Source organism: Carica papaya, chromosome 2, assembly GCF_054855325.1.
Source record: "Carica papaya isolate Zhongbai chromosome 2, ASM5485532v1, whole genome shotgun sequence".
Taxonomy (NCBI): domain Eukaryota; kingdom Viridiplantae; phylum Streptophyta; class Magnoliopsida; order Brassicales; family Caricaceae; genus Carica; species Carica papaya.
In genome coordinates this window covers 20336455-20408543 of record NC_142310.1, presented here as the reverse complement: position 1 = coordinate 20408543, position 72089 = coordinate 20336455, and the positions used below count along the sequence as shown (strand labels likewise).

At 35.5% G+C, this 72089-nt stretch overlaps 2 protein-coding genes across 2 annotated transcripts; one reads left to right on the top strand and one right to left on the bottom strand.

Moving 5' to 3' along the window:
- Positions 1–22960: 22960 nt before the first annotated feature.
- LOC110816388 (cytochrome b-c1 complex subunit Rieske-2, mitochondrial-like) lies at positions 22961–25921 on the top strand. The gene is made up of 2 exons (XM_022044551.2): positions 22961–23259; positions 25092–25921. The coding sequence occupies exons 1-2, from the start codon at positions 23082–23084 to the stop codon at positions 25727–25729; spliced, it is 816 nt and encodes a 271-aa protein (XP_021900243.1). The 5' UTR covers positions 22961–23081; the 3' UTR covers positions 25730–25921.
- A 172-nt stretch (positions 25922–26093) lies between these two features.
- Positions 26094–30829, bottom strand: LOC110816389 (Sec14p-like phosphatidylinositol transfer family protein). Its single transcript, XM_022044553.2, has 6 exons — positions 30567–30829; positions 29742–30000; positions 29536–29572; positions 29107–29212; positions 28813–28923; positions 26094–26347 (listed from the first exon to the last, which is right to left on the bottom strand). Exons 1-6 carry the CDS (start codon positions 30729–30731, stop codon positions 26231–26233), a joined length of 795 nt encoding a protein of 264 aa, XP_021900245.1. The 5' UTR covers positions 30732–30829; the 3' UTR covers positions 26094–26230.
- Positions 30830–72089: the final 41260 nt, after the last annotated feature.

Genomic DNA, 72089 nt, shown 5'->3' with positions numbered 1-72089 from the left:
GCATGGAAGATAATACTTGCTTTTTAGAGGACTTATCGCTATGATTCATGTATTTTCCTTTTTTTCTTAGGGGAAAGAATTCGTAAAATTTGAGTATTATTAATGAAACATACTGACCAAGTGGGAGAATATAAGTTATTTTTTATTTAATAGTCCGTGTAATAACTCAAATCCATAAATCTTTTATAAAGTATTTCTGTTATACTTTTTTAATTAGAAAAATATTACAGAATTAAATATTTATGTTATGTTTTATAATGAGAAAAAAAGTTAAAAAATTAAGTATTTTAATTACGATTTTAATGAGAAAAACGTTATAAAATTGAATTGCCTATTAATTGCGCATAACGTTTTTGATAAAAAAAAATATCTATAAATAAAAACAACATTTATTAGGTCCTTAAGCACAAAAATCTCCTTCATTACATTGCTCCATCGTGTGAGGTTCTTGATTGCTTAGAAAAATCTAACACAGAGAGGAAAAACAAGCTCACTGTTTAAACTAAGTAATAATAGGAGGTATTTATCGATCTTTTGCTTTCGCTAATATTTACTTATGTTATCGTTTAAATATGCTAAATGTTTAGATGACTAACGTAGTATTGTTAAGAAATTAGAAGACTTGTATTTAATAATACAATATCAATAAGATTTTATCTCAAGAGAGGTAGAAAAGGTTATAAAATTAGTACCTTGTAACAACGATGGTTGGGGATGGCCAATATTATTCTAATGTTGACTGTAACTTCACTCTACCAAGTAAGTTGTTTAAGCTTGTAAGTGTAATTATTATTAATGTGTGTTTAAGAAGCAGTGTTGTTCAAATTTTAATATGGGTCGGATCATACCTAACTAAACAATATTGAACTAAGAGGACTTGAATTTTTTTTTTTATTCAGTCTAATTTTGTCCTTAATTCAAACTGAAAAAGAAAGAAACGTACATTACCCCAACCAGATTTGGGTCCAGCCAGCCAATCCAACACAAACGACTAGCTCCTTCAGTGTCATATGAGACTACTTTGTTATCAAATACTAGAGGATTGATAAGGTATTAACAAGATCCTTGGCTAATGATACTTTCAAGAATACATACACCCTTGTGGCTTCTTTTAGGAGAGCAAAAACACTTATTTCTCTCTTATATATATATATATATATATATATATATATGAAAAATTTATATATTAGATTCTTAAGATTAATTTGTTGATTTAAAATTTAGTTAATAAATTTAATTTGAACTTTGAACTTTGAATATTGAGTGATGTTTGTTTATTATATTTATTAAATGTAATATATTTTTGAAATAAGATAAAAGATAAATATTTGCATGACAGTTACAAAAAATATCTGAGGCAAGAATATATAACAACAATATGTATATATATGCTTCGGATTGAGGACTATAAAAACTAATATATTTATATAAAATAATGAAAAATCAAACCACAATATTAAATTGTTATAATAAAATTGAGTTTACTTCAAATTGGACTCTATATAATGAAAATAAAAATATATTATGAAAAATAAAAATTTAAATAAAAAATAACATTTTAATTTCAAATAAAATTTATGTGGAATTCAGATTAAGTGTTCTATATTTCTTCCGGCAGATAGAAACACAAGTCCATATACATTAAATAAATATGAACAAAGTTTGTCTAATTAAATTATGCATTGTGTAAATTATAATTAAATTTTATATATTACATAATTAAAATTTATAAACAAAATAAATTAAAATAATTTTTAATTAGTTACAATATTAAAACTGTAGATTATATTTATTATGTCATTTTTCATTGTGCTTAACTCATTCATTATGAGAGCTGTACAACAGTTAATTTTTAATTTCATTTTTTTACATAATTTGTTAGAGAGCATTTTGTGTGAGCTAATGACAGCTGACTAACTGGCTAGCTAGCTGCTTCTTCTTGTGCATAAACCCACATCCTCATATTCATAATCAAGGAAAATACACAATGAATTTCCTTCAATTTTGTTCTTACTGTACTTAGATTTAGTTCTTTCTAATGTTGAACATGGTATCAGATCATTGATGAAGGGATATTGGTTCTATCTGTAGTATGTTTTTGATCTATCATTCTCCTTCTTGATTTTCTTCATGGTGAAGTAATAGAAGATGTTGCAGAGTCACAAACCACTCAATCACTAATAATGAGAGTGAATCAGAATGATGATCCTTTATTTTTACAAACATCATATCATCTAGGTATGATCTTAGTTTCTTCACCACTTACTAGGAACAATTTTCTTTCATGGAGCAGATATATGAAAATTGCTTATACGGAACCCAGGATTAACCAACGTGATTAGGAACTCACACAATTTCATTTAAAGGTATCAAAGAAATTGATCCTATAGAAACTCTTATAACTTAACCTACTACCAAGAATGATAGGAACTAAAGTAACTAGAAATGAAAGAAATAGAATAGCAAAACACCACAAGGTCGTACCTTAATAAGTAGATCCACTAATTACTCAACAAGATGGTAGAAGAACCTTTGTTGAAAAGAAATACTCCTAATATTATTGAAATAATTTCTTAATGCCTTACAATGAAGACTTAGAGGCTTATTTATAGGCTAAGTCAAGTAAATAAAAAAAAAAAAAATCTCTTAATTTAATTTGCAATTACATAGGAAATAAATTAAAAATTAAAAATTAAGGACTAATTTCTTAAGTAAGATAGATTTAGTTTTTCTTTTTAATAAAAGAGATTGTGGTCAAATTAAGAGGGGAGACATATGGAAATAAATTAAAAATTAAAAGCTAATTTTTTAATTAAGATAAATTTAGTCTTCCTTTTTAATTAAAAGAGATTGTGGTTAAATTACTAGGGAGACATGTGAAAATTTAAGGCCGGTCATAAGATCTCCTTTTTGGCCTATTTTCTCATTTTTCTTTGGATTGAGCCTTCTCTTTATGGTGTATGTCTATGTTCATATCATCCTCTGCCCCTTCAAAAACGATTTGTCCCCGTATTGGACACTTCTTATGCAAGGTTTCACCAATCCTTTTTTTTTTCTGAGAAAATTTCCTACAAAGTAATACTATTAAACAAAAAAGGTTTGAGGTGAGTTAATAATTTTTTCGTAAAAGATGGCATTCTTAGCTCCTGTTCCATATAGTAACATTTTCTTTTTATGTTGCTCAATCCTTTATTTCGTCCAGACTTTATGGAGTTTTTGAGTTGCTGCTGATCTTTGAATACCTCCTCAAGTGATAGCGATGCAAGTGTAAAATTTTAACCACTCATGCTAAAGGAATAATGATTCCTATAACTATTATAAGTTGCACGCTTATCATACTGCCAAGGTCTTCCAAGTAAGATGTAACTAGCATGCATAAACACAACATCACGATATATTTTATCAGTGTATCGCCCAATAGAGAAGGAAACTAATACCTGCTTAGTTACTTTCATCTCTCCACAATCAGTCAACCACTGCAACTTATAAGGGTGAGGATGGCGCGTGCATGTCAACCCTAGTTTATCAACTAGAATAGTACTAGCAACGTTGGTGCAACTACCTCCATCTATAATGAGACTACATACCTTCCCATTTATAAGGCAACGAGTGTGGAATATATTCTCTCTCTAGTTACTTTCTTCCAGCTTGACTTAGACATTTAAAACTCTCCGGATAACCAAAGCTTCCCCCTGAGCTAGATATTCAACATTTTCCTCAACATCCTCCAATGGTGACATGTTATTGTTATCTTCACTCTTGCAATCACTAGCACTATCAATTCCACCATCATTTCTCAGTAGTATGATTTTCTTATTTGGGCATTGAGAAACGATATGTCCGAGATGCCTAAAATATTTAATTGTACTATACTTTAGAGATGAGTTAGGTGTCATACCTTTTGTATCAAGTAGTGCAGACTTTTCTTTCTTTTCGCCTGCTACCTTGATTTTTTCTTTCTTGGGCCATTCTGAGTTGTAGGTAGAGGTGACATATGATGTACCCTTCTTTTTGTACTTGAGTTGTCTCTCAATATTTATCGTCATGTACACCATGTCTTCCACCTCTATATAGTGCTGTAATTTCATCATGTTGGCGATGTCTTTGTTGAGACCTCCAAGGAATCTAGCCATGGTTGCTTCAAGATCTTTTTCTATATTGGCCCTAATCATGGCCATCTCTATTCCTTGTGATAGTCCTCAACGGACACAGACCCTTGTGTTAAGTACTGTAACTTTTGATGTATCTCTCTATAGTAGTAAGAGGGTACGAACTTTTTTCGCATGATTACTTTCATCTCTCTCAAAGAGGATATTGGTCGCTCTCCATTATGTCGTCTAGTGAGGAGTAATTGATCCCACCACACTAAGGGATAGTCAATGAACTCTATTGCTGCTAGTTTGATCTTTTTCTCTTCGTGATAGCTTGACAATCAAAGACTAGTTCTACCTTCCTCTTCCACTCCAAGTATGCTTCAGTATCATTTCTACCATTGAAATGTGATATTTTCATCTTGATGGAGCTGATATTACTATCCCTCCTTTCTTTTCTCCTCTCCACCCTATCTTCCTCCTCATCATTATAGGACCCGACCTCATTTTCAGGATGTTGAGTTCTAGGCCGCCTTGTATTAGGGGTCTTATATCTTGCCTCACTTTGACCACTACTCAAGTTATCTACCTGACTAAGCAGTGCTAATTCTACATGCATAGCCTCCATAAAGAGCATTATGTTGGCAGGACTTTAATACTCACCTGACGTTTTAAAAAAATTTCATGCAAAAGGGTTAGTAAAAAAAATTTTTTCACCAGTTCTCTCGTATTTCACTCACTTGCCTTTTATCCTCTAATGATTGCATACACTCTTGTCTTTTACCTCTCTATCTCCCACCTTCAAGTTGAGTGTCAAATAAATCCTCCTGAATTAAAGTATTCTCAAGTATAATTTTAAGACATTGTAAGGAGTCCTATAGAACAAATATCGTACCAAAACTAGAAACATGAATGTAACACATAGAGGAAGAGGTAGTGTGTTATCAATTACGCTAAGTTCTAAGATACAATATAGATGCTTAGATGTATCAGAGAACTAAAGCTTATAACAATAAAAGAAACTGAGAGTCGAAAAAAAAACTGACGGTTTATAGAAGATGTAGGGATTCGGTGTTGCTCTAAGGAAAAATCTAAAAGATATTCCTACCAATCCATTTCTGATGCACGTTACATTATATATAAAAAAATATAGCCTTTAAAGAACTATGTAAGTGTGAATACACGTGCTTGTAAAAAAAAAAATTATAAAATAAAAGGGGCTTTTACCTTATGAAGAGGTGGTTCTTACAACGTTTCAAAGAAGGATGGTTGAGTACCAAAAATGTAAGTACTTTCTCGATGGGATTTCTTTCTTTTGTTTCCTTTCTTTTCTCTTTTCTTTTCTTTTTTTTTTCCTTTTTTCTTAGGAAACAAAATGGCAAGAAAAGTAGATAAAAAAGATTGGTACTCAATAACGATTTATCAAGCCAAAAAAACGTCAATTGACGTTATGTTTTGCTTTGATCGATGTATGAAATAAATTTTTTTTATTAGATGAATAAAAAATAAATAAACAGATAAATGGTGCAAGAATTTAAAAGTACAAAAGTAAAAGATAGTAGGTCTAGATGGAGTCAAAACTCTAATACCAAATGATACGGAACCCAAAATCAACCAATGTAATCAGGAACTCACACAATTTCATTTAAAGGCATAAAAAAAATTGATCCTATAGAAACCTTTCCTACTTAATCCACTATCAAGAATCATAGGAACTAAGGTAATTGAAAATGAAAGAAATAGAATGGTAAAATATCACAAGGTCGTACCTTGATAAGTAGATCCACTCCTTACTCAACAAGATGGTAGAAGAATCTCTTTTAAAAAGAAATGCTCTTAATATTATTGAAATAATTTCTGAATGCCTTACCATGAAGACTTAGAGGCCTATTTATAGGCTAAGCCAAGTAAATAAAAAGGAAAATAAAATTTTTTAATTTAATTTACAATTACATAAGAAATAAATTAAAAATTAAACAAATTAAAGATTAATTTTCTAAGTACGATAGATATAGTCTTCCTTGTGATACCCGGTCTCAAAATTTAGCCCGGAATTAATTTTAAAAAGTAAAATTCATATATAAAAATATATTTTTTAAATTTATAAATCTTTATTTAATGTAAAAATTAGAAAAAAATAAGTGGAGGGTGAAATTAAAAATAATTTTGGGAAAAAAGGTTGAAAATTTCGGTTCGGAGGATATTTTTGAAAGAAAAATCAGAAACTGAGGGTTAAAATATAATTTAAAAAAAATATGCCACGTAAGGCCGCCCAGTCAGCAGCTCCGACGAAACGGAGCGTGTCGTGTGATAAGGCACGCTGACTCGGTGTCATGTGAGAGGCCACGCTGGTAATCCGTGTGCTCACAATCAGACAGTCCGGATTTGTTCCTGCACGCGTGGACGGTCCAGATCTTTTCCCTCATAAGGCACGATCGGACAGTTGCAATTAAACGTGATGAACGGTCTAGATTCGTTTCCTGTTTAAATGCATCATACAGTTTAGATCAAATCCGATGAACGGTCTACATTTATTTTCTCTTTAAACGCGATCGGATGGTTGAGATCAAACGCGATAAATGCTCCAGATAAAAGGGAGACGTGTATAAATATCTCACTTCACATCGAACCCTAACCCTAGCCACCAGCTCCCCGCCGGAGAAGAAGAACCAGTCGTCGAAGAAGGGAGCGGCCCGGCACCCGCTGCTATGCCAGAGCCACTTCCAACCGCTAAAAAAAGCAAAAAAAAATTTATTCGTTCGAAATTTGATTTTGAACACCCCCATGGCCAAATTAGAGCAAAAGGACTAGTAGATGAGCTGAAAACCGTAGGTAAAACCCGGCGGCACCGCCACGAGAAAAATCAAAAACTGCCTCCGATGAGGCCCTTCCTGATTCTAGTTTCGTGTGATTTTTTCACTATTGTATTCACCATTTTGTTTCCCTCAGGTTGACCGAAGAAAAATGTCCAACCGTGAAGGTGAGCCGATGGCGCCACCGCATCAGAAAATTTCATCGCCAATAAGTTTCTATTTTTGACTTTTTTCGGCCAACCAAGGCCCCTTAACGTGTTTTCTCGTAGGGATGAGTATAAAATCGGCTGAAATCAGTCAAAACTGGCCACAAATGGCAAGTCCGAGGCAAACCACCACTGCGGGCGGAGGTGCTGTGGTCGGAGCACGACAGTGCCGCCGTGATAGAATTCTGAAATTGACCGAAAAAAGTTTTTAACACCGATTTTAGATTTTTTGGAGTATTTTTAAGTACTTGAAGCGTGTTTTAATCTCTAAAGAAAAATTCAAGGAACTCGGAGACTGCCAGTAGGTGAAGCTGAAAGTTTAGTGTTTCAAATACCGATTCATATAAGAATCTCTTACCTTATTCCCTATTATGTAATTGAAGTCTAATTATAAATAATACGACATTTTACGTAATTTAGAAAACCACAATAATTAATTACAGGTTATTAATGGGGCTGAAACCGGTTATTTATCACTTTTTATCATATTTTAACTGATTGATTGATTTTACAGTTTTAAATGCATAATAGTACATTGGAGTTGGTAAGATTATTCAATTGTGTTTCCTTTATGCATGTATTGTTTGTTTTGTATGATTTATAGTTAAATTGTGAAATTGAAAATTAAATGTAAATGGGAAATTACTTGATTAAGTGAATGAATGAATGGTAGACTTACTGGATATCCTGGGAGATAGTGGACGGATTGGGTACATAAGGAACCCTACTGTGAATGTTGCGTCATACCAGACGGGGTATCGAAGATTGATATTTCGGCACTCATACCAGACGGGGTATGGGGACGGCCCGTTTCACTCTCATACCAGACAGGGTATTGAGGGATGGTATTTTTGGAGCTCATACCGGACGGGGTATGGGGACGGCCGGTTAATTGACAATATTGAATAAGGGTTCACGGACATCCCTATAGACCCCAATGGATACCAATAGGCAGATAAAAATAGAAAGTTGTTGTTCTGATTAATTAAATATGGAATTGTGATGCTATTTGTGTTATTGCCTCTATAGGTCAGTTTTGAAAATCTCGTTTCGATAAGTATGTAATAAATGATTTTATTTATGATAAATAAAAATACTTAAATTAAGAGCTCCATTAGTTTTTTATGATTTTTACCAATCTTTATTTCTGTATCGGTAAGTAGTGTGACATTCTTACTGGGCTAATATAGCTCACTCTTTCATTAACTATTTCAGATGAAGAGAATCAAGATCCAGATCCCGGTCCACAAGAGGGTTGCGAATAGGATGCCCAGTTGTTTACTTTCTATTTATTTTATTGATTTTTCGTTTGCTCTTTTAGAAGGGTCATTCCTGTAGCCTTATTGGGTATTCTAAATTATTGTGTAAGAAATGTAAACCCTAAATTTATTATTTCACTTCCTCATTCAATTTATAATTTATTTCCTTTTAAGTTCCGGGCTGTTACAGTTGGTATCAGAGCCACATTTTTCGGAACCATTACTTACACAAAAACCCTAAGAAACACAAAAAAAATGAATTATCACTCAACCATTTCTTGTGAAATGCAGGTACAGATAGATGAGGAGAGGAAGACCCCCATTAAACCGAGCAGCCCGGGAGAGTTCGTTTCGAGAGGATGTTAATCGATTATTTGAAATGCTAGAGAGACTCTCGCTGCCCAGTAGGTCTGGGAGGAATGGAGGGAGCTACCTGACCCTCCCCCCCAACCATAGGTTGAGCCACCCCTGCAGCAGGAAGATCCTGAGCCACACCAATACGACCCTGCTCCTCCACAATACCATCCAGGACTACCACAGTATGATCCGGTGCCCCAACCGCATCACCCGGCACCACCACAGTATAGTCCGGTGCCCCAATCGTATCACCCAGCACTACCATAGTACAATTCAGTTCCTCCACCGTATCATTCAGTACCACAATAGGGCCATCCAGTCGATCCCTAGTGCAATTCAATCCCTCTTCCACGGGACCTAGTTCCTCCCATGATGGAGCCAAGCTATATTGAGAGGTATAAAAGACTAAACCCATATACTTTTATAGGAGGATCCTCCTTTGAAGAGGCCGAGTACTGATTAGTTGAGATAAAGAAGACCTTCACGATTCTTGAGGTGATTCCTGAACAGAGAGTCATACTTGCCACCTATATGTTGGTGGGAGAGGTAGGCTGCTGCTGGTAACTCAAGCAGACCACCCTGCCAATTTTAGTCACTTTGGAACAATTATTGATGGCCTTCAATGCTGGTACCTCCCAGAGCATCTCTGACATCTGAAAGAAATGGAGTTTGCACACCTGGTCTAGGGTGACATGACTGTATTAAGATATGCCTAAAAGTTCCTAGAGTTGGGTCAATATTCTTATGAGAGCATAATAAATGAAGGTAGAAAGACAAAAAAATTCGAGTGGGGCCTCCGTCCTGAGATTAGAAAGGAGCTGTATGTGTTCAAACTCAGTACTTATTCGATCGTTCTGGCCAAAGCACAGCTAGTGGAGAGGAACATTCGCATTTTTTCTCAAGTAGTAGAGAACCTCAGGCCCTCAGTTTCACACTGCAGACCAGCACCTACTGTACCTATTCAACAGAATAAGAGATCTAGGCCAATGGCTCAAGCTCCCCCTAAGATTCCAACAATAGGATGTGGTAGGACTTGGCAACACTGTGGTAAGGATCATGAGGATCGACCATACTATTGTCTCAACAATACTTGCCGTATATGTGAGAGTGCCCAGCATTACACGAGAGAGTGCCCGAGAAATCATAACCAGGCCAGACCTCCTATTTAGGGCAGAGCTTACAACCTTACTCAGTAAGATGCAGAAGTCAACCCAGACGTAATACAAGGTATGTATACTATCTGTAATCATCTTGCACATGTTTTGATTGATACTAGTGCCTCAAATTCATTTATTTCACAACTTTTACACCAAACTTGGATATATTACCTGAAACACTTGAATTTGTGTTGTTTATGTCTACTCTTGGGAGTAGGACACTACTGGGGGAGGTTATATACAGAGCCTGTGTCATAGATATAGCATATATAAAATTGAATGTGGACCTAATAGAGATTGACACAAGAGACTTTGATGTAATCTTAGGAATGAACTGATTAGCGGCGTATCACGCCACCGTAGATTGTTTTCATAGGAAACTTGTATTCAACCCTCCTAATGAAGAGTCATTTATAAAATTAATAAAATTCTTTAAACATTATTCTTTCATGGCAATTTTTCCTATTATCAAGTGCTTTAACTCGATTGTTTTCTCTAACTAGACAAACCTAAGAAAGAAATTTGTATTCAATATATTTCGGTAGTTTAAGACTTTTCAGATGTGTTCTCGGATGAACTACCCAGACTATTAGTGGACAGAGAAGCTGAATTCACTATAGATCTCCAGCCAGGCACCTATCTATTTCGGTTGCTCCTTACCACATGAGTCGTGTTGAGATGGAGGAGTTGAGGAAACAAATCAATGAATTGTAGGATAATGGATTCATCTGTCACATTTACAAGGAAGGAGGATGGGACATTAAGATTATGTATTGACTATAGATGACTGAATAGGGTCACGATCAAGAATAAGTACCCCCTCCCCAGGATCGACGACCTTTTTGATCAGTTGTAGGGTGCCAAAGTCTTCTCCAAAATAGACTTGCGTTCAAGTTACCATCAGGTAAAGATCAAGGCAGAAGACATTCCCAAAATAGCTTTTTGAACTAGGTACGGACACTATGAATTCCTGGTCATGCCATTTGGACTAACTAACGCACCAGCAATCTTCATGGATTTGATGAACAAGGTTTTTAGATAATTCCTGAATCAGTTCATTATTGTATTTATCGATGATATTCTGATATATTCAAAAAGTAGAGAGGAACATGCTCATTATCTGACTCAGGTTTTGCAGGTTCTCAGAGAAAAGAAGTTGTATGCAAAGCTGAGTAAGCGTAGGTTCTAGCTCGAGCAAACTACCTTCACATGGCACATCATATCAAGGGATAGAGTATCAGTGAATCCTAAAAAAGTTGAGGTAGTGCTCGGCTGGAAAAAATTAACATCAATAAGGAGATTCATAATTTTCTAGGAATGACAGGTTATTACCGCAGGTTCGTAGAAGAATTTTCTAGCCGCTCTTTTGACTCGGCTCATAAAGAAAAACGTCAAGTTTGAGTGGAACGAAAACTGTGAAAGAAGTTTTTCAGAACTAAAGTAGTGGTTGGCTACTGCATCTGTATTGGCCTTATCGAATGGGATATGGGGATATGCAGTTTATAGTGATGGCTCCTACCTGAGGTTGAGTTGTGTTCTGATGCAGTATGGAAAAGTCATAGCCTATGGGTCTATACAGTTCTACCCCACTTATGACTTAGAACTTGCCGCAATTATCCACGCCTTGAAGACTTGGCACCATTACTTGTATGGGGAGATCTTTCAGATCTATACCGACTATAAGAGCTCGAAATACATATTCACTTAAAAGGATCTCAACATGCGTCAGAGAAGATGGATAGAACTCCTTAAGGACTACGATTGCAACATCTTGTATTATTCGGGCAATAGCAACATGGTAGTCGACGCACTCAGCAGAAAAAATGCAGGTATATTAGCTCACCTAATGGTTTCAGAATACAGGGTAATAGAGGTCGCACAACAAGTACGACTTCAAGACCTGAAGAGAGTTACATATTTGGCTCACCTGACTGTCAATCTGAGTTGATCCAGAGAATAAAAAAAGCTCAATCCACCGATTCTACCCTAGCATCCCAGAAAGATACAGAATAGGGAGTAAATTTAGAATTTCAAGTCTTTGCTGATGGGTTGCTTAGATTTCAGGACAGGGTGTGTATTTCATGTGACAGTGAGCTGAAAAGGGACATCATGACCGAGACCCATAGCTCAAAGTTTGTCATACATCCCGGAAGCACTAAGATGTATCAAAGTATGTGACCCCAATTTTGGTAGAACGGGATGAAAAAAAATGTGACCGACTTTATTTTCAAGTTTTTTGTATGTCAGCAGGTCAAGGCAGAGCATCAATGCCTAGGCTGGGTACTTTAGCCATTACCAATTCTGAAGTGGAAGTGGGAACATATCACAATAAATTTCGTAATATGATTGCTTAGGGCACACTTGGGACATGATGCCATTTGGGTAATTGTTGACCGGCTCACCAAGTCTTCTCACTTCTTGACCATCAATGTAACCAACCCCTTGGACAAACTAGCAAGAATGTATATCCGGGAGATAGTAAGGTTATATGGAGTGCTAGTGACAGTAGTATCTGACAGGGATCCCAGGTTCACTTCTCGGTTCTGGTATAATTTTTAGCAAGCCATGGGAACTAAATTATCCCTTAGTACCCAATTCCACCATCAAACAGATGGATAATCAGAAAGGACAATCCGCACACTAGAGGATATGCTCCGAGCTTGTGTTCTTAACTTCGGGGGCCATTAGGATGATCATTTATCCCTAATAAAGTTCACCTACAATAACAGCTACGAAGAAAGTATCGACATGGCTCCAACGAGGCGTTATATGGCCGCCCATGTAGATCACCGATTTGTTGGAAAAAAATGGGTGATAAAGAATTTTTCAGTCTAGATCTCGTGGAGGAGACTACAGCCAAAATAGTTAAGATCAGAAAAAATATCCAGACAGCTCATAGTAGACAGAAGAGCTATGTGGATACCCGGAAGAGGGATTTGGAATTTGAGAAAAATGATCGGATGTTCCATAAGATCATTCATTTCAAGAGAATTAGTGGGTTTAGAAAGAGGGAGAAACTAAATCCTCGGTTTATTGAGCCATTTAAAATCTTAGACAGAATTGACACCGCCGCCTACATGTTTCATGTGTCTATACTACTCAAGTACAACCCAGACCTCTCTCACATCTTAGCCCATGAGCCCCTTTCACTCTAGGAGAATCTGTCCTACGATTAGGTATCAGTGAGTATTGTGGATCGAAAGAGCAAAGTATTCCACAACCGAAAAATTCCTTTTGTTAAGGTCACATACACAGAGAGGCCACATGAGAGATAGAATTAGACTTCAGAGCCCAATATCCCCACCTGTTTGATTGAGTGAGAGAGAGGCAAATTTGAGGGATCAAATTTATTTTAAGGAGGGGGAGAGAGTTGTAATACCCGGACCCGAAATTTGGCCCGGAATTAATTTTAAAAATTAAAATTAATATATAAAAATATATTTTTTAAATTTTTTAATTTTTTATTTAATGTAAAAATTAGGAAAAAATAGGTGGATGATAAAATTAAAAATAATTTTGGATTAAAAGAGTGAAAATTTGAATTCATGGGGTATTTTTGAAAGAAAAATCAGAAACTGAGAGTCAAAACGCAATTTAAGAAAAATATGCCACGTAGGACTGCGCAATCAGCAGCCCCGATAAACTGGAACGTGCTGCGTGGCAAGACACGCTGACTCGGTGCCACGCGAGAGGCCACGTTGGCAATCCGTGTCACGATCAGACGGTCCAGATTTGTTCCCGCGCACGTGAACGGTCTGAATTAGTTCCCTCCTCAGGTGTGATCGGACGGTCGTGATTAAACGTAATGAACGACACATATTCATTTTTTCTTTAAACACCATCGTACGGTCCAGATCAAATCACAATGAACGGTTCAGATCCATTTTCTCTTTAAATGCGATCGGACGGTCGAGATCAAACGCGATGAATGATTAAGATTAAAAGGAGATGGATATAAATATATCACTTCATATCAAACCCTAGCCCTAGCCGCCAGCCCCCCATTGGAGAAGAAGAACCAGTCGCCGGAAAAGGGAGCCAATTGCCGCTTGCCGCCGCATCGAAGCCACCTTCGACCGCTAAAAAAGTAAAAAAAATTTCATTCGCCTGAAATTTGATTTTGAGCACCCACATGACCAAATCGGAGTAAAAGAATTGGCAGATGAGCTAAAAATCGCAGGTAAAGCCTAGTGCACCGCGGGAAAAACCAAAAATCACCTCCGATGAGGCCCTTCCCAATTCTTGTTTCGTGCTATTTTTTCACCATTGTATCCACCATTCTGTTTCCCACAGGTTGACTGAGGAAAAAGACCTAATCGCGAAGGTGAGCTGGCAAAACCGCTGTACTGAAAAATCCTGTCGTCGATAAGTTTATGTTTTTTTGACTTTTTTCGGCCAACCAAGGGCCCCTAATGTGTTTTCTTGCAGAGATGAGTATAAAATCGACCGAAATTGGCCAAAACTGGCCAAAAATGACCAGTTCGAGGCAAACTGTAGTTGCAGGCGGCAGCGCTGTTGCCGGAGCACGGTAGTGCCACTGTGCCAGAATTTTGAAATTGGCCGAAAAAGGTTTTTAATGCCAATTTTGAGTTTTTTGGGATATTTCTAGGTACTTGAAGCGTGTTTTAATCTCTAGAGAAAAATTTAGGAAACCTGGGGACTGTCAGTAGGCGTAGCTAAAAGTTTAGTATTTTGGACACTGATTCGGGTACGAATCTTTCACTTTATTTTCTGTTATGGAATTGAATTCTAATTATAAATAATACGACATTTTACGTAATTTAGAAAATCTTGATAATTAATTACAAATTATTAATGGAGTCGAAACCGGTTATTTATTACTGTTTATCCTATTTTAACTGATTGATTGATTTTACAATTTTAAATGCATAATAATATGCTGGAGTTAGTAAGATGATTCAATTGTATTTCCTTGATGCATGTATTACTTGTTTTGTGTGATTTACAGTTAAATTGTGAAATTAAAAATTAAATATAAACGAAAAATTGCTTGATTAAGTGAATGAATGAATGGTAGCCTTACTGGATATCCTGGGAGATGGTGGACGGAGCAGCTACATAGGGAACCCTACTGTAAACATTGCCTCATACTAGACGGAGTATCGATGATTGATATTTTAGCATTCATACCGGACGGGGTATGGGGACAGTCCGTTTCACCCTCATACTAGACGGGGTATTGAAGGATGATATTTTTGGTGCTCACACTGGACGGGGTATGGAGACAGCCGGTTAGTTGACAACGTTGAATAAGGGTTCACGTATAGTGATGACATCCCTATGGACCCCTATGGATACCAATAGGCAAATAAAAAGAGAAAATTATTGTTCTGATTAATTAAATATGAGATTGTAATACTGTTTGTGTTATTACCTCTATAAGTCAGTTTTGAAAATCTCGTTACGGTAAGTATGTAATAAATGATTTTATTTATGATAAATGAATTTACTTAAATTAAGAGCTCCATTAGTTATTTTTATGATTTTTACCAATTTTTATTTCTGTATCGGTGAGTAGTGTGACATTCTTACTGGGCTAGTGTAGCTCATCTTTCATTAACCATTTCATATCAAGAGTACCAAGATCCAAATCCTGATCCACAAAAGGGTTACGAATAGGATGCCCAGTTGTTTACTTTTCATTTATTTCTTTGATTTTTCATTTGTTCTTTTAGAATGGTCATTCCCGTAATCTTATTGGGTATTCTAAATTATTGTGCAGGGAATGTAAACTGTAATTTTATTATTTCGCTTTCGCATTCAATTTATAATTTATTTCTTTTTAAGTTCCAGACTGTTACATTCCTTTTTAATTAAAAGAGATTGTGGTCAAATTAAGAGGGAAGACATATGAAAATAAATTAAAAATTAAAAGCTAATTTCTTAACTAAAATAAATTTAGTCTTCCCCTTTAATTAAAAGAGATTGTGGTCAAATTAATGGAGAGACATATGGAAATTTAAGGCTGGCCATAAGATCTCATTTTTGGCATATTTCCTCTTCTTTATTTGGATTGAGCCTTCTCTTTATGGTTCATATCCATGCTCACATCAATTACCTTGGGTGCAAAAGTGAAATTAGGGTTAATAAATACAAAATGCACAAAACCTAGTGAAGATTCCATTGAATATGAAAGATGGGTAAGGGCTGATTGTATGGTTAACTCTTGGTTATTTAATTCTATATCCAAAGAGGTTGTTGATGCTTTTCTTTACACAACTAGTTCACAAGAGTTATGGGATGAAATAGTGACTCATTTTGGTGAATGTAACGGTCATATGCTGTAGCAATTATAGAGGGAAATTACTTCTATTACTCAAGGAAATTTGTTTATAATATAATATTATACTAAGGTTAGAAAACTATGGGATCAAGTAAGCTGTTTGATGCCTTTTCCAGAATGTGTTTGTGGTATCGGGAAGTTAGTTGCTCATATAAATTCATTTAATAGGCTTATGCAGTTTTTAATGGGATTGAATGACTCTTATGATCACACTAGAAACCAAATCTTGATGATGGAGCCTTTTCCCAATGTTAATAAAACTTATTCCATAGTTCTCAAAGTTGAGAAACAAAGAGAGGTACATGTTTCATTTACTGATGTAATGGAAAATACAACTATGCTTGCTAGAAATTCTTTGAATAAAAGAGAAGGTAATATAAAAGGCTCTTATAAAAAAGACATGAATCAGAAAGCAGAAAGACATTGTAATCATTATTAGAAAGATGGGCACACTAGAGATACATGTTTTTAACTTATAGGAGGGTACACACATTGTGCGAGAGAGGACCATACTAGAGAAACTTGTTCCAAACTACATGGTTATCCAGAGTGGTACAAAGAATACAAGGAGAAGAAAGGAAATACCAAATAGATGGCTAACTGCACTGATACTCCAATTCAAGTACAGACTCGTGATGAAGTACAAAACGACTCTGAATGGAACACAACATTGACTGATTTGGTGTAAAGAGAGGTTAATAAGTTTATGAAGGAAAAGTAACAGGTAGATTGAAATCAAGTCAATTTTTCCCTTTTTCATGACTTTGCAAGTTCGATTTTACATTTTGCTATGAATGCTGCGTGTTTTATAGGAAATGATTCTTGGATAGTTGATACTGGAGCCTCAAGCCATATATGCACTGATTTATCTTTTGACTCAATGTAAACCTGTCAATTAGCCTACCCTTGTTTATTTACCTAATAACACTTTCAAGTTTGTTAAACACATTGGTACAATATTTTTGAGCCCCAAATTAACCTTACAAAATGTCTTAGACTTACTTGATTTTAAGTATAATTTACTTTTTGTTAACCACCTAGCCAATGATGCTAATTTTGGTTTCATTTTTCATTATGATAATTTTGTTTTGCAGGACTTGCATAATAAAGAAATACTGGCAATTGGGAAAGTCATAGGACATTTATAAATTTTAAACAAACCTTGCTTCTTTGTTGAGAAAATTTTTGCATATTCAAAGGCTTCTAGTTTTACATTTCCAGTTTCTAAATGTATTAAACCGCACTATTCATGCAATGTGACAGAATCATATTTTTCTCTTTGGCATAAAAGATTGGGGCATGCTTCCATTAATGTTTTACAACATATATCTAGTATAATTCCCAAACATTCTTGTTCTACTATGGCATCTGCCCTTTATCAAAACAAAACAGATTGGTTTTTCCTACTAGCAAAACTACAACGAAACAAGCTTTTGAATTATTACATATAGATCTTTGGGGGCCATACAAAGTTGCATCTCTTACTGGTGCCCATTATGTTTTAACAGTTGTGGATGATTATAGCAGAGCCCTTTGGAATTTTTTGCTCCAAAATAAGTTTTAGACTATTTCTTTTCTTCAATAATTTTTCTTCATGATAAAAACACAAATTTAAACCTGTGTTAAAATGGTTAGGACTGATAATGGAACTGAGTTTATCAATAATATAGTCACTTCATTGTTTCAACAGTTTGATATTATTCATCAACGTTCTTGTACCTATATTCCTCAATAGAATGGTGTGGTTGAGAAAAAAACATAGATACCTTCTTGATGTTGCTAGATCATTGATGTTTCAGTCCAACTTGCCATTAAAATTTTAGGGTTGTTATATCTTAATGGCAACACATATTATCAATAGATTATCATCGTCTATTTTATATTGGAAAATGCCATTTGAAATGCTTTATGGTAAGTTGCCAAATTACCATGATCTCAGTATCTTTGGTTCCCTTTGCTTTGCTACTAACACTTTTCCTCACAAAGATAAAATTGCCCTTATAGCTTTTTATTGCATTTTTCTTGGTTATAATATAAGTAAAAGAGCATACAAAGTTTATGACTTAAATAATCACAAAATCTTGTTGTCCAGAGATGTTGTATTCCATGAAACAACTTTTCAAATTCCAAAATATTTCACCTGTTAATCCTTCAAAATTTGTGTTACCTAAGCCAATTGATTTCTCTTAAGATATTGAAATTCTTTTCCTAGAGTGACTCCCACAGATTCTTCTTCCATAATATTCAATACTTCTAATCCTTCAACCTCTCCACTTCTTTCTCAGTGTCCAATAGTCCAACCATTATGATATAGTATTAAGGCTAAGAAACCACCTACATGGTTATCTACTTATGTTTCTCATTTTAATTCATGTAATGTTACTATGACTAAACCAGTTGATTAGTCTTCTTCATCTACGAGTTCTGCACATACTCCACTCACTTACCCTTATTAGCATAACGTAAAATATCATATTCATATATAGCTTTCTTGGCTAACATATTTTATGTCAAGGAACCTACTTCTTATAAGCAGGCTAGCACTCAAGTAGAGTAGATTTCAGCCATGCAGCAGGAGTTAGAAGCACTTGAGTCTAACCATACTTGGGATTTAACTACACTTCCAACAGGGAAGAAACTAATTGGTTCTAAATTAGTATATAAGCTTAAACTCAAACCAGATGACACTATTGATCACTGTAAGGCACGCCTTGTAATACCCAATTAATTTTAATATATTTAAAATTAATTTATAAATATAATTTTTTAATTTTTTAATTTTAATTTAATATAAAAATGAAGAAAAATAGGTGGATGATGAAATTAAAAATAATTTTGTGAAAAAGGGGTGAAAATTTGGGTTCAGAGGGTATGTTTGAAAGAAAAATCAGAAACTGGAGGTCAAAACGCAATTTAAAAAAATTGTGTCACATAGGACGTCTAGTCAACAGCCCCGACGAACTAGAGCACGCCACATGGAAAAGGACGCTGACGTGGTGCCACGTGGGAGGCCACTCTAGCGATCCGCGTGCCCGTGATCAGACGGTCCAGATCTGCTCTCGTGAGCATGAACAGCCCGGATGCGTTCCCTCCCCAGATGCGATCAGATGGTCAGATTTAAACGCGATCAACAGTTCAGATCCACTTCCTATTTAAATGCGATCGGATGGTTCAGATTAAATCGTGATGAACAGTCTAGATTCACTCCCTATTTAATCGCGATCAGACGGTTCAGATCAAACGTGATGGATAGTTTAGATTAAAAGAGGACGGATATAAATAACTCTTTTCACACCAAACCCTAACCCTAACCGCCAGACCCCCTCTCCCAGAGAAGAATACCCCCCGCCGCCGTGCCGGAGCCATTTTCGATTGCCAAAAGAGGTAAAAAAAATTTCTTTGCTCGAAATTCGATTTTAAACATCCCCATGGTAAAATCGGAGCAAAAGAACCGGCGGATTGGTCAGAAACTGCAGGTAAAACCTGACGGCGCCACCGCGGGAAAATAAAAAAATACCTCCGATGAGGCCCTTCCTGATTTCCGTCCTACGTAATTTTTCTACCATTGTAGTCATCATTATCTTCTCTACAGGTTGACCGAAGCAAAACACCCAACTACGAATTCGACTGAAAATGGTCAAAAATAGCCGACCCAAGGCAAACTACCATCACAGACAGCGGTGCCATCGCCGGAGCATGACGGAGCTGCCGTGTCAGAATTCCAGAATTGGCCAAAAAGGGGTCCTAACACTGATTTTGGATTTTTTGGGATATTTTTAAGTACTTGAAGCGCATTTTAATCTGCGAAGAAAAATTCAGGGAACTCGGAGACCGCTAGTAAGCACAACTAATAAGTTTAGCATTTCGAGCATCAATTTGTGTAAGAATTCCTCACTTTATTCTCTGTTATGGAATTGAAGTCTAATTAATAATAATAATATGGTGTTTTGGGTAGTGTAAAAAATACCCATGATTAATTACAGGTCATTAATGGAGCCAAAATTAGAAATTATTCACTGTTGATTGTGTTGATTTATTTTATAGTTTGAATGTATGATAATATCTTATTGATTGATCTTATAGTTTGAATGCATGTATTGCTTTGTTTCATATAATTATCGTTGAATTGAGAAACTTGAAGTTAAAGGAAATCAGAAAACTGTTTGATTAGGTAAATGAGTAAAACAACAGCCTTACTAGATATCTTGGGAGATAGTGGACGGATCGGATACATAGGGAACCCTACCATAAATGTTGTCTCATACCGAACGGGGTATCGAGGTTTGGTAATTTGGTACTCATACCAGACGGGGTATGGGGATGGCCCGTTTCACCCTCATACCGAATGGGATATCGAAGTTTAGTAATTTGGCGCTCAAAGTGAACGGGGTATGGTGATGGCCCGTTAATTAGAAATATTAAAGGAAAGGCTTCACGCATTGTGGGGATATCCCTATGTACCCCCATGGATACCAGTAGGCTGATAAAAGAGAAAATTATTATTCCATTTAATTGCATATGAAATTATGATATATGTTATATTATTGACTCTATAGGTTGTTTTTTTTTAAATTCCGCTATGGTAAGTAAGCGGTAAATAGTTTTATTATGATAAATGATTTTGTTTATTTAAGAGATCCATTAGTTATTTTTATGATTTCTACCAACCTTCATTTCTATGTCGGTGAGTAGTGTGATATTATTACTAGGCTAGTGTAGCTCATTCTTTCATTAACTATTTTAGATCAAGAGGACTAGAATCCAGAGCCCGATCCATAAGAGGATTGCGAGTAGGACGTTCACTTGTTTACTTTAATTTATTTTCTTAGTTATTAATTGTCCTTTTAGAAGGGTTATTCCCGTAAACTCTATTTTGTACTTTAAGTTATTGTGTAAAGAATGTAAACCCTAACTATTTATTTTGCTTCCACATTAAATTTATAATTTATTTTCTTTAGAATTTCTGCGATCATTACACGCCTCGTGGCGAAAGGATACAATTAAGTTTATGGTGTGGATTACTTTGATAGTTTCTCATCGGTTGCTAAGCTTGTTATTGTTAGGTTATTTCTTGCTATTACTACTGCCCAATCATGGCCATTGTATAAGTTGGATATTAATAATGTGTTCTGTATGGTTTTATACATAAGGAAGTCTATATGACTCCTCCTAAAAGATACACTAAAGTACAACCTGGTCAAGTTTGTAAATTAATCAAGTCTTTTTATGGACTTAAACAAGCATCACAATAATGGAATGTTGAATTCAGTTCTTAATTACAACATTATGGTTTTAAGCACTCTCCTCATGATCACTATTTGTCCATCAAGTCCATTTCTTTTTCATTTTTGGCTCTCCTCGTTTATGTAGATGATGTGTTGGTTACTGGCACTCATGAATATGAAATTTTAGCAGATAAACGTTTTTTACATTCCAAATTTACAATAAAAGATCTTGGCCATACTCGTTACTTTCTTGGAGTAGAGATAGCTCGTTTTGTTTCGGGTACTTCTCTCAGTCAACGCAAGTACATTATGAACATCCTTCAAGATATTGGATTGTTAGGCTGTAAGCCTGCTTCAACTCCTCTTTTAAAGACTTTTAAATGCACATAAGTTGGCCCTGAATTTTCTAACCCTGAGGAATACAGTAGGCTAGTTGGCTGGCTGTTGTATCTTAACCTTACTCGTCTAGATATTAATTATGCAATCTAACAACTTAGTTAGTTCAAGCATAAACCAACACAACATCATTGGAATGTATCTCTTCATGTGCTTCGATATTTGAAAGGTTCTCCATTAAGAGGATTGTTTTTTGCAGCAGATAACTCTTTTTAGCTCTAGACCTATTATGATGCAGATTAGACATCTTGTCTCAACACTAGACAATCCTTAACTGGCTATTACATCTTTCTTGGGTCATCTCTTATTTTCTAAAAAACTAAGAAGTAGTCTACAGTTTCACGATCCTCAGTAGAAGTTGAATATAGAAGTATGAGGTCAACTGTTTGTGAGTTATTATGGATTTCATATATTCTTAAAGACTTTTAGATTTCCATCTCTTTTGTTATTCCCGTGTTTTGTGACAACCAGACAACAATTCACATCACTGAGAACCTAGTGTTCCATGAGCGTACTAAGCACCTAGATATTGATTGTCACCTTATCAGAGTTCGTTACAAATAAAGCTTCATTCACCTTCAACATGTTCCTTCTTCCTCTCAGCTTATTGATGTTTTTAACTAAGCCTCTCTCTGCTCCAGCTTTTCATTAGATTCTGTTCAAGTTCGACTTTTGTGACATTCACCAAACACCAACTTAAGAGGGGGATGTAGTAATTATTCTATCATTTTTCACTGTGTTAGCTCATGCATTATGACAGTTGTACAGAAGTTAGTTTTTAATTTTTTTTTTTATGTAATTTGTTAAAGAACATTTTGTGTGAGTTAATGACAGCTAGCTAACTGACTGCTTATTCTTGTATATAAACCCACATCCTCATATTCATAATTAAGGAAAATATACTGTGAATTTTCTTTAATTTTATTCTTACTCTATTTAGATTTATTTTTTTCTAATGCTGAACAAAAACCATTAAAATTAAATTAAATTAAATTTATAAAAATAATATAAATGTAAAGCAAACGCAATATTTAAGTTATAAAAAGTAAAATATATTAAATAAATAAAATTATAAAAATAAACTTTTTGAAATACTAATAAAAATACTAGTCTCCGCGGGTTATTTAATGGTGATGACGTGTACGCCAACTCCATTCAAATTTACGGAGATTAGCAACCAGGTCAGGTCGCTTTTTGACTCTCTCTCTACCCTCCGAGGAAAAATACTGCGAAATCGAAACCCTAGCGCTGTCAGTAAGAGAAGAAGAAGAAGATGCTGAGAGTGGCAGGGAGGAGGCTCTCATCTCTAACATGGAGATCTTCGCAAGCAACCTCTTCCATCTTCTCTCGTAATCATTCTCTTAGTGATGGGGGCGACTCTTCGATCTATAGATCTGTCTCCTCACCGAATCTTCTCGCTCTCAATTTCGACCATCGACATCTAATCAGAGGTTTGCCTCTTTCCTTTTGTTTTTTCTAATCTCCTTTTGTTTCAAATTTGGAGTTTCCATTTGTATTGTTTGGTTGCATTGGGTTCTGACGATTTGATAAGTTGCATTAGTTCTCGAGTTATTTAATTGACGGTAAATGTTATGAACAATGATATTTGCGATCGGACTTTCGTTCTGTTATCCAAGCAATTATGACGTGAAACTATGGAAGTGGTCGCCCGTGTTTGAAATGTTTCAAACTCATGCTATTGGACAAGACCTCACGACTGGCTTGGAGATGATTCCTTCCTTTTAGTTGTTTATTTTTGTAGATTATATGCAAGTTCTTCATATTGCTGGAAATGTGAGTAACCATCTTTTATAATCTTTGCTATGTTCTTTTTGATAAATCTCGATATGATAATAATTTAAGCTGAGGAATGTTAGAGGCTTGATATTATAAAAATTATTAAGAGGCTTGATATTATAAAAATTATTAAGAGGTTTGATATAATATGTCGCGCAAATGATTTCTGGAGGATCTTTCTTATACTCTGAGAAATGATAAACATCTGCTGCTTTGTCATTATGTATCTCATGAGGCCTTTGGATAGTTCAGGTAAATATTGCATCTCGTTTTAAAGGGAAAATTGGCTGCAAAAGGCATTTGTTTTCAGTCAAGACTTCATTGTAGTTGGGTATCCATATTCTCTTTTAATTATCTATTGGGGTATTTGGATTGACTGAGTTGGCTGGAAAGGTTCAAATTTCAGGGTTTTAAATATCTATACTAGGGAGTTTGGATGGATTGAAGTAGTTGGAAATATATTTCGGGATTTTAAATCTCTCTTATGTTTTATTTGGTTCAAATCTGTTTTATTCTAAATTCCTAAATCTTAGTTTTGCAATACCTAGAAGTTGATCATAATTTATATATGTGATGCATAATTGAAGTAACTTCAGTAATTTTCAGTTCCACAACTATGAAGTTGTATTTTACCATCAATAATGGAATTACAAAAACATCTAACTTGAATTAAATATAGAATTTACTTAGAATCACAATATTGTTTTTGTCCAAATATTTATTCTACTTCTGTTTTATTTTAATTTCTATTTCATAGAATTGGAATTTGAAGCAAACTCAATATTGTGGTATTTGGATGGGTTGAAGTGGTTGGAAACAATCAACCTTCTGGGTTTTGATCACTTCACCCAAAAGGGATCAGAAGTTGTATTTATCAAATATAATTAATGGCAATAAATTTTTCATCAGTTGTTTGTGTTTAGTCATTTGTTAACTTCAATTGAATTTTTCGCTTGCACTAACTTCAATTGAAGTCACCTATTTGTTTTAGCTAATATTTCGAACAAGAATCTGAAGAGTTTAATTTTTTTTTTGAAATATTCTTCTTCAGAGAAGATTCTGAAGAGTTTAATAGTCTGGTCTTTTTTTGCAAACAGAGTGTTGTTCTGTTTTTGGTGACTGGAGTCCCTGTTCTTATTCTTTGTCACCGGTCAATATCTGACAAACTACTTTTTCCTATGCATTGTATCAATTGGCTATTAAAGATCCTTTTAGAGTCCTTTTCAGGAATTATCTTATCATGCTTGCAAATGCTTTGTTATAACTCTGTCCCTTCTTTAGACTTCTTTCCTTCTCTTTATTTGTTCAGTTTTCTATACCAGTGAAACCTTTAATGGAAGTTGCTAAGGTGATGCATAGCTGATACTGCTCCTCCTACTAGTGATGGCACGATAAGACAAAACCAATTGCATGTTCTTGCTTAGTGTTGAAGTTTATATTCTGAGATAAGGTGATTACATGACATTTATGTTGGCAACTTGTTCAGGGTTCTCTTGTGATGCTGTCCTTCCAGAGCACGATGTGGGTTCTGACCTTCCAGCTACTGTGGCAGCTGTGAAGAATCCTACTTCAAAGATCGTCTACGACGAACAAAACCATGAGCGATATCCACCTGGTGATCCCAGTAAGCGTGCATTTGCCTATTTTGTCTTGTCAGGTGGCAGATTTGTGTATGCCTCCTTAGTTCGTCTTCTGGTTCTGAAACTTGTTCTGAGCATGTCCGCCAGCAAAGATGTTCTTGCACTAGCCTCGCTCGAGGTTGACCTCTCGAGCATTGAGCCTGGAACTACTATTACAGTCAAGTGGCGGGGGAAGCCAGTTTTCATCAGGCGACGAACTGAAGAAGATATCAAGTTAGCCAACAGTGTTGATGTTGGTTCCCTTCGGGACCCACAGGAAGATTCTGTCAGGGTTAAGAATCCAGAGTGGCTGGTTGTTGTTGGAGTATGCACTCACTTAGGGTGTATCCCATTACCAAATGCTGGTGATTTTGGCGGTTGGTTCTGCCCATGCCATGGTTCACACTATGACATATCTGGCAGGATCCGCAAAGGACCAGCACCATTTAATCTGGAAGTACCCACTTACAGCTTCTTGGATGAGAACAAGTTACTGATTGGATGAAAATTGAAAGCAACTATTTTTCTGGAACGGTATTCCATGAAATGTCTCCATGGGTACTGTCGTCAACAAATGATGATTTAAAATTTTCTATTTTTGTTGGCTGAATCAGCAATGATTTATTCTTCTGGAGATTATCTGTTGCTTTTTCCGGACAAGATTGAGAGGTTCTGAATAATATATTCTTTTTGGGAACGTTTTCAATTTTTACAGGCCCAGCAGTTACGTTCCTCAAACATGTTCAACAAAAAGGCTTGCTTCCTCAGGGGTATTTGTTTAGAAAAACATTTGTTGGAAAAAAAAAAAAACGCATGGCTTGTTCGGTAACTTAAGCAATTTGCACGAGACTTTTAAGATAACTCTTGAATTGTAGCAAATATTTTTCTCTTATATTTCAATTCAATAATTAAATTCCATAGCCAGGATCAAGCAGAAAAATGCTGTCCTTATAAAATTTATTTGATCCTGAAGAGAAAAAAAAGAAAAAGAAGAATAAATTTGTAGCTAACTGTTTTGAATTGGAACTACTGGTAGTTTGCCTCCATATATATCTGGTAGCTGGCTCTCAGAGATATCGCAAAGGAGGGTTGATTTCAGTTTCTTGTTATCAACGAAAACAATCTGCAAAAATTCCAAGAGTTCAATAGATTAGTTTTCCCACAAAAATAATTGCTGAGATTTAATTTTGTAAAAACTTACTAGAAATTTCACAGTTAATTTGACCAAAATTGATGAAAATCTTACTAGAACAAATAAATTGGTGTCTAAACAATGCTTAAATAAAGGTGAAACAATGCAATTCCATTATTTAAAGTTTTCAATTTTATTTAACAATCTAGAAATATAAATACAACATAAATAGGACAAAATTTTAAATAAAAACAGCACTCTATTTCCAAATCAATTCCATATCTAATTCAAATTATTTGTTTATAGGATTTCTCGTTAAGAATCGAAAATACAAATATATTGTTGTAGAATCAGAGATACAGAATTGATTAAATTATTCATCAGAAATATAAATTATAACTATTACTTATGTATCAAATAAAAATAAACTTAAGTGTAAATTAAAAACAAGTCAAATATCAAATTCTAAATAAAATTTACTAAAATAGTTATTTATTCAAAATATAGCTTAAGTACATTTTTATACTTTCTAAATGTATTAGACTAGGGTTTTTCTTTTCGCTGTGTGAATCCCTTTTCCTACACTAGGAGTTTTCATAATGATTGTGCAAATCAGAAGTTCACCCAGTATCTAACTCTCTATTTGAATTAAGGGAAGCGGACGGAAAGAAATGGAAAAAAACTTCAAAATTTTAAAGAAATTTTTAATTTTTATCCTTACTGTATAAGTTGAGTTATTTTACGAATAATTAGATATAGATGATCGATACAAAATCGAGAACCAGAAAAAGTCCGGAAAAAAAACCGGATCGATCTCCATTTGGTCCGGGCTGCACTGAGAGGACAAATTTTTTTAACTTGTTTTAATTAAAAAAATTACATATACATGTATATTTTGGAAATCAATTAAACTGATGCAATATATTTATTACATATATATAAATATATTATGTTAATACATAAAATATATGTGTATGTATATATATATACTGAAATATATTATATATACACATATGTAGTGGGGAGAGAAGAAAGAACAGGAAACAAAGAGAGAATTCTAGTGGATATGGCGGGGGAGAGAGGAAGAAGAATAGAGAGTTGCTGTGGGGCATGGAGTAAGGAAAGCAGAGGGCATGACAATGTTCAGCTGTGCGGTTGTGGGCGACCGTGCGGCTGTGGGACAGCGTGAGAACGTGAAGGTGAAGAAGAAAGAAAAGATGAAGATGGAAGTGCAACTAGATTTCTTTATTTTTCTCTCTCTCTCTCTCTCTCTCTCTCTCTATATATATATATATATATATATTATCAACAGGTCCAGACTGAATTAAGACGGACCAGAACAAACTGAATTGAACCGAGACTAGATCGAAAGAAACCGGCTTCCTTGGTCTATACTCTCGGACTAAATCAGAATTTTTTTAGTCTATTCCGGTCCAACTTGATTTTTCAATCCAATCTTAAAAATAAACACTACTACAAACTGAATTGAACTGAGACTAGATAGAAAGAAACCGGCTTCCTTGGTCTATATACTCTCGGACTAAACCAGAGTTCTTTAGTCTAGTCCGGTCCAACTCAATTTTTTAATCTAATCTTAAAAATAAAAACTACTTAAATAAATAATATCATTCACAATTTTCTCATCAAATAATTTCATTTCCTATATTCAAAAATATTACCACAATCAGTTTTCTCTTTTCAATTTTTTAGTTACCCAAACAAAAAAAAAAATTTCTTCTCTTTTCCTTCAAAAAATACTTTTTTCTTTGCTCTCATCTTTGTCTCTCTACAAATTTAAACCCAAAAATAGTGTAAGTCTCAAACATGTAAGTGTTTTGTTTAAATACACCTATTGTTTCTGACCTTTACTTCATTTTCCATTTTACTCACTGACCTCAAAAGCATGAAACTAGACTCAACATTTTATAAAATTCTTAATTTACCGTTTTTTTTTTTCACTTCATGTTGTTAAAATTAATCACCATTGCTACATATATGCAAAAAATTTGAAACATAGCACAGTAAAATATTATTTTCTATTACAGATAGATGCTGTATAGTTTCACAGATCTATTAATATCTCAAAAAGAATTGACCTAACCAACAAGTAAAATTTGTAAAGAAACAAGTATACCTATTTCTGAGGATAATTTCTCCCAAATAGAATGTCAAGCATCAAACTTTTAATAATGTAACATACATATCACAATTATCGCTAATCTTAATATAATAAAGTGACATATGAGTAAATTTAAGATCTTTTAAGATGAAAATTTTAATTGTATGATCTGATAGCTCATGGACCAAAATGGAAAACGGATGAAAGATCATTGATAAAAAATGTATTTAAGCCTTGTATATAAACACACATGCATATACAATATTCGCAGTTGGCATTTCATCATCAACATGCTGGAGTATTTATGTATTGTGCAGAAAAGAAATTTCAGGATTACCTTTCTTTTGGTCTTGCTGTCAATAAATGGATAAATAATCTTCCATGCTGTCATGAATATGTATGGCACATGAACGATAAACAGTTTGCCCAACCTCTCTGGGTAGCAATCCTGACAATAAAACATGCAAAAAATACTGATACAAGTTTTCTTATATGAGAATTAAATGAAGAATGAATCTTCCACTAATAAAAGAATTGCCTTTAAACTGAAACTAACACAAGACATCCAAAATAAGGGAGATACAGATAATTATTTTACTGAATTCTATTGCCTCAGGTTTGAAGAAGAGACCTGAAGAATTGATAGAGCTGCTAGGTATCCACGGATGTCACTGTTGGAGTATCCCCATCCTTCAAGATCTGCTATGCTTAAAAATTTTTCCTCTCCTTTTGGCATTCTAAGAGACCAACAGAACATTATAAGCTGCTTCTGTGACTAACATCAATTATGTCTGACAACAATCTTTCTGTAAAATTTATGTGTGAACGTCATTGCAAGACAGAATACAAGGCGTAGGTGTTGGTTCTTTAAATTTCAGAAATACAATTTTTGTTCAAATAAAAAACAACTATATTGACAGTCATATGGTATCAGAATTCCCATGAATTGGACAATACTATCCTATTTCCGATGCTTATATTGGTTCTATCTACTATACTGACCCTCTCATCAAAAACCTTACTGAAACTGATGCAAATTTTTTAATCCAAAGTCAGTTACCTGGCACATATCTTATCCAGAGAGTAAACAACAAAGCCTGCAAAGAATTCATATAACAAACTTGTTACACATTTACTTAAATGCGAAGATTATCTGAGAGGAATATACAGTCTACTCTTGCTGAAAATGAACCACAACAATGAACTAAAAGAGCAGTGTAGTTCACAGAATTCAAAACAAAAATAGTTTTGGATATGTCAACAAACGTTTGAAGTCCTCGAGAGTTCCTTTTTCTGGCTTATGTCTACCCCCAAAGGCAATAACTATTGGGCGTCCCTTCTTGTCAAGGCCCTGCATGCACAATTTGTTGTGGGAGAGTTGGTTTTCAATGTCGGATTCAGATATGAAACCCTTGGGGACAAATGTTCGCCTCCAGCTCAGGAACTTCAGGAATAGGGCAGAAGCTTTCTCAATATCTAGATCACGAGCCCGCAGAAATCTCCGGATCATCAAATCATCCATTTGCTGCAAAAACCAAGCACAACAAACTGAAACATTGTGCAGAACTCCGGTACATGATTGATCTCTTATATAATTTTCCCAATTAAACATGTATATTCATCACAAAATTATATATAGAAAGCATTCCAAGAGAGACATTTTCCTGGAATTTTTGATACAGGAAGCTTCTAATGCTAGAAGCCCATGGCTAATATGATACTTTTTCCATCATTTCGAAACTATTAACAGAAACTAAACTGACAATTCCGAATTCTCATTTTCAGGTTCTTCTCCCATCCACACAATTCTTTGTCAATTTCCAGTACAACAACTAAAGAGACGAAGTAATCTACTTAGAAAATAGAACCTGAAAAAAAAAAGAAGAAAACAAGAAGTAGAACTGACATCTGAGAACAAGTACTCTTTACATTTCTGGAGGAAGGAGAGTCCAGTCAACAGAGGAAGCTTATAATCATAGCCGTAATTTAGCATAAATCAGTTAAAACTGGAGTAGGATAAATATGTTAAACAGTAAAATAAACACAGATTTGAAGAACAAGAAGAATAAAACATTTAGAAAAAAGAGAGACCTTAGCGGTTGGATCTTCTCTTTCGCAGAGGGCTCTCATGATACCGACTTTACTTCGCTCAATCTCATCACTGATCAGAACTCCTTCATTCTCTTCCTCCTTTGCTTGCTCACAGCCTGTGAATGTGATTTCCATTTCAGTTTGTTTTCCATTTTCTTTGGCCATTCTCTGTTTCTAATCTGTGTTTGTATGAAGGAAAATGGAAAAAAAGAGAACTTATGGTTTAAATGTGGGGAGAGAGAGAGAGTTGAGGGTGTGGCCAAAGCATTTTCCATCACAATAAGAAAACACAAAATTAAATGCCGTTGGCCAACTAACAAACTTTACACGTACGCAATTTATTCTGGCAACAATAAATAATTAATATTATTATTCAGTAAATTCGACTCAAATTCATTTAATTATTATATTAATGACAGTTGACTTACGCGAAACAACTTTCTCTTTCTCTTTTTTTTTTTTTTTTTTTTTTTTAACAAAACACTTTTCATCTTCTGCCAAATCTGGATCTTATGCGAGATCTTATTTTTGTTTTCATTGTGAAAAAGCAGAAATCTGCTTACAAAATAGAAATCAATTAGTATATTTATTAATTTTATGTTTCTTCCTTAATAAATTTCTATTAATTTATTATTATAATTTTATATTATTTAAATGATGATTAATATTTTACTAAATAACTTAAATTAAATACTCAAATTAAATAAATATATTTTTTTTAATTATTACAATAATATTTAGAAAAAATTATTACTTCAATTTCTTATTATTATAATTTTATAAATAATTAACTAAATATAGTATCATATTTTATATTAAAAATCAAACAATATATTGTTTTTTACTTTAAATTTATTTATACTTAAACTTATTTTTAAGGTATTTTTATCAATCTAAACATTAACTGCGTCAAACGAATTATTAATAATTTTTTAGTCACAATTATGTTTTTTTTTTACTATTAAAAATAAAAGTCTAACTAAATACTAAAAATAAAAATTCATTTAGGTGAAAAGATAAATTGTTTTTTCTTTTTATAAAAGTAAAATCACATATTGAAAATGTATAAGTTTCATAAATGATTTATACTATAGGAATTAGATATTAGAAAATAACTTTTAAATAAAAATAATAAAAATTACTTTTTGTTTTATTAAAATCAAAAATATTTTTTTATTGAAAAATTCTCTTTAATAAAAAAAATTATTTTTATTAAAAATTATATTTAGCGTATGTTACATTTCACAATAGAACTAATGATACTTTCGAAAGAACTTCATTATCTTTTTAACTAAAGTCAAAAAACATAAATTATTTACATAATATTGTTTTTCATTTAATATTAATTTTAAAATAAATTTCAGTTTGATCTGTTGTAGCTTGAAACTTTTTAATTTAATTTAAGTAAATACTAATAATTGTCATGGTTTGAGTCTATCTAGCTTACTAATTGTCTTCATTTTCTTCACTATGCCCCACCTCTCTCTCTATGTATAATAATTATTAATAAAATTTTCTGTCTTGATGGCTGTTTACTTCAACTTTAAACAAACGTTGATTTTGTCATTTTATTGTTTAATAAAAAAAATCCATATGCTGAAGCTCACAACACATGAAGCCATAGAGGAAGAATAACTAGGGTCATGCAGGTGTATGTGTGTGTGTGTGTGTATCTATATGTATATATATATATATATATACATATGTATGTATATTAATGAAAACGATGTTCGATTGCATTCAGGGTGGATACAGAATTGTTTGTGTGCGGATGGAGTGCCAATGCACACGTTTCTCACCCTCATATAAATATTGATTTATTTCATTTGTGAAAACAAGACGAATAGAAGAGATTCATCGAGACAACGATTAGGGTTTTGTCTCTCTTAAACCTCATCTTCTTTAGTGCATGTAAGCAATTTTAAAACTCTTCTCTTTCTATTTTTGTAAGTTTCTTTCCTAGATTTTGGCTAGAAAACTTATATGATATTAAATCCAACAATGGAAAATAAAAAATCCACCTCAAATGCAACCCAACATCCAAATATTTCTGAGCAGAGGGGTCCAAGATCCTTTGTATCCTAGTAGTCTTTATTATATTGCAATTGTAATATTTGGGGCCGAAATTTAGTCCGGAATTAATTTTAATATAAAAAAATTTATTTTTAAAACTAATAAATTTTAATTTAATGAAAAATTATAAAAAATATAGGTTGAACGTGATATTGGAAATAATTTTAAAAAAAATAAGTAAAAATTTGGATTCAGATAGTATTTTTGAAAGAAATATCGAAAACTGGAGGTTAGAACGCAATTAAAAAAAATTACGCGATGTAGAACCGCTTGGTCAGTAGCCTCAACGAATCGGAGTGCGATGCGTGGCAAGGCATGCTGACTCGGTGCAATGCGGGAGGCCACGTTGGCGATCAGCGTGCCCCGTGATCGGACGGTCCGAAAGCGTTCCCGCGCTCATGGACGATCTGGATTCGTTCCCTCCTCAGGTGCGAACTGACGGTCGTGATTAAACGTGATGAACAGTCCAAATTCGTTATTTCTTTAAACGTGATCGGACGGTCGAGATCAAATGACGATGAATAGTTCAGATTCATTTCATCTTTAAAAGCAATCGAACGGTCGAGATCAAATGTAATGAACGATCCAGATTAACGCGAGACATGTATAAATATTTAGCATCACATCAAACCCAAACCCTAGCCGTCAGCCTCTTGCCGGAGAACAAGATCCAGTCGCTGGAGAAGGGAGCCAACCGCCGCCTGCCGCTGCACCGGAGCCACATCCGACCACCAAAAAAGGTAAAAATTCTCCTATCAGCTCAGAATTTGATTTTGAGCACCCTCATATCCAAATTGGAGCAAAAAAAATAGGGGGTGAGCCAAAAATCGAGGACAAAGTCCGGCGGTATTGCTGTAGGCAAAACCTGCAACGCCTCTGATGAGTCCCTTCCCATTTCCTATTTCGTGCAATTTTTTTACTGTTCTGTTTTCTATAGGTTGACAAAAAAAAAATGTCCAGTCGCGAAAGTGAGTTAGCGGAGCCGTCGCACCAAAAAATTTCACCATTGGTAGGTTTTCATTTTTTGACTTTTTTCGGCTAATTGAGGTTCCCTAACGTGTTTTCTCGTAGGGATGAGTATAAAACCGTCCGAAACTTGTAAAAATTGACCAAAAATAACTAGGCCGAGGCAAACCACCGCTGCGGGCGACGGTGCCGTTGCTGGAGCATGGCAGTGCTGCCATGCTGGAATTTCAAAATTGGCCGAAAATTTTTTTTCACCGATTTTAGATTTTTAGGGTATTTTTAGTTACGTGAATCATGTTTTAATCTCTGCAAAAAAACTCAGGAAATTTGGGGACCGCCAGTAAGCGCAGTAGAAAGTTCGGTATTTCGAACACCGATTCAGGTAAGAATCTCTCTATCTTATTCTCTGTTACGGAATTGAATCTTAATAATCGATAATATGGTATTTTGTGTAATTTAAAAAAATTTGAGAATAATTACAGGTTACTAATAGAGTCGGAATCAGTTAGTTCTTTATTTGTCATGTTTAATTGATTGTTGAATTTACAGCTTTAAATACATGATGATATACTAGAATGGTTAAATAATTCAATTGTGCTTCTTTGATATATATATTGCTTGTCTTGCGTGATTTACGATTGATTTGTGAAATTGAAATTAATATGTAAACAGAAAATTATTTGGTCATATGAATTAATGAATGGTAGTCTTACTGGGTATTCTGAGAGATGGTAGATGGATCGGGTACATAAGGAACCCTACCATGAATGTTGCCTAATATCGGACGGGGTATCAAAGAATAGTATTTTTGGCGCTTATACCGGACGAAGTATTGGGACGGACCGATTCACCCTCATGTCGGATGAAGTATTGAGGGATGATATTTTTGGTACTCACGCCGGGTGGGGTATAAGGACGACTAGTTAGTTAACAATGTTGGATATTGGTTCACGCATAGTGAGACATCCTTATGGACCCTCAAGGATACCAGTAAACAAATAAAAAGGAAAAGTTATTATTCTTACTCACTTGGATATGAGATTAGATGTTATTTGAGTTATTGTCTCTATATGTCGATTTTGGAAATCTTGCAATAGTAAATATATGCAATAAATGACTTTTTCTTATGATAAATGAATTTACTTAAATCAAGAGCTCAATTGGTTGTTTTTATGATTTTTTACCAACTTTTAGTTTCTGTATCGGTGAGTAATATGATATTCTTACTGGGTTAGTGTAGCTCACCCTTTCATTAACTATTTCAAATTAAGAAGACCAAGATTCAAATCCCAATCAACAAGAGGGTTGTGAATAGTTCACCACTTGGACTCCCTTCAAAAGCTAGTGAAGGTCGTCCACAACCTTAGCTCAGTTATTAGCCTTTTATTTATTTTTTTGATTTTAATTTATTTTTTTTTAGAAGAGACATTCTTGTAACCCTATTGGACATTCTAAATTATTGTGTAAGTAATGTAAACCTTAAACTTTATTATTTCACTTCCGCATTTAATTTATGACTTTATTACCTTTTAAGTTTCAGGCCTTTACAACAACTAATGAGAGCTTTGATGCTTTATTAGTCATACAGTTTATAGTTTTCAACAACCGTCATTTTTGGGCCAGATATATAAAACATGCTCTCATAATAAAAAATAAATTAGTGTTTACCGATGGAAGTACTAAAGAACCCAAAAATTCAAGCAGTTTACTTATAAAGTACTGGTTGTGTTATAATGATATCACTATAATTTAGATGTAAAATGCAGTGTTTGTAGACATTAAACAAAACACCTTTTATGCAGACTTACCAACTTTGAAATGAGCTTGAACAGATTCATGCACAATATAATACCCCTAAAATATATGAGGTAAAACAATCAATAGCTAATTTGGTATAGGATCAACTGTGAGTGTTTATTTTTTGAAACTTAATAGCCCTTTTGATGATTGCTTAATTATAAGACAGTTCTTAATTGCATATATGGGGGATTTAGGTCAGTGATAGAGTCTCAATAGAGAGATTAGGTAATGAAGTTTTTGATAAGATTAAATGAAAAGTATAAAGAAAATTAAGACACAAGTCTTGTTGATAAACCCTTCCCTATCTTGAACGAAGTGTACTCCATTGTACAATAAGAAGAGAAGTGTAGGAAAATATTTGTAGATGTTAAACCTGACGTGTCACTAGCATTTAGCATTAAAGAACCAAATAAAAATATTAGGTTCATTGGTTCTAGCAAAGAGAAATATTATTGTTCACATTGTAAGGTAACAAATTGTTATATAGAGAGATGTTTTAAGGCCAATCCAAATAAGTTAGTGTGTGTACACTATGCAATGCCTAGACACAATATAAAGGGATGAAGTAAATTACATGGGTAGCCTAAAAGACACAAATTACGTGGGAAAGACAAGGTGTCCATTACAAAATGCACAAATTAAATTCTAATGATTTTGATGAGGATATTTTTGTAATTATCCTGAGAATTAATTTTATGTGTATTTTGTAGATGTAAAAAATTTTAAAAGTCTCCTTATATATAGGTTTACTAATGTATAGATGATGTACTTTTTTTTTTTTTATCATAGTAAAATATTTTTTTACTGATTTTATTCGTTTGAAGGAAGAGCTTGTAAGACTTTTAGTAATGACTTGTACACACACACACACACACACAAATGCTCATTGTATACTTATTGGTTTTAATGGAGCAAATGAAAACTAAATTATACGAGACTTGTAATTGTGCAAGAAAAAGAAGCTAAACTAATACAGAACTCTTGTAGTTAAAGGGTAGTTGTGTTTTGTCATCGAAGAAGTGGAATGGGTACAAATAACATATATATATAATTATTTCCTGACTTTTAAAATTTGAATTTTAAAAAAAAAAAAAAAAAAAATATTAACTTAACTTTTACATACTCCGGACTTATAATTGTGCAAGAAAAAGAAGGTACAATGGATTAATAAAAAAAACTCTTACAATCGAGAGTGTGGTGTGTTACTGAAAAAGTTGAATGGGTACATAATTAGAGAAGAAAAAAAAGCTACAACTAACATAAAAATCTTTTAGTCGAGAGTGTGCTGGTTACTAAAAATGGTTATTGTGTTGTTGTTCTAGCAAATCTTGCTGATTGGGATATAGGGGCTCTGGCTTCCCACAGTCACAAATACCCCTTATTATTAGAAAGTTAGATAGGCTGGCAATTATAAATACTGGAATATGCTAGAGATAAAGATTACTGCAAAGTCTAAAGAAGTGACCCAGGAAATACTTGTTTTATTTATTAGCAAGCAAACATTCTTTTTATAAGTTCAAAAAAAAAAAAAAAACTAATTCCTATAGACCAGATAAACATTAATCATGAAACAAATCCTAAAAACAAGGACGATTTAGACTAGTTGGTCATTCAATAATCCATCCCTTAAACTGAAGTTCAAAATTTAACACTCAGTTTAGTAAGAGTTAAATATTTCTCAAACTCATAATCATTTGGGGAACATACACCAAGTAGCTTTCTGAACTTCTGGAATGCAGGAAATTTAAGTGGCTTGGTTAAGAACATCAGTAATATGCTATTCACTCTTGCAATAAACGACATCTATAGGATTCTTCACAAAAATGATACTTCACATCTATATATTTGCTCTGACTGTATAAAACAGGATTTTTGGATAATTTTAATGAGGAGATGTTATCACAATAAATCAGAGTTACTTGAAATGTTGCTCTTTAAAAAATTTTCTTCAACTAAATGGCTTGACAAGTGTAGGCTGCAACTGCTACAAATTCAGCTTCAATGGTTGATAGGGTCACAATTGGTTGCTTCTTTGATGATCATGAAATAGCTCTTGACTCAGCATAAAAATATATTCCCTAATACTTTTTTAATCATCCAAATATCTAACAGAGTCGCTATCCAAAAACTCAATAAAATCTTATTTTTCTTCCCTCTTGTAAATCAATTCAAAATCAGCAGTACCATTTAAGCATCAAAAGATCCTCTACACAGCTTGAAGATGTGATTTTTTGAACTCTATATATCTTCTAATAAGACTTACAGCATGCATGATGTCTGGCATTGTTGCTTTCAAGTAGATCAAATTTCTTGCAATTTGTTTGAAGAGAGTGTCATTAATTTTCTTTCATTCTAAATTTTTTGTAAACTTTAACCTAACACTAATGGTATAGTGACAGGATTGCAATTGCTTTTTTGAGTCTGTTTAAAATTTCTCTTATATATTTTTTTTGATAAATAAATATTTCATCAGTAGATTGCACTATTTCTTGTCAAGAAAGTAATACAACATTTTGAGATTAGCCGTTTCAAACTCAAGCATCATTGACTTTTTTGAATTCTCAAACATAAGCCTACCATTTTCCGTAGAAATCAAATCATCTATATATGAACATATGATCAACATTTTATATAAATTAAGCTTTTTCTCGAGAACCAAACAAAGGGCAGATGAGAAATGTTTTATTTTTTTTTTCCATAATCTCAATTTGATATTTTCTGTACACCAAAAGTAATAAACTATATATATATAATTTTTTTGTACTTAGATTTTTGGGAATGTTAGAATTTTTGAAAAAATAAAAAATAAGAATATTGTATAGCTTAATATTAGAAAGTAAATAAAAGTAATTAAACTTTATCAAAATTGCAAACAAATTTTAAAAAACAAATGAAATCAAATAAGTGAAAGTTAGAATATTTTCACTAAAAGAAATAAAGAATTAGACAAATAATAAAATGAAATCAAACTCCATATTTTCATGCCACAATGAGAAAATCTCTTGTTGTAGTGATGACGACTCCTATTATTCTTGTTGCAGTGAGAACGTGTAACAACCGGAGTCGAAAATTAGTTCGAGATAATGTTTACGGATTATGAATATATATATATATAACTACTAATTTTTTTTATTTGATTAAATTTTTGAGAAAAAAGAATTATGGACAAAATTGAAAATAATTTTGGAAGGAAATGATGAAAATTTAAGTTTGAGAGGTGTTTTTGAAAGAAAAATTGAAAACAGGAGGTCAAAGTGCAATTAGAGAAAGTTCAGCCACGTAGGACCGCCTAGTCAGGCGCGCTGACGTTGGCGATCCGCGTGTCTCGCAATCGGACGGTCGAGGATCAATCTCGCGCGCGTAGACGGTCCGGATCCGCTTCCCCCTTAGGCGCGATCGAACGGTCGAGATCAAACGCAATGAACGGTTCAGATTCATTTTTTCTTTAAACGCGATCGGATGGATGAAATCGATCACGATGGAGGTCCAGATTAACGCGGGATGGGTATAAATATTTCGCATAATACAGAACCTGAACCTTAGCCGCCAACCCCCCTCGCCAGAGAAGAAGAACCAAACGCCGGAAAAGGAAGTCGACTACCTACTACCGCCGCACCAGAGCCACCTCCGACCGCCAAAAAAAATAAAAATTCTCCTACCCACTCGAAATTCAATTTCAAGCATCTTTGTGGCTATATCTGAGAAAAACAAATGGTGGGTGAGCCGAAAATCGCAGACAAAACTTGGTGGGGCCGCCATGGGCCAAAACTTGCAACCTCCTCTGATGAGCCCCTTCCTGGTTATCGCTTCGTGCGATTTTTTCACCAATGTGTTTACCGTTCTATTCTTTGCAGGTTGACCAAGGGAGGAATCCCAGCCGTGAAGGAGAGCCAATGGAGCCGCCGCACTCGAAAACTCAACCATTGGTAGGTTTCAGTTTTTTAATTTTTTTGGCCAATTGAGACTCCCTAACATATTTTTTCACAGAGATATGTGTAGAGTCAGTCGAAATTGGCCTAGACTAGTCGAAAACGGTCAGACAGAGGCAGACTATCGTCGTGGGAGGCGATGCTGTTGCCAGAGCATGGCGGCGCGCTGTAACGCCCCGTTTTTTCTTTTTTTTTTTTTTTTTTTTTCCTGTTGGGCGTAATTAACAAACAACCAACTTTCATAATCAAACGGTCATGCACAAGGAAACAATAGCATAATCCCTCATTCAATGATCAAGACAATCCTACAACCATGTATAAGACACTTCATACCATACAACCATACTCAAAATCTATGCTATCATCAATTCTACATATTCCATTCACACAAAATAAAACGAAACTCCTCATCCTGTACTCTACACACTAGGATCAGAATCCAACGGCCTCGATCCGGAGTCTGTCCTTACATCATCTGTAAAAAGGAAAGAGTGAGTTCCTTTAACTCAGTACAGTAAAACTCAAAATACATGCGTGAAATGCAATAATATAAATCCTATGCCTCTACCAATCGTTCACTACTGAACTCAACACTTTGCCTCCTGCACCTACTATTCTACCTACCCTAGGCGTCCGTTCCCGATGGCACTCCAGGCGTGCCAGGGATACCCTTCACCGCCAAGATTGACAACCATTAACTACCTATCGACCCCTAGTGGGCCACACACGCACACAAATCTCACTTATTTCCATTACCAACAGCGACGACCATCCGTCACCTATCGACCCCATATTAGGCCACACACGCACACTCCAATCATTCTCTCCCGTCACCACCTTCGGCGACCGTTAGCCATCCCCCGACCTATACCAGACCACTCACACACACACATCATTTTCATTCACTTGCGTCGCCATCATCGGCGATCGTTAGCCATCTCTCGATCTATACCAGGCCACTCACACACACTCTGATCATTCTCTCCCGTCACCACCATCGGCGACTGTTAGCCATCTCACGACCTATACCAGGCCACTCACACACACTCTGATCATTCTCTCCCGTCACCACCATCGGCGACCGTTAGCCATCTCACGACCTATACCAGGCCACTCACACATACACTGGTCATTCTCTCCCGTCACCGATATCGGCGACCACTAACCACCTCTCGACCTATACCAGGCCACGCACGCACACCTGCGACATATCCTAATTGCCCCCACTCACTCCGTCTCTCTTCCCCCAAGGTTCCAACTAACCAACTCCACTTCCCAAAGCGTCTCACTCCCCCGGTGGATCTCCCTCATCCGGTGGATCTTTCCCTTCTCTAACCTTCACTCCCCACCCCTCCCTAACTCTCTCTCTCTGCTATAATCTCCCGCCACAACGTCGCGTCATACTATCCTTCTCACCTCACTCACCCCGTGGGTTCTTCCTCCCACCAGCGTTCCTCCACTGCCTTCCCCTATCTCTCCCTCGGCTACAACTACCCGCCACACCATCACATCACACCGTCCTTCTCGCCTCACTCACTCCACGGACTCATCCCTTCCCTTGCTTTTCCCCCACTGCCTCCACCTATCTCTCCTTCCGACTACGTCCTCATACCACAACGTCTCCCTATCTCCCTCCGCGTCGCTCACACCCCTCACTCACCCCCACACCGTTTCCCGTCCGTACCGTCACCTTCTCACTCTCTCCTCCCGTGATCCTCACGCGGTTACCTCTTTTGTTTGCACCTCTCATTTCTCTCTCATGGCCTCCACTCATTCCACGCTCCTATCTCTCTCCCTTACCCGCACCGCCACCTTCTCCCTCTCTCCTCCGCGATCCTCCCTCGGTCCACTTTCTTTCCCCCGCCTCACTACACATTCTCACCCGTCCCTTCCGTACGTCACTACCTCCGTAATCCGTGACTAGGCATGCTACACATCCAACCATTTCACACTAAAATCAACACACAAATTTAGAGTTCATTACCGTACCTCCCGTTTCCATTTTCCTTCCTTACGGTCGAATCTGCTCTCACCGTCCGCGATCTCCTCTTCTGCCCGCTCCTCTTCCTTCCTCTCTCCTTCTGGAACCTTCATTCCTCTCCTCTTTCTCTCTCCCGCTCCCCTTCTCCTCTGCTCCCCTTTTTCCCTCTTTTTCATTCCTTTCCTCCTTCCTGCCTTCCCCCGCCTCCTACTTGAATCACCCCAGTTTTTTTCTCAAAACGGCGTCATTTTCCTCCTTGCAAAACGACGCCGTTTTTTTCCTTTCTAAAACGACGTCGTTTTCCCTTCCCTCTCTTTTTTTTTTCTTTTCTCTAGTTATTACACGTGCCGTGCTGGAATTCTGAAATTGGCCGTAATGGATTTTTAACACTAATTTTGGATTTTTAGGGTATTGTTTTAGGTACGTGGAGCGTGTTTAATCTCCGCAGGAAAATTCAAGAAATTAGGGGACCACCAAGAGGCACAGTAGAAAGTACAGTATTTCGGACACCGATTCGGATAAGAATCCTCACCCTATTCTCTGTTATGGAATTAAATCTTAAAAATCAATAACATGGTATTTTGTCGAATTTAAAAAACTTTGAGAATAATTATAGGTCACTAATGGAGGCGGAACTGATTAGTTATTTATTTGTCCTATTTAACTGATTACTTACTCGTATGCTTTAAATAATGATAATATATTGAAATAGTTAAATGATTTAGTTGTACTTTCTTGATACATATATCGCTTATTTTACGTGATTTATAATTGATTGTAAAATGAGAAATTAATATACAGATAGAAAATTGCTTGATGATGTGAATTAATAAATGGTTATCTTACTGGATATCCTAAGAGATGGTGGATAAATTGAGTATATAGGGAACCCTACCGTGAACGTCACCTCATATCAGATGGGATATCGAATGATGATATTTTTAGCGTTCATATCGGACAAGGTATGGGGATGGTCCAATTCATCCTCATACCAGACGGGGTATCGAAGGATGACATTTTGGTGCTCATATCGAACGAAGTATGGGGACGACCGGATGATCGACAAGTTTAGATATTGGGTTCACACATAGGGGGACATTCTTATGGACCCCAAGAGGTACTAGTAAGTAGATAAAAAAGAAAAAGTTGTTGTTCTTACTTATTTGTATAAGAGATCATAATGTCATTTAAGTTATTATCTTTATAGGTTTATTTTGAAAATCTCATAACGGTAAGTATGCAATAAATAGTCTTTCTTGTGATAAATGAACTTGCTTAAATTAAGAGTTCCATTAGTTGTTTTATTATAGGTCACTAAACTTCAGTTTCCGTATCAGTGAGTAGTGTGATATTTTTATTGGGCTAGTGTACCTCATCTTTATTAACTATTTCCAATCAAGAAGATTAAGACCCAGATCTTGATCAGCAGGAGGGCTGTGAGTAGGTGTCCTCTAAATCCCATCAAGAGCTAGTGGAGGTTAACCTCCCCACAGAATTTATTTACTATTTAAATATGTTTATTTCATTTTTTTCTGCACCCCTATGAAAGAGACATTTTCGTAGCTCTATTGGGCATTCAAATTTATGTATAAGGAATGTAAATCTTAACGTCATTATACGCTTCCGCATTAAATTTATGAATTTATTTTTCTTCAAATTCTTGGGTCATTTCAGTTGGTATTAGAGCTGCATTCATCGGAATCATTCCTTACACAAAAACTTAAAAATACCAAATACAAAATTATCACTCAATCTTTCCTTGTGAAATGCAGGTATAAGAAATGAGGAGAGAAAGACCCCCACTAAACCAAGCAGCTCTAGATGACTCACTTTGAGAGGATGTTGACCGACTCTTTGAGATGCTAGAGAGACTCATCTCTACCTAGTAGACCCGGAAGGAAAGGAGGGAGCTGCCTGACCCTCCTCCGTTGCCATAATTTGAGCCACTTTTGCAGCAGGAAGATTCAGAGCCACCCTAGTATGACGCTACTCCTCTACCGTACTATCGGGCACCACCACAGCACAATCTGGTGCCTCCACCGCATTATCCAGTACTGCCACAGTATAACCCAATACCCCACCATATCATCCGGTACCGCCACAAGGCCAACTGATCCCTCCCAAGCACAATGTAGTTCCTCTTCCACGGGACCCAATTTCACCCATGATGGACCCAGGCTATATTGAGAGGTACAAGAGACTAAACTCATCTACTTTTACAGGGACATCCTCTTTTGAAGAGGCAGAATTTTGGTTAGCTAAGATAGAGAAAGACTTCGCGACTCTTGGAGTGGTTCCCGAACAGAAGGTTATACTTGCCACCTACATGCTTGTGGAAGAGGCAGACCACTAGTGGCAGCTCAAATAGGCCACCTTGTCCATTCCAATCACTTGGGAACAATTCCTGATGGTCTTTAATGCAGGATATATTGAGAGATACAAGAGACTAAACTCATCTACTTTTGCAGGGACATCTTCTTTTGAAGAGGCAGAGTTTTGGTTAGCTAAGACAGAGAAAGCCTTCGCGACTCTTGGAGTGGTTCCCGAACAGAAGGTTATACTTGCCACCTACATGCTTGTGGAAGAGGCAAACCACTGGTGGCAGCTCAAATAGGCCACCTTATCCATTCCAATCACTTGGGAACAGTTCCTGATGGCCTTTAATGCAGAGTATATCCCAGAGCATCTCCGTCATTTGAAGGAGATAGAGTTTGCATACCTTGTCCAGGGTAAGATGACTGTATCGGAGTATGCTCGAAGGTTCCTAGGGTTGGCTGATATTCCTCTGAGAGCATGATGAACGAAGGCAAGAAGGTAAAGAAGTTCAAGTGGAGCCTCATCCCTAAGATTAGACAGTAACTGTACGTATTCGAGCTCAATACTTACTTAGCCGTTCTGGTCAAGGCACAGCTAATGGAGATGAACCTTCACATATTTTCATTAGCAATGGGGAATCCTAAACCTCTAGTTTTACACTGTAGATCAGCACCCACTGCACTAGCTTAGCAGAAGAAGAGGTTTAGGCCAGTGACTCAGACTCCAATAATAGGACGCGGTAGGAATTGCCAGCACTGTGGCAAGGATCATGGGGACCGACCCTGTTATCGTCTCAATAATACCTGTCCCATATATGGGAGTACTCAACACTACGCGAGAGAGTGCCTGCGGAACCAGAATCAGGCCAGACCTCCGATCTAGGACAGAGCTTACAACCTCACTCAACAGGATGCTGAAACCAATCCGGACATGATACAGGGTATGTACACTATCTGTAATCACTTTACACATATTTTGATTGATACTGGTACTTCACATTTATTTGTCTCACACGTTTTTGTACAAAACTTAAATGTATCACCAGAAAGACTTGTTTCTATGTTGTTTGTGTCCACTCCTAGAAGTAGGACACTACTAGGGGAATATATATAGAAAGCTTATATCATAGATGTAGCATATAGAAAATTAAGTATGGGTCTAATAGAGATTGACACGGGGGACTTTGATGTCATCCTAGAGACAAACTAGTTAACAGCGTACCACGTCACCGTAGATTGCTTTCACAAAAAACTTGTATTCAACCATCCTTACGAAGAGCTGTTTACAAGTTAATGAAAATTTTAAATGTAATTTCCTTATTTTATAGTGTTTAACTATGTGATTTTCTCTACATTAGGCAAACCTAAGAAAGAAGTCTACATTTAAGAGATTCTGCTAGTTCGAGACTTCTCTGGTGTATTCCCTGATGAACTACTCGGACTACTAGTGGACAGCAAAGTTGAGTGCACCATAGATCTCCAGCCTGACACCTAAGCCTATCTTGGTGTCCCCTTATCACATGACCGTATTGAGATGGAAGAACTGAGAAAATAGATCAATGAATTGCAGGACAATGGGTTCATCTGGCATATTGTATCTCCTTGGGGTGCTGGGATCACATTTGTAAGAAAAAAGTGATCTCTTTGACCAGTTGCAGGGTGCCCAGGTCTTCTCCAAAATAGATTTGCGTTCAAGTTACCACCAGGTAAAGATCAGGACAGAAGATATTCCTAAGACAGCTTTTAGAATCGGGTACGGACATTATGAGTTCCTGGTCATGCCCTTTAGACTAACCAACGCGCCAACCATTTTTATAGACTTGATGACCAGTATTTTCAGATAATTCCTAAATCAGTTCGTCATTGTATTTATCGATGATATTTTGGTCTATTCAAAGAGTAGAAAAGAACACGCTCACCACCTACCTCAGGTTTTGCAGGTTCTCAAGGAGAAGAAATTGTATGCCAAATTGAGCATGTGTGATTTTTGGCTTGAGTAAACTACCTTCCTAGGGCACATCATATCAAGGGATAAAGTATCAGTGAATCTTGAAAAAGTTGAGGTAGTACTTGGATAGGAGAAATTGACCTCGGTCAAGGAGATTCGTAGCTTTTTGGGAATGACAGGCTATTACCGCAAGTTTGTAGAATGATTTTCTAGTCTAATCGCTCCATTGATCGGTCTCACAAAGAAGAATGTTAAGTTTGAATGGAACGTAGATTACGAAAGGAGCTTTACAGAACTCAAGAAATGATTAACTACTACACCCGTGTTGGCCTTACCGAGTGGGACAGGGGGTTATATAGTGTACAATGATACCTCCTACCTGGGGCTGGGTTGTGTTCTGATGCAGCATGTTAAGGTCATAGCCTATGGGTCCAAAGAATTGAAGAGTCATGAGAAAAATTATCCCACCCATGATTTGAAACTTGTTGCCATTATCCATGCCTTGAAGACCTAGCGCCACTACTTGTATAGGGAGACTTTTGAGATTTTTACTGACCTTAAGAGCTTGAAGCACATATTCACTTAGAAGGACCTGAACATGTGTCAAAGGTGTTCAATAGAGCTCCTCAAGGATTATGATTGTAATATCTTGTATCACCCATGCAAGGGCAACGTAGTAGCGGACGCGCTAAGCAGAAAAAGTACAGGTATGTTAGCTCACCTAACGGTCTCTAAATGCAGGGTAATAAGAGCTGCACAATATATACGACTTCAGGACTTAAAGAGAGTTGCATGCTTAGTCCACCTGTCTGTCCAACGTGAATTGATCTAGAGAATAAGATAAACACAATTAACCAATCCCACTATAGCCGCCATCAAGAAAGATGCAGAACAGGGAATACGACCAGAATTTTGAGTCTTTGCCGATGGATTGCTCAGGTTTCAGGATAGGGTGTGTGTTCCAAATGATAGTGAATTAAAAAGAGGTATCATGATAGAGGCTCACAGCTCTAAGTTCAGCATACATCCCGGAAGTACTAAAATGTATCAAAGTATGTGACCCTAATTTTGGTGGAGGGGGATGAAAGGGGAGGTAGCCGACTTTGTTACCAAGTGTCTAGTATGCCAATAGGTTAAGACAGAGCATCAACACCTAGACGGGCTACTTCAGCCATTACCAATCCCAGAGTAGAAGTGATAACATATCACAATGGATTTCATAACAGGGTTGCCTAAAGCACGCCCATGATATGATGCTATTTGGGTAATTGTCGACCGGCTCACTAAGTCTTCTCACTTCTTGGCTATCAAGATAACCAATCCTTTGGACAAGCTAGCAAAAATGTATATCCGAGAGATAGTCAGATTACATGGAGTTCCAGTGTCAATAGTATCCGACAGAGATCGCAGGTTCACTTCTCGATTTTGTTCTAGTTTTCAGCAAGTCATGGAAACGAAATTTTCTTTTAGCACCACATTCCACCCTCAAACCGATGGGCAATCAGAGAGAACTTTTTGCACACTAGAGGATGTGCTCCGAGCTTGTGTTTTAGACTTTGGGGGCCATTGAGATGATCACCTACCCCTGATAGAGTTTGCCTATAATAACAGCTGTAAGACAAACATTGGCATGGCTCCGTATGAGGCATTGCATGGTCGACCATGAAGATATTCGATCTATTGGGAAGAGGTGGTTGATAAGAAATTATTCAACACAGATCTTGTAGAGGATACTACAGTTAAGATAGTCAAAATCAGGAAAAACATCCAAATAGTTAGAGCAGACAGAAAAGTTATGTAGACGCCCGGATGAGGGATTTAGAATTTGGAAAATGTAACCAAGTGTTTCTTAAGGTCACTCCCTTCAAAGGGATCAGTAAGTTTGACAAGAGGAAAAAATTAAATCTCCGGTTTATTGGACCATTTGAGATCTTAGACCGGATCAGTATGACTGCCTACAGACTGGCACTACATCCAGAGCTATCCAGGGTTTATAATGTGTTTCATGTATCTATGCTACGCAAGTATAACCCAGACCCCTCACACATCCTATCCTACGAGCCCCTTTCACTCCAAGAAGATCTATCCTATGAGGAGGTACCGATAGGCATTGTAGAACGAAAGAATAGAGTACTTCGCAATCGAGAAATTTCATTCATCAGGTCCTATGGCAAAACCATATGCAAAAAGAGGCCATTTGGGAACTGGAATCAAGCATCAAGGCCCAGTATCCCCAACTGTTTAACTAGGAAAAAGGCAACAAATTTAAGGGACCAAATTTCTTTTAAGAGGGAGAGAGTTGTAACATCCGAGGTCAAAAATTAGCCCAAAATGATATTTACGAATTATGAATATATACACAATTACTAAAAAAAATTTATTTTATTTTAATTTGATCGAATTTTTGAAAAAAAAAACGAATTAGGGACGAAATTAAAAATAATTTTGGGAAGAAGGGATGAAAATTTCCATTTAGGGGGTATATTTGAAAGAAAATTTAAAAATAAGAGGTTAAAGTGCAATTAGAGAAAGTTCAACTATATAGGACCACCCAGTCAGCAGCCTCGATGAGCTGAAGCACGCCTGTGGCAATCGCACTAACATTGGCGTACGCGGGAGGCCACGCTGACGATTCGCGTGCCCATGATTGGATGACCCAGGATCGATCCCCCGCGCGTTGACGATCCGGATCTGTTTCCCCCTTAGGCGTGATTGAACGGTCGAAATCAAATGCGATGAACGGTTTAGATTTATTTTTTCTTTAAATGCGATCGAACAGTCGAGATCAAACGCGATGAACAGTGCAAATTTGTTTTCTCCTTAGATGCAAGATGGGTATAAATATTTTCTATCACACAGAACTCGAACCCTAGCCGCCAGCCCCTCTCCCCCAAAAGAAGAAGAACCAGACATCGGAGAAGGAAGCCGACTGCCGACCGTCACCGCACTGGAGCCACCTCCGACCGCCAAAAAAGGTAAAAATTTTCCTACCCACTTGGAATTAGATTCCAAGAACCCCTATGGCCATACTAGAGCAAAACAAATGGCGGGTGAGCCGAAAACTACGGGCAAACTCTAGCGAGGCCGCTGCGGCCCAAAACCCGCAACCTTCTCTGATAAGCCCCTTCTCGGTTCCCGTTTTGGGCGATTTTTTCATCATTGTGTTCACCATTATATTCTCTGCAAATTGAGCGAATGAGGAATCTCAGCCGCGAAAGAGACCCAACGGAGTTGCTGCACCTGAAAACCCCACTATCGGTAAGTTTCAGTTTTCTGATTTTTTTGGCCAACTGAGGCTCTCTAACGTGTTTTCTCACAGGGATATGCGTAAAGTCGGCTGAAACTAGCTTAGGCCGGCCGAAAATGGTCAGGCTGAGGTAAACTGCCACCACAGATGGGGGTGTTGTCGCCGGGGCACAATGACGCCGCCTTGCCAAAATTTTAAAATTGGCCGAAATGGATTTTTAACACTGATTTTAAATTTTTGGGGTATTTTTTTTAGGTACGTGGAGCATGTTTAATCTCCGCATGAAAGTTCAAAAAATCTGGAGACCTCCAGGAGGTGTGGTAGAAAGTACGGTGATTCGATCACCGATTCAGGTAAAAATCTCTTAACCTATTCTTTGTTATGGAATTGAAGTTTAAAAATCAATAACATGGTATTATGTAGAATTTAGAAAACTTTCAAAATAATTACAGGTCACTAATGGAGATAGAACCGGCTAGTTCTTTATTTTGTCCTATTTAAATGATTACTTACTTGTACAACTTTAAATACATGATAATATATTGAAATAGTTAAATGATTCAATTGTATTTTCTTGATACATATATCGCTTATTTTGCGTGATTTACGGCTGATTGTGAAATGTGAAAATAATATACAGATAGAAATTGCTTGATGATGTGAATTAATACATAGTTGTCTTACTGGATATACTGCGAGATAGTGGACGGATCGGGTACACAGGGAACCCTATCATGAATATCACCTCATACTAGACGAGGTATTGAGGGATGGTATTTTAGGCGCTCATATCGGATAGGGTATGGGGACGGCTCGGTCCACCCTTATACTGGACGAGGTATCGAGAGATGACATTTTGGTGGTCATATCGGATGAGGTATGGGGATGGTCGGATAATCGACAAGTTTAGATATTGGGTTCACGCGTAGAGTGATATCCCTATGGACCCCCAGAGGTACCAGTAAGCAGATAAAAATGGGAAAGTTGTTGTTTTTGCTCACTTGTATAAGAGATCATAGTGTCATTTAAGTTATTATCTTTATAGGTTGATTTTGGAAATCTTATAATGGCAAGTATGCAATAAATTATCTTCCTTGTGATAAATGAACTTACTTAAAGAGCTCCATTAGTTATTTTAATTTTTTTTACCAAACTTCAATTTTCATATCGGTGAGTAGTGTGAAATTCTTATTGGGTTAGTGTAGCTCACCCCTATTAACCATTTCTGATCAAGAAGATCAAGACTCAGATCTTGATCAACAAGAGGGCTGTGAGTAGGTGTTCCTCGGATCCCATCAAGAGCTAGTGGAGGTTAACTTCCTCACAATATTTATTTACTATTTTCATATGTTTATTTAGTTTTTTTTATGCACCGCTATGAAAAAAACATTTTCGTAAACCTATTGAACATTCAAATTTATGTGTAAGGTATGTAAAGTCTAACGTTATTATACACTTCTGCCTTAATTTATGAATTTATTTCCCTTGAAGTTCTCAGGTTGTTTTAGAACGTGTTTGGCACAGTGGCATGCTCTTTGGCCCCCAATTATTTGCTTTATAAATGGAGAATTTTCTGTCACAAACAGAGCCTGCTACTCAAAAAAATAAAATTATAATTTTGAAATAAAAAACATGACCAAAATAAAGAGAACTTGGTGATGAAAGTAGTTCTAAGTTATGTTCTTTAGCTTGACTTTAACTTCTCAACCACATTTACGTTACCAGTCTTGAGACAAAGCACTCAACAATTTCTCCATGTGATTTATGATCTTCAATGGAATTTCCTCCTCCTTATCTGTCACACTAAAATGATCAGTACCTTTTAGAAAATCAAACTTAAAAAAAGTCAAAGTTTAGATGACAAGGTAAGGTCTAAATTTCCACTAAGCAAGATATTGCCTTTAAACTAAAAATCCAGATTCCCTCGGCTGCTTTCCAGTCACGAATTTCTCCCCAACTTAGTTTTATTCAGCATTTAACTTCTTGAAATTTTTTATTTCAAAATATCTTCATTGGGTTGGATAGTTGATTTCCTGCATCACTTATTTTGGAAACTTTTGATAATTCACTCTTTTCCACATCTTGCTCCTCAACTGTATTAACCAGCAAATAAGAAAGAAAGCCTTGTTTATATGAGAATTTACTCATATCGAATAGTAACTCCTTCCTATCCATTCTTAGGATGAATTTCACTTCTCAAACATTTATTAAGACCTTGTTTGCAGTAAAGAGTAACCTTCCTAAAATAAGTGGTAGACTATTGTCCTCCTATGTCTAGAATCACAAGATCTATAGGAAAAGTGAATTTATTCACTTAGACATGGACATCTTTTATTATACCTTGTGGTTTGCTAATGGTCTATCAGCAATATACAAAGTAATCTGTCTTATTCCAACTATCCTAGCCTAAATTTCTTATAGGTGGTCAAGGATATCAAAAAGACAGTTACACCTTAATTATATAATAGATTTTTAAAGTATTTATTCTTAATGATATAAAAGATTGAAAAATTCCCTGCATTCTTAAGCTTTGGGGTAAACTCATCTTAGGTATGGCTTGTTGGTTCAAAAATGTTTGATGCTTCCTTTTCTAGGTCCTTTTCCTCATTGGTTAGTACTCCTTGAGCTTCTTCCTTGTGGGGAATGTTGTCCTAATAACTATCTTATTCTTCATCACTTTCTTAGTCTCCCAGATACAACTACCACTATTCCTTATATTTCATTATGATTGCATTTATTTACTCACTAGGATTCTTCTCGATATTGCTTGGGAGGAGGGTTCCTTGACTTTTTTTTAAATACTAAAATTGTCAATTACACGATCTACCTTTCTAATTACATAAAGTAGCCTCTTGATTTTGAATCTTACATCTGCCACATTTATGAGCTTATTCATCATATTCTCAAATTTGATCTCCTTCTCTTGTGATTGAAAGCCGAGAGGTAAATTACCTAGCATTCTTTTGATTATAAGAGAAGTTAAAATCATTCCTTCATCTTGGGTTGTAGGTGTTACTAAAGGTTTTTAGAGATGAAGAAAATAAAGGAATCTAAGATTTCAAAGAAGGATATTACTAGAATACAGCATTAAATGAAAAAACTTATATTAAATAGACTTGAAAATTAACTAACCACTAAGTTCATGATCCTAAAAATAAGTTATAACTACACATGATAAATTTAAAAAATAATGAACTCCTAAAAACTAAGAAAAACTACTTTAATGTTGACCTGAAGCAATATTTAGCACTCTTTCTTACTTTAGGAACTGCAAACTCCAATTTGTTGCTTTAGAAGCTTGAACTTGCTGATTGGACGTGGTTTCATAAAAAAATCTACCAGCTGATCTTCAGACAGTAAATTAATGTTACTTCTCCATTTTGCTGCACCTCCCTCAAGAGGTAGATTTTGACACTGAAATTCCTAGTTTTTCCATGAAACATTGGATTGTGAGAAATTACAATTGATACCTGATTGTCAATAAAAATCTTAATGTTGTTCTTTTGCTCTATATGTAGATTAGATAAATTTTCTTCATCCATAAAGGTTGGTAACTACTGCTGTTGTTACAATAAATTCTACTTTTGCAGTGAATTGCGCTATAATTTCTTGCTTTTTTTAGCACCATGAAAAAATTCCTGAATCTAAATTGAAATAGTATTTTGATGTATTTTTCATATCATCAACAGACCTGAACTAGTCAGTATTTGAGAATCCACATAACTTGAAGTATTTATACTTCTTAAATTTGATACCATAATCAACAGTACCTTTGACATACTTTAATATTCTTTTTGCTGCTTTTAAATGCATTTCACTAGCACAATGCATAAATCGAGATAAGAGACTTATAACAAATGGAATGCTTGGCCTTTTTATTGTAAGATACACTAAACACCTAATCAGACTTTTATAATAACTTTCATCAATTTTATCAATGTCATCTTCCTTACTTAGCTTCTTTTTTTGACTCATTGGTGTGTTTGTTGCTATATACTCCTCCATATGAAATTTTTTCAATATTTATTTTAGATACTTCTTCTGGTAGATAAATACTTCATCTGGGCTTTGCTTGACCTCCATCCCAAGAAAGTAAGTCATAAGACCAAGATATGTCATTTCAAAAACTTGCATCATTTCTTGTTTGAAATTCTCAGCCATTCTTGTATTTTCTATTACTAAAAGATCATCAACATAAAGAGATATAATGAGAATATTATTTTCCTTATGTTTAACATAAAAAGTGGCCTCAAATAAGTTTTTTTTTTTAAAGTATAATATTAATAAGCTATATCAGGCTAAAGGTGCTTGCTTGAGGCTATCGAGAGCCTTTTTGAGCAGGTAGACTTTATCCTCTTCACCTTGCTCGACAAATCCATCTAGTTACTCTACATATATTATTTCTCATAAAACAGCATTTAAAAAAAGTGATTTGACATTTAACTAGAGCATTTTCTAACCTTTTTTCCATTACTATGGGTAGCAATAATCTGATTGTATCTGATCTAAAAATAAGAGCAAAAGTGTTAGAATAATCAACACCAAAAATTTGAGCATAACCCTTAATAACAAGACTGGCTTCATATTTGTTGATGGAGCAATCTACGTTGAACTTTGTTCTGTATACCCATTTCACTTCAATGACTTTTCTACTTCAGGTCTTTCAACTAATTCTCATGTTTTATTCTTCTGGGTCATTGACATCTCCTCCTTTATTGCTCTTTTCCACTTTGGGTCTTTAAGAGCTTCTTCCTATTTAGCAAGTTCGCATATTACCACATTACATTTCTAATAAATGTCTGAAAGTGATTTTATTTCTTTTATTGAAGGATCATCTTCCAATTCATTCTGCCACTACTTTGTTATTTTCTCTCCAAGAGAATTGTCTTTAAGTACTTATAAGACTCTACATGTTTTTCTTAAATCCTCCCAGTCCCATTTTTCATCCTTGTTGAGGTGAATGTCTCTAGTGATCATTATTTTTCTTTTTTGAGGATGATACACCTTGTAGGCTTTGGAAACTAAGTTATAACCCACAAAGATACCTAGAATTACTTTCTTGCCAAGATTTTCACGTATGGCTTGTGGAATATGGATAAAACACATACAACTAAATACTTTAGTAAGCTTAATGAAGGTTTGTACCCATACTAAGCCTCAAATGGAGTTTTGTCTTTTAAGACTTTAGTTGGAAGTCTGTTTTACAGAAATATTGCAGTTTTAGCTACTTCTACCCAAAACATTTTTGACAACTCTTTTTCATGCAACATGCTTCTAGCCATCTCCATGACATACATGTTTCTCCTTTCACTAACTCTATTTTGTTATGGAGTATAGGGGGTAGTGAGTTGATGTTTAATGCCAACTTCTTCATATAACAAATTAAATTATATGGAGCAGCATTCTTTTATGTTATCATATCTTATAGCTTAAATTTTGTAGCCAGTTTGATTTTGCACCAGTTTTTTGAACTTTTAGAAACCTCCAATCATTTCTGAATTGAATTTCAAGAAAAAAATCCAATGCATTATTGTAAAATCATCAATGAAAAGAATTTAGTAAAGCTACCTTGACGTGATGGTGTTTTTTGATGTCATCTCCCACCTGTATGGACTAGTTACAACTTTTGTGAAGCTCTCTAAGATGATTTAGGAAATGACATCTTATTCAGTTTACCAAATTGACAAACATGAAAATTTGGCAAACGATAAGCAAGAATTGGTAAGCCTCTTGTCATATCGTTTTTCTTCATTTTTAGCATTTGTTGAAGATGTCAATGCCCGAGCCTCTTGTGCTAGATTTCAATGATGTTAACTTTAGTGGAATAGGTAGTATGTTTTTCCTCCATTGAGTCAAATGAGAAACTTATACTTCTCGTTTTAACTCAGAAAATCTCATGTCTAATGGCATCATAGATGCGATAATACCAGTTTTCGAAGGATACTTTAAATCCTTTTTCTAGTAGCTGGCCTATTATAAGTGGATTTTGATCAATATCAAGTACATAAAGAACATTAGAAATTATTTTTGTAGCTAAGCTTGTTGTAATTGCAATGGTTCTTTTTCTATTTGCAGCAATATAACTACCATTTCAAATTTTGACCTTCATGATTTCATTGGGCTTTAATTCCTTAAAAAAGATTTCTGTCATAAGTTATGTGATTTGTACAACCACTGTCAATCAGCCAACACTCTGAAGAGCTCTTTGTTGAAAGATATATTACCATAAAAATATGGTATTCTTCATCTTGATTGACAACTTGGGTGTCTGCTTCTTGCTTTTGAAATTTAGTTTTGCAAATAACAGCTTTATGTCTAAGTTGATTGCGTGTGCTGTACTTTGCATCTGGTTTTTTTCAACACTTGAATGGTGGATGATATTTTTTGCCACAATGCTTACAAGTGGGGTAATTTCCTTTTAAGCGTCCACCCTTGTTTCAGTTTTGATTATTTAAAATGCCCTCATAACTCGAGAGCTAATTCTTCTTAAAGTTCCTTTCGACATTTTGACATTTTATTGCCAGGACTCCTTCAATAATATGATTTATTCTCATTAGCCTCTGTTGCTCTTGAGTCTATAATGTATTTAATAACTCTATCGAGGTGATCTTAGACGGATCCTTTATGCTCTCCAAGGTGATTATTGAAGCTTCATATTTTTTCAGGCACAGTAACAAGATTTTTTTCTACAATTCTTGAATCAGTAAAATCAGTGCCAAGTAACCTGATCTTTTTTACATTACTAAATAATCTGTCTAAGTACTCTTTGATTGTCTCAGACTCTTTCATCTTTTGTAGCTGGAATTCCCTTATTAAATTCAATGCTTGAATTCTTTATATCTTTTCATCTCTTGCATATTCTTCCTTTAGATTTTCTCATACCTCTTTTGTTGTATCGAGAGTCATGATTCTTATTAAAATGTTCGTTGAAATAATAGCAAACAGATTTTCTTTTGCCTTTAACTTCCTGTTTTTTTTCTTTCTGACTTTTGATCTGAGTTATGATGGGATTGTTTTGTAGCAGAAGAACTTCGTAATCCTCTTTTACAGCTTAACTCCTAAAAACTAGCAAAGATTACTTCATGTGTGGTCCTAAAACAATATTTAACAGTTACTATATGGGTCATTTCACATGTTTGAGTTACCTATAAAGTTAGTATTTTTAGAAGAAGAAAAAGAAGATTAACATTTATCTGCTTGGTGCTCATGGTAAGGATGGTACCCTCCATGATGATCATAAGAGATTTGTAACAATCACCCATTAGTTTTCTTCTCCGATGCCTTAACTTGTGATGCGAAAACATTAATCGAGTCAATATAGTGTACACCCACAATCATCCAAACTGATTGTTACTCAGTAGGTTAAAAGTTACAAAGAAATATAAAAACTTTAATCTTGTGGAACTGTCTTCAAAAGATTTTGTAGTACTTTTTTTCCAAACGTTAAGCTTTATTAATGACTCACCTCTTTGAAAAATTCTCTTTGGATAAGTTCCTAATTTTAGCTAAAATTCTTAACTACTTGAACCTTTGTTTATAAATCTAACAACTTGGCCTGCAACTCTACCCAATTGATGCTTTCTCTCTCAACTATCTGATAGAAGAGAGGATTATACTCTTCTGAGTCAAGGCCAACAAGAACTTGAGTAACTAGATCATCAAGCGACATAGGGTGACAAACTAAAATGAGGTTGTCAACTAAAATTTTCATAGTCTTGAGACACTCCTCTATCTTCACGACTCCTTTTTGCATTTGATAAATTCTCTCTTATGAAGACAACATTAGGTCAAGTTTTGACACCAAAGAGATAATTAATGGCCTTCTAGAGTTGTTGAGAGATTTCATACCCCATTAGTTCTGATGCAACATTTGTTTCCACGATGTTGCAGATCCATCCAAGAATAATCTAGTCATGAGAAACCCATTCTTCATACTCTAGATTGATTTTAAGTTGAACTTCTTCTGTCCCTTATGCTGGATCTTGAATAAACTCAAGTGGATAAGCTTTTGTGCATGTGATATAACCTTCAGGTTTGTTGCCTCTTATTACTTGCAACATAAGATTTTTCGATAATAGAAAATTGTCATGGTTTAACTTAACTGTGCAGTATGGTCCCATTGAATTTGCTGACAGATTCAATGACTTTGTTATTATGCTACTTGTTGATGAATTTCTTTCATTGTTTTACTCTCAAATGTAGCAGAATTACTGTCATATCAGTTATTGCTACAAACTCATTTTGATACTAAGAGAATTTAAAATATGCATTAATAATTTACTAGATAAATCTTAGCTTAATCTGCTAAAATATGATACCTTTAATTTACAGAGTTTTACAATGAATCAAATCTTTACAAATATTCAAATGAATGATCCACAATTATCAATAAAGGACAAAATTTGTTACAATAAATTATCGTTTGTTACATAGGTGCAATGATTTTGTGCAACTACAGTGATTTTGTGCAATGTTGGTTGTATTGTGGTAGCATATTCTTTGATGTAGAGCAAGATTCTTTCTGATCCTATGAGATTTATCCTAACAATAAGAAAGTACAACTAAAAACCATTTGTTTATGTGTTCTATCAGTGTGCAACTCATCTTTGGCTTTTAGATCTCTTCACTTTTTTATAAATATTCAAAAAATAGGTCTTCAAAACTTTTGGTGGCATAAGTACTGTTGAATCATGCTGTAACTCGAGTTCTCTTGGTGTAACGTAATTTCCTAGCGTTTAATCTTCTCATGTTCTATATCACTTGCTATAGTGAGCTCTTTGTGATGCTCACTACAATAGCTTAGTTCATGCAATACAACGAGAAACATTCTAAAATTCTTACTGTAGCTCCTTACCCTAGTGCCTGTACAAATAATTCTTGCGTGCTTGCTATAGGGGGAAAATTTTCATTGTAAAGAGGTTGCTCCCACGACTATACTTTTTTCTTTATTTCTTTTGTCTTAAAAATAATATTAAATAATATAAATAATAATTTAGATAAAATAAACAAAAAAAGATGAATTAATAGATTAAAATACCTTATCACTTACAATAGCCAAAATAAGCACTCTTAAGAATAAAACATAACAAAAAAAAAAAAAAAAGTGAGAGTGAGAGGAAATAGCCAGTAGCCGTAAGGGTTTTTCTTAAGCTATCAAGGGTTCCTTCGAAAAGAAACAAAAAAAATTTATTTATTTTTCTAACAATACTAATATTTTCAAATATAACTGAAATAAAAATAACTTGATAATTGTTTAATGACAAAAAGAAAAATGTTTTAACTCATGGTTTAAGAAAAGAAAAAGGTTAAAATTAAGATTAGATTATCTTGTTACAATTTAAAAAAAGAAAAATAGGTTTTCTCTCCTTCATATATACTTATCTTCCCTCCAAAAATACAAAATAGAAAACCTAGCTATCTACCTGCCCTGTGTACTGCTTGCATCTCCTAGCTGACTAAAGAGCACAACTACCAATCATGGCATTTTCCAACTTACGATGAGATTACCGAGCCGCTCATCAACCAACCCGATCCTCCATTATTGCTTCCGCAGCCTCTGGAACCATTTCCACTACCCAAACTAGATCCATACCCTTCTCTCATCCTCCCCACCTTCGATATCTTGCCCACTGTAGCCAGTGTCAATTGACGGAGCTTTAAGGGATGTTCATGGTAGTTTTGCTGCCTAGCTGACGAGCTAGGCATGTATTAGCTGGTGGGTTTGCAGTTTTCAGATGTGGTGGAAAATGGTTTCAGGCAAATGTCATTCACAATATTGTTGCAGATATTGACTATAGTAGAAGAAGACAAGGAGACTAATGAGAAGTAGAGACAGCAAGAGGGACTCCTAAAAGATCTTCATCATCATCAAATTGCAGAGAAAGGATTAGATATATCCAGTATTATGATGTTGTGATGTTGAGTATTACAAGTTTGTTTAGGATATTTGTGAGCTTAATGTAATTTTCATAATTTTCCTCCTTGTTAGCTTTCCTTGCAGTGTATATATGTATCGTGGTTTATTTCTAAATGAAGACGATGATGACATATGAATTGCTCGGATAAACTTAATGAAAAAATTATGTTAAAAAAAAATTAATCCCTAAAGCATATAAAATCACACCAAAGTAAAAGTATAAAGAAAGAACACAAGAATTTTACGTGATTCGGCAGTATACCTACATCTACGAGCAAAACCAGCAATAAAAAATTCTACTATGTAATCTGATAGTACATTACCAATAGGTTAACAAACTTATTTATAGAAAAACTAGCAGAGTTTTTCACAAACAAAACTCTCTAAAATATATATATAATATTTTTCAGGATAAATATAAAGAAAACCTAAATAAATTATCCTTCAGAATATAGATAAACATCACTAAAATTTAAGATACATCAACAAATCTTTCCCTTGGCTTTAATTTCCTCTATCATCAAAGCAGCTAACCATGTTGTTGCACCATCTTGCCAATATGCCCCCACTGGGGTGCTATTGAGTATCACATATTCTAGCCAAGTTTAGATCGCACCTAAACTCGCTCTATGATTTATGAACAAAGTGACATCTGCCATCAAGTTCTTGACATACAACACCAATCATTTTATCAACATCTGAACTCCATGGTTCTTGCAAATTAACTGGCCCTACAACTGACAAGTAATATGCAACAAGATTCTCATACCTCTGTTGTCGTCTAATCTACCTTCTCTCTCTACCTGTTACAATACTATATGGTTGTTGTTGACTAGGTGCACTATTACCTTCTTGATTAAGATCATACACTTCATTCCCTGGACCATTAGACTAAACTTCTAACTCTACTTGTTCTCTGATACTGTGATCTGATTATGCTATTGCTTTTCCCTTCTGACTGTCTAGTGAAGAGACTCATTAAATTTCACATCTTTAGTGATAATACACCCTGGAGACTTGGGATCACAACACCACAACCTGTAGCATTTCACTCCAGATGCATACCCTATAAATATGCACTTCTTTGCTCTCGATTGAAGCTTACCATTCATAATATGAGTATAAGTAAGACAACCAAATACTCTCAACTGAGAGTAATCAGCATGTGATCTAGACCATACCTCAAAAGGACTCTTACTCTCAATAGCTGTGGATAGAGATTTATTAACTAAGAAACTAGCAGTATTCACAACTTCAACCCAAAATTCCTGTCCTATATTATAATGAGACAAAGCGTCACATTCATGTGTTTTGTAATACCATTATGTTGTGATGTCCAACACAAGTGCAGTGTCTCATTATACCTTCCGTACTCCAGAAATCATCAAACCTATGATTGTAAAATTCTAACTCATTATCAGTCCTAAGATACTTAATCTTCCTCTCTGTCTGCTTCTCAATCATGGTCTTTCATCTGAGAAATGTTGAAAATGCCTCTTCTTTGAATTTCAAAAAATACACCGATACATTCCTAGAGTAATCATCAATCAATGCCATGAAATATCTAGCACCACTCTTGGAGGGAACTCCGTATGGACCCCCATAAGTCAGAATGAACATAATCTAACTTATTGCTGGTCTTGTGCACTTTTTTTTGTTAAATTTCATTTTGGTCTGCTTATCAAACACACAATGTTCACAAAAACCTAAAGTTCATTCTTTATACCTGTTCAACAAACTCTGCCTGCTCAAAATAGATAATCTATTGTCACTCATATGACCTAAATGAAGATGCCACAACTGATTTTGATTACTTCTCCCTGATACTACTGTAGCTTCCCTTGAAACTATATTTTCCTAAAGAACATACAATGTAGATTTCAAACTGCCTTTCATGAGTACCTTGGAGCCTTTACACACTTTAAGAGTACAATTTTCTACATGATACTTATAACTTGAGTCACCAAGTAGAAAGAGAAATAAGATTCATTTGTATATGAGGAACATGCCAACACTCAATTGTTCTGATGATATCATCAAACATTCTTAATTTAATATTATTAATCCTAATTACAAATAACAAACGGTCATCTCCCATATATACAGTATCACTCATCTACTTATAAGTAGCAAATCAATGTCTATGTGGATACATGTGAAATGTAGCACCATAATCAAGAATTTAGAAGTTCTTTTTATGATCCGAATTCACAGATAGAACTATCCCAACACTGCTGTTATTACTATCATTAGAATTATCCCTATTGACTATATTAGTATAATTCTCTTGCTCCTTTCTTCTCTTCAGCATATGACAATCTCTCCGAAAGGGTCACTCCCCACACTCAAAATAGTTTTCCTTTTTGTCTCTAGATTTTGATTTGCTCATTCTCTATGTCCTTCCCATATTTATCAAACCTTTTTCTTTTGTCCTATACTCAGTAAAGTTCTTTTACAACGCTTTTGATTTTAGTGCATTGCTAATATTATTTAATAAAATACTAGATTTTCTACACAGTAGAGTATTAACGAAAGTCTCATAAGAAGAAAGTAATGAATATAAAATAATTAATGTCTAATCCTCATTTTCAATATTAATATCTATGTTATTTATGTCCATAATTAAAGAATTAAACTCATCAAGATACTATTTAATGGGCATACTTTCACTCATTCTAAAGTTGTATAATACTTTCTTAAGATAAATCCGGTTCGTCAGTGATTTTACAGATTATAATTCTTCATGTTTCTTCCATGCAGCTGAAGCTGAAATCTCTTTAATAATCTCGCGTAGAACATTGTCATTGATACTCATAAAAAACGTATATAAGGTTCTATCCTATATATTTTTCTTCTTTGACTCTCTCATAACCCTCAAGATATCTCTCTTCAATTGCCCCCCACAAACATTGTAGAACTAGAGACGATTTTATTCTAATCTTCTACAGACTGAAACTCGTACCACCATCAAACTTCTCTATCTTATACTTTATGGATGTCATATCGAATCCCTAGACTATGCACAAAAAACCAAACAGAGAGAAAAAAAATACTGTCAGAAAATAAAAAATATTCACAGAGAATCACCACTACACAGAAAACCACCGAATGCAACCACCGGGACACTGCACGTGCCTCTATGCACTTTTCCACATGCTGTCACACATGCGGCCGCCAGAGCTGTCATGCACTGCCTCCGGCTGCCGCTCACCACTGCTGGAAAACACTAAAAAATGCAGAAAACCATGCGACTCGACAAATTCGACACGGATATGATGAAAATACACTGAAAAATCGCTGGGAATGCCATAAATCAGGCCGCATGCAAACATGGTGTTGTCGTACTGGTTTATCTTCTCTGGAGATTCGGGAAACCTTTCTCGGGTTTTTCGTCTTCAACTTACACAGACGTCACTCAAAAAAGATTCGCAGCCTCCGATCTGGTTTCGCCGATCAGATTTCCTTCTTTTGACGTGATTTGTGAACTTCACATGGAGAAGAGTCAGTTGCCGCTTAGTCTTCAACTCGCCGCGTGACCTTCTCCACTCAACCCTTCCGCACTAGTCGCTGCAACCGGAAGCTGCCAAACGTTGCTCACCAAATTACGACTGATCTGAGACTCGTCCATGCGCAGAGTCGAAGGTCACCCAGATCAGGTCTAATCTACTTATTTTGGGGTTTTTTTTTCTTTCACTCACTAATCTGTTCTCTCTTTCTAACCCAGTTCAAACCCGAGCTCCAATACCACTTGTTGGAAAAAAATTAATCCCTAAAGCATGCACAATCACACTAAAATAAAGGCATACAAAAAAGAATATAAGAATTTTACGTGATTCGATATTGTACCTATATCCACGAGCAAGACTAGTAAGAAAGAATTCTACTATATAATTTGAGAGTACATCACCAATAGATTAGCAAACCTATTTATAGAGAAATTAACAGAGTTTTTCACAAACAAAAACTCTTTAGGATATACATCAAATATTTTTCAAAATAAATACAAAAAAAAAAATAAATAAATTATCTCCCATAATATAGATAAGTATCACCAAAATTCAAGACACATCAATAATTTATCTACCTACTTTTTATTTAAAAAGAAAATTTAGTTATACGACATTCTTATTTGTATATTTTGGGAATTTTTTCTTAATTTTCAGGCTCACAATTAAATTTTTCTCTGGAACCAAACAAAGCATAAGAAATAAATGTTGACTTTTTTCCATAATCTCAACTTGATTTTTTTCCTTACATAATAAGTAATAAACTATATATGTATATAATTTTTTCTTATTCTCATATTTTTGACAATGTTAGAATTTTTTAAAATAAAAAATAAGAATGTTGTATAGTTTAATATCAAAAAGTAAATAAAAATAATTTAGCTATGCGAGAATTGCAAACAGAATAAAAAAATGAAGCCAAATAAATCAAAGTTAAAATATTTTAATTAAATAAATAAAGAGTTAGACAAATAATAACTAAAACATAAATATGATAATAAAAAAAAAGTGAAAAAAAAAAAACTACAGTGAGTAACTAATGTGAAAAAAAAAAAGTAAATTCAATCAAGAAACTTTTAAATCTATATTTTTATTTCACAAGATGATATAGATAGAATTAAAGGAATAAAATCAAAAAAAGAGTCAAACAAATCCCTATTTTATTATAGTTTTTTTTAATTAAATCTTATTTTTCCTAATAAAAAAGTTAAAAGAAATTAAAAACTATGAATTATTATCGTTGTGGTAATTATTATTATTATTATTATTATTAATTATATAGACATGTAACTTTGATTTAGGCTTAATGATTTAAAAAAAAATATTTATAACATTTTATTTTCTTTTTTAATTCAATCATCAACATTTCAATTGTTGCCGTTTAATGTTCGACTTTTTAATTCACTCATAAGTTAAAATTAATATAATTGGTCATCTCAACAACACATGAGAGTCATATCATCATCATATGGTCGCTACATGGATTTAATCCAACCTAATTAAAAATAACTCAATGCTCCCAAAATTCAAAGCTTGTACATTAACCCCTCTCTCTCTCTCTCTTTTGATTTATTTTGCTCTATTTCTCTATTAATTTACCTTACTTTTTTCATTTTAAAAATTTTTTATCCACAAAATCTGAAAGCCACAATATAAGAAAAAGATTAAAAACTTCTTTTAGGTCAAATATATATGGAGGAAAGGAAGTAATCAACACAAGTTAATTTCACCTTAAATAAAATAGTTAAGTAAAAGTGAGGTAAATCGATTTTAATTCCCACAATACAATAATTTCAATGTTTCAAAATCTAATGTCAACATTGCTTCCTAGATCCTTTTCAAAATCTTTGTTTGAACATTTCTCTTTGGCCATCAATTAACCAAAGGCTTCAAGGTTTACATTGAAATTTATATGATGTTTTATTATTTTTCATCCACTTATAACAGTTGAAGCCAACTGAAATGACACCTAAAATAATAGATACCTATTATAAATAAAAAAAATATCTTGATGAAGTGAATAACTTTAAAATAAATTATACAATTATTATATTGTATGAGAATTAAAGTATAATAATAGAAACAGTTATTAACACATTCAATTATCATGAATGTGTTTTGCCCTCCTATTTTATATATAAAAAGAGCACAAATTCCTCTTTCATAAGAATTTTTCATTAGCTAAAGCTCTTCATTTTTGTGCATAATAGTTGGATAAAGATAAGAAGTGAGTCAGATAATTAAAAATTTTATCAAGAGGTCTCTCAATTAAGTTATGTCTGCATTATCTTCGAAAGATATGTAGTTCTAACTTTCTATTGTTTTTTATTTTCTTAAGATGAGTGTTAAATTTAATAAAAATAACTTTCACATTCAATTTTTTTATATTTAGTATAAGAGCATGTTGAATTCACGCATCTTAAAATTAACTAATAGTTTATATATATTATTACTCTAACAATTCATACATATATTTTATATTAACAGTTTATATATATTTTATTACATTAACAGTTTATATATATGTATATATGTAACACCCTAAAATTAAATTGTGATGTAATTTAAAATTAGTAAATATAATTTTTTAATTTTTTTAAATTTAATTTAAAGTAAAAATTGAAGGAGGATGAAAATGAAAATAATTTTGAAAAAAATGGGTAAAAATTTAGATTCTGGGGGTATTTTTGAAAGAAAAATCAAAAATCGAGGGTCAAACTCTATGTAGCCTGGGTCAATCGTGGGAGGAACTGGGTCCCGTGGAAAAGGGACTGGGCCAGGCTGAGGGTAGACTGGGGGCTCCTGTGGTGGCACTTACTGATACGGTGGGGGCACCGGATTATTCTGTGGCGGTGCTGGGCGATACTGTGGCTGGGGCACTGGATCATACTACAGTGGTGTCGGGTGGTACTGTGGAGGAGTAGGGTCGTACCGGGGTGGCTCGAAATCCTCTCGCTGCAATGGTGGCTCAACCTGTGGCAGCGGGGGAGGGTCAGGTAGCTCCCTCCTCTCTTCTCGGCCCTATTGGGCAACAATGAGTCTTTCTAACATCTGAAATATCCTGTCCACGTCTTCCCTGAGCGAACCATCCTGGACTACTCGGTTTAGTAGGGGTCTTCCTCTTCTCATCTCTCTGTACATGTATTTCACAAGGAAGGGTTAAGTGATAATTCATTGTTTGGTGTTTCTCTAAGTATTATTGTGTAAGGGACGGGTCCGAGGAACGCGCTCTAATACCAACTGTAACAGCTCCAGAAATTTAAAAGGAAATACATATAATAATTTGAGTGCGGAAGCGAAATAAAATGCTAAGATTAACATCCCTTACATGATAACTTAAAAGTACTAAACAAACATCACGGAATAAATTCTCTGAAAGAAATACGAGAAATGAAAAAAATAAGGAAATTATAAAGTATTTAGCATCTACTCGCAGCCTTTTTGTGGATCAGGCTCGGGAACCAGGTCCTCCTGATCTAAAATGGTTAAATAAATAGTGAGTTATACTAGTCCAGTATGGACATCACACTATATCTTCGGCATAGAAGTAAAGGTTGGTAAAAAACTAAAAACAACCAATGAAGCACTAAATTTAAACATATACATTCATTAAATGTAAAACTATTTACTATTTTTCTTACTATTGGGGAATCTGTGAAAACAACCTATAAAGACAATAACATCATGCAGATCATAACTTCATGCACAATAAGAAACATAGAACATATCATAAATTCATATTCATTAACAATAACTAATCATCACCGTTTCTCGTTTCACCAGCCTACTAGTATCCATGGAGATCCATAAGGGTGTCCCTACTACACGTGAATCCTTTCCCTTAACAATCTTAATTCCAGGGCCGTCCCCATACCCCATCCGGTATGAGTGCCAAGACAATAAACCTCAATACCCCATCTGGTATGAGGGTGAAGCGGGCCGTCCCCATACCTCATCTGGTATGAGTGCCAAATAACCAAGTCTTCATACCCCGTCTGGTATGAGACAACATTCACGGTAGAGTTTCCTATGAACTCAGTCCGTCCACCATCTCCTAGGATATCTAGTGAGGCTGTCACCTTATCTGTTTATTAGATCACATTTCTTTCCTGTTTTTTCCTAATCTTCGTTACCAAATTAAACACAATCACTCAAACAATGAACATGCGCCCGGTAATATAATCATATCTTAAATCTCAAAATCACACAATGGTCAAGTAAGACAATAACACATGTATTGAAAACCCTAAACCAGATACCATCATGCCTTTAAACTATAAAATAAATCAACAGGAATCAACAGAGAACAATGTCTAATTTCGAGCTCCATTAGTAAATCGTAACTAATTATGCATATCTATCTAACTTGTACAAAAGACCGTATTATTATTTATTCAAAACTTCACATCTATGATAGGAAATAGGGTGAGGGGTCCTTACCTAATTCAACACCGAAAACTAAATGGTTACTGCACCTGCGGGTGGTCCTTGAGTTCCCTGATTTTTTATTCGAGAACTGGAACGCGTTTACGGCACCTACAAATGTCCCAAATAAACCCAAAAATCAGTCCCAGGGCCCAATAGGCCAATTTTAAAAATCCGGCACAGTGGCTCTGCTGTGCTCCGGCGACCCGCCTCGGGTTGGTTGTTTTTGGGCCATTTTCGGTCGAATTCAGCCAAACTTGTATCGGTTCATGCGAAAAAACATACTTAGGGCCCTCGGTGGGCCAAAAAACGTAGAAAACCAAAACTCACTAGCGGTAGGCTCTCCGGTGTGGCGACTCCTCTGGCTCATATTGCGGTTGGGTATTTTGCTTTGGTCAACCTGTAGAGAAGGAAACGGTGATCATAACGGTGAAAAAATCACATCGAACGGGAATAAGAAAGGGCCTCATCCGAGGTATTTTTCGAAACACCCCGCAGCTGCGGTGGCGCCGAGCTTCAGTAGCGTTTTTCGGCCAATGTGCCGGTTCTTTCACTCTAATTATGCTTGGGTGGGTTTAAAATTGAATTTAGTGCAAGAGGAGAAATTTTTACCTCATCTGGCGGTCAGAAATCGCTCCGGTGCGGCGGCGGGTGGCGGCGGTAGGCTCCCCCCCAGTGGCTGGGTTGTCTTCTCCGACGAGGGGCTCTGGCGGCTAGGGTTAGGGTTTGGGTGTGGATGGGATTATTTATACCCATCTATTTTTGATCTAGGTCGTCCATCGCTTTTAATCTGGACCGTCCGATCGCGATTAAATAGGAAGTGAATCTGGGTCGTTCATCGCGATTCAATTTGGACCATTCGTGCGCGATTCAATTTGGGCCGTCCGTACGCAATGCAATCTGGGCCATCCATGCACGTTTTCAATCTGGGCCGTCTGTGCACGTGGGAACGGATCTCAGCTATTCGATTGCACGCACGTGGATCGCCCACGCGGCTCCCCCCGCGTGGCCTCTCGCGTCAACGCCTCTGCCACCTGGCGCGTCCTGGTTGGTCGGGGTTGATGACCAGACATCTAACATGGCATAACTTTTTTAAATTATATTTTGACCCCCGATGTCTGATTTTTCTTTCAAAAATACTACCAGAACCCAAATTGTTTACCATTTTTTCTAAAATTATTTTCAATTAAATCCTTAACTAATTTCTTCACCCTTTTTATTATTATTTTCATTAAATCAAATTAAAATAAAATAAATTCAATTCAATTCAATTAATAAATAATTATATTTATAAAAAATAAAAAAATAAAATAAATAAAATTAAAAAAATAAATGTTGGGTGTTGCACACGGAGCCGCCGCGGGCAAAATCCTAAACCCTCTCCGATGAGCCCCTTCTCGTTTTCCATTTCACACGATTTTTTGACCATTGTGTTCACTGTCCTTTCTTGTGCAGGTTAGCTGAAGATGAAACTCTAGCCACGAAGGAGAACCGGTGGAGCCACCACACCCAAAGACCTCCCCAGGCCGATAGGTTCGATTTTTTTTTATTTTCTAGCCGACCGATGCCTCCTAGCATGTTTTTCTATAGGGATACGTGTAAAACCAGCCAAAACTAGCCAGACTAAGGTGAACCGCTGGAGTCAGCGCCAGAGCACAGCAGGGTCGTCGTGCCATAACCCTAAAATTGACCGGAAAGGATTTTCAACACCTATTTTGGCCTTTTGGGATAGTTTTGGGTACGTGACGGGTGTTTTAATTTTTGTAGGAAAAATTCAGAAAATCCAAGGACCGTTAAAAGGCGTAGTAGGAGCATGGCGTTTCGAACACTGATCCAAGTAAGAATTCCTCACCCAATACCCTGTTACGGTAAATTGAGGCTTAATAGTCAATAATGTTGTACTTTGTGAAAAATTAAAAAAATCCTAAAAATAATTACAAGTTACTAGTGGAATCAGAATCGGTCAGTTTATATTTGCCCTTATTTATTTGTGTTGCCTATTCATTTTCCTTTGCTGCTTAAATTGATTATTTTTCTGCCGTGTGCCTTAATTATTGGTTTTAATAATTTTCTCATTTATTGACTGCCTAATCGTTACTTTCTTAATCCGATTAACTGATTAAAAATAAAGGCCCTGAGTACGTTTCTTGGTTATTGAGGTATGACATTGTAGTGTTTCTATAAATACCATTTAATTAATCTGTGAATATGAAATGAGATATTGATATGCGTTTGGTGGTTGTTTTGTTGATGAGGATCTTTATGCGAAAGGCTTATCAGGTATCCTAGGAAATGGCGAACGGATTCGGTATATAGAGAACCCTGCCATGAACGTTAACTCAGTCGGATAGGGTTGAGAAGTCCCATACCAAAAGGGTTTGGGAAATATGATTTACCCTCATACTAGACGGGATATCAAGGCCATGGAATGTTTGGCACCCATTACCAAACGGGGTATGGGGACAGCCGGTTAATTGATAAATCTAGATATTAGGTTCATGTGTGAGGGGAACATCCCTATGGACCCTCAAGGGTACTAATAAGTATATTAAGAAAGACAAATTACTGATTTTACTCACATGTACATGAAATTAAAATTTTATTTGGTTACTGTTCTTCATAGGTTGATTTTTGAAAAACTCGTAATAGTAAGTATGGAATAAACGGTTTTCTTCATGATAAATGAATTTAGTTAAAATAAGGGCTCTATTAGTTATTTTTATAACTTTTACCAACCTTTGGTTTTCCTTATCAGTGATTCGTGCGATATTCTTTCTGGGTTAGTGTAGCTCACTCTTCTATTAACCATTTCAGATCAAGAGGACCAAGATCCAGGTCCCTATCAGCAAGAAAGTTGCAAGTAGTTTACCTCCTAGGCCCCCTTCAAGAGTTAGTGGAGGTTAACCCCTAGGATATTTATTTATTTATTTTAAGCCATTTATTTGCTTTTTTCTAGGAGTCATTATAGTAGGGACATTCTGTAGCCCTATTGGGTATTCTAATTTATTGTGTAAGGAATATAAACTCTAATATTATTGCTTGCTTCCGCATTTAAAAATATAAGTTCATTTACTTTGAGTTTCGGACCTTTACAGTTGGTATCAGAGCCGCATTCCTCGGAACCATTGCTTACATAAAGACTTAAAAACACCAAATACAAACTATCGCTTAACCATTCCTTGTGAAATGTAGGTACAAATATATGAGGATAGGAAGACCTCCACTAAACCGAGCAGCCCGAATGGTTCATTTTGAGAGGATGTTGACTGATTTTTTGAGATGCTGAAGAGACTCATCTCTGTCCAGCAGGCTTGAGAGGTAAGGAGGGAGCTGCTTGACCCTCCCTTGCTACCATAGTTTGAGCCACCTCTACAGCGAAAGATCCGGAGCTACCCCAGTACAACTTTGCTCCTCCATCATATCATCTGGCGCTTCCATAATATAATCTGATGCCTCCACCGTATCATCCGACACTGCTATTGGGCCACTCGGTTCCTCCTCAGCACAATTCAATCCATTTTCTATGGGACCCAGTTCCACCTATGATGGACCCAGATTATATTGAAAGGTACAAAAGACTAAACTCATCTACATTTGCAGGGGCATCCTCCTTCGAAGAGGCTGAGTATTGGTTAGTTGAGATAGAGAAGGCTTTCACAACTCTTAAGGTGATTCCTGAACAGAAAATTGTACTTGCTACCTACATGTTCGTGGGAGAGGCAGGTCGCTAATGGCAACTCAAGTAAGCCACTCTGCTCTTCCAGTCATTTGGAAATAGTTCTTGATGGCCTTCAATATAGAGTACCTCCTAGAGCACCTCCGGTATTTGAAAGAAATAGAGTTTGCACACCTAGTCCAAAGTGATATTACTATATCAGAGTATCTCTGGAAGTACGGAAGTTCCTAAAGCTGGACCGGTATTCCCCCGAGAGTATGATGGATGAAGGTAGAAAGGCAAAGAAGTTCGAATGGGGCATCTATCCTAAGATCAAACAGCAGTTATACGTATTTGAGCTCAGCAACTACTTAGTCGTTTTGGGCAAGGCACAGCTAGTGGAGAGAAACCTTCGTATCTTTCCTCTAGTAGTGGGGAATCCCAGACCCCCAGTCTCACACCGCAGATCAGCACCCACTATACCGGTTTAGTAAAACAAGAGGCTTTGACTAGTGACTCAGGCTCCTCCTCAGGCTCTAGTAAAACGATGCGGTAGGATTTGCTAGCACTGTGACAAGGATCATGGGGACCGACTCTACTATCGTCTTAACAATATATGCCACATATGTTGGAGTATTTAACACTACACGAGAGAGTGCCCGCAAAATCAGAATCAGGCCAAATCTTCTATTCAGGACAGAGCTTACAACCTTACCCAACAAGATATTAAAGCTAACTCGGATGTGATACACGATACGTACACTATCTGTAATTACTTTGCACATGTTCTGATTGATACTGGTATTTTACATTCGTTTGTCTCACATGTTTTTGCATTAAACCTGAATGTATTACCCGATAAACTTGATTATGTGTTATTTGTATCTATTCTTAGAAGTAGGACACTATTATGAGAGGTTATATACAAAGTTTGTATCATAGACATAGTAGATAGGAAACTAAGTGTGGACTTGATAGATATTGACTCGGGGGACTTTGATGTAATTCTGAGAATGAACTGGTTAGCAGCGTATCACGCCCCCGTAGATTGTTTCCACAATAAACTTGTATTCAACCCTCCTAACGAAGAGTCGTTTATAAGTTAATAAAAGTTTTGAATATTATTCTCTCATGGTAATTTTTTTATTACATAGTACTTTAACTCAGTTGTCTTCTTTACATAGGCAAATCTAAGAAAAAAGTTTACATTCAAGGGATCCCAGTAGTTCGAGACTTTTTGAATGTGTTTCTTGGTGAATAACTCGGACTGTCAGTGGATAGAGAAGTTGAGTTCACCATAAATCTTCAGCCTGACACCCGTCTATCTCGGTTGCCCCTTACCGCATGAGTCATGTTGAGATGAAATAGCTGAAGAAACAGATCAATGAATTACAAGATAGTGGATTCATCCGACATAGTGTGTCTCCTTGGGGTGCTGGAGTCACATTTGTAAGGAAAGGGGATGGGATGTTAAGATTATATATTGACTATAAGAGATTGAATAGAGTCGCGATCAAGAACAAGTATCTCATCCCTAGAATTTATGACCTTTTTGACCAGTTGTAGGGTGTCCATGTTTTCTCCAAAATAGACTTGCGTTCGGGTTACTATCAGCTAAAGATCAGGGCAAATCATGTTTTCAAGATAGCCTTCAGAACTAGGTACGGACACTATAAATTCCTGGTCATGCCATTTGGACTAACCAATACACCAGCCATTTTTATGAACTTGATGAACAGAATTTTCAAATAATTTTTAGATC

Excerpts from the sequence above, each read along its gene's own strand:
- LOC110816389 (XM_022044553.2), bottom strand. The coding sequence starts at position 30,731 with ATGGCCAAAGAAAATGGAAAACAAACTGAAATGGAAATCACATTCACA. Across the intron at positions 29,213-29,535 it reads CTGGATAAGATATGTGCCAG|AATGCCAAAAGGAGAGGAAA; the intron begins GTAACTGACTTT and ends TTGGTCTCTTAG. Across the intron at positions 28,924-29,106 it reads CAGCTCTATCAATTCTTCAG|GATTGCTACCCAGAGAGGTT; the intron begins GTCTCTTCTTCA and ends TTTTATTGTCAG.
- LOC110816388 (XM_022044551.2), top strand. The coding sequence starts at position 23,082 with ATGCTGAGAGTGGCAGGGAGGAGGCTCTCATCTCTAACATGGAGATCT. Across the intron at positions 23,260-25,091 it reads CCATCGACATCTAATCAGAG|GGTTCTCTTGTGATGCTGTC; the intron begins GTTTGCCTCTTT and ends CAACTTGTTCAG.